Source organism: Zalophus californianus, chromosome 9 (assembly GCF_009762305.2).
Source record: "Zalophus californianus isolate mZalCal1 chromosome 9, mZalCal1.pri.v2, whole genome shotgun sequence".
Lineage (NCBI taxonomy): Eukaryota > Metazoa > Chordata > Mammalia > Carnivora > Otariidae > Zalophus > Zalophus californianus.
The window spans coordinates 4,869,472-4,929,080 of NC_045603.1; the positions used below are offsets into that span (position 1 = coordinate 4,869,472).

At 54.2% G+C, this 59,609-nt stretch overlaps 1 protein-coding gene across 1 annotated transcript; it reads right to left on the reverse strand.

Annotated features, from left to right (window-relative positions):
* Nucleotides 1–1,305: 1,305 nt before the first annotated feature.
* ARHGAP8 (Rho GTPase activating protein 8) lies at nt 1,306–46,213 on the reverse strand. The gene is given in 15 exon segments (XM_027594336.2): nt 1,306–1,463; nt 1,466–1,532; nt 1,534–1,617; nt 3,830–3,933; nt 6,545–6,673; nt 6,993–7,073; nt 9,726–9,792; nt 22,213–22,219; nt 26,838–26,948; nt 28,077–28,175; nt 31,100–31,186; nt 32,189–32,320; nt 36,050–36,137; nt 44,518–44,661; nt 46,106–46,213. Coding segments are annotated over 15 exon segments (1,461 nt in total). The 5' UTR covers nt 46,209–46,213.
* Between the last annotated feature and the right edge of the window lie 13,396 nt (nt 46,214–59,609).

The following is a 59,609-nucleotide window of genomic DNA, read 5'->3' on the forward strand; positions in this document are numbered from 1 at the left end:
TTCATGTTCTGGACGGGATTCAATAAATTCATTGTGGATATCAGCTACAAGTTCTGGGCAGCCTGCCTAATCTCTGGAGTCACTTAAAATCTTTGTCGTTTCTGCACAAGTGAATGTTTGAACAATTTATTCCACACATCCTGTCAACAGAGACACCCTGGAGTCCTCATTTCCACATCACATTTCATTGTTTGACGCTGAAATGCACCACGCGTGCTTGCCACACATTAGCGCCGTAATCGCTCTCCTTTGCTGTGGAAATGATAGGGAAATGGTGCTTTGATACAAGGAAGGGTGACAAGGCCACGCCGTGCTGAAGCTGGGATTCCACAATTATCGTTCGTGAAAGGGAGACGGTTATCAAAGCAGCCACAGGAAAACGTCTTGGGGCCACCTCTCGGAGTCAGGAAATTTGAGACATACATTTCACAGCCGTGCGTCCCACCGTAAACCCTTCTGCATAATGCACGAGATTTGATTTAATGTCGTTGTTAATTCTGCTGCTCACAGCGGTGCACTCTTAAGGGACCCATCGTTTTTATTTCAGGTTTTTTTTTTTTTTTTTTTTTCCTGGCAACAGAACTCTTGAGGCTTTTCTGGGCTTGTGCTGAATTGTGGGAGCACAGACCCCCTCCCAGGGGCAGGGGTGCAGACAGCAGGTGCCTTGTCCAGAGGCTGTGGCCGGGTCTCAGCTCTCCGTGCGGGGCTGTGGCGGGGTCAGAGCTGGAGGGCTGCGTTTGACAAAAGGAAAAAGGAAGGAAAGAGCAAGCCTTTGTGGCAGAAGAGGAAATAAATGAAACCACGGTCACTTTCCAAGCTGCACAAGAGGACCGTTCTGGCCTGGGTTAGCTGAGGGCCACGAGAAGGAGCAGGATGATAAAGCAGAGCGAGGGGTGGGGAGCAAACGAGAACCACCCCCCACACAGCAGGGACCCAGCCGTGTCCCCCCGGCTGACCTCCCGCCAGCCCGACACCCGCGGGAGCCCCCGCCAGAGCAGAAGAGATGCTCAGCTCACTGCTCGCCCGCAGACGGTAACAAACAGCCGTGGCTCCAAGTCACTGCTTTGCCACACGGCATATGCCAGGAGCAGTGGACCTTGATCCCAGCCGGACGAGGGCTCCTCACCGACAGCCTCCCAGCATGGCCCCAGTTCAGCCACACTGGGTTATGATTCTAAGGGATCCGTTACCTTATCTCAGCCCACAGCCCAAGAACGATGCAGAAGGGCCAAGAGTCAGAAGTTTAATGGCAAGTTTACAAGGCACAGGAGGGCACACACGGACTTCAGTGTGGCGTTTCCCGCCCTAGCGGAGCGTCCCAGCTGCCGGCAGGGGCTGCGGAGGCACGGGGGGCGGGGAGGGTCTGTCGCCTGTGCAGCCCTCAGCGAAGGGGCCGCCCCGCTCACCTGCCTCAGGGACGCCGGTGCCGAGCTCCCCACGGGCCTCCGGGGTGCTGAAGACCTCTCGTAGTGTTCGATCAGCAGTTTGGTGAACAAGTTCAGAGGCACGAGGGCGCTCAGGGAGGACGCCCCCCTGGGATGGCCAGATTAAATTCAGCCCAAAGACGCACGCCAGGTTGGAGCTGTTCATTTTGTTAAAAATGCTCTCCCGGGACACCTGGAGGACACACAGGGGACCAGGCAAGTGACTGTGGGTTCTGTGCTATGGCCTTGTACAGCCAGCTCCCTGCTCTGGGCTTCAGTTTGCCCATCTGTAGAAGGAAGGACTCAGTCTTGATGCTCCAAGGGACCCTCTGGCTCTGACCGTCCGTCAGCTCCTTCTGGGATCTCCTCAGGGCCCCAGCCTTTCTTCCATTCCAGAGGACTGGGGAGGTCCCCTCAGGGGGGGCCTCCACCACTGTGGGTGCAAGCATGGTGTTTGGTGTCACCCAGCCAGACCACGTCTCTGATACCCACACTTTGGCTGGTGAGTAGGGCATAGTCAAGACTAACTAGCATGCAGGGTCACTGGAGGATGGGACGGTGGGGAGGGGAAGAGCTTGCCTTACAGCCTTGCAACCCCAAAAAGCAGGATACATCACCCATCTTACAGATGAAGAAGCTAAGGCCCAGAAGGTGCAGGGGACTTGCCCGAAGTCATGTGGCCAGTAGGTGGCAGGGGGGCCATCAGAGGGCATGGCCTGACCTCTTCCTTGCCTCCAGGGTCTTGGGGACCTTGATGAATCAGAAGTAGGCAATGCAGAGCCTCGGGGTCATGGGAGAGCACAGAACTATTGGGGGGGGTGTTGCACTGCCTGGTGACCCCCTATGGATCTGGTGAGGAAGCCCTGCCTCCATGAGACAGGCAGCCCCCAAGCCCCTGCAGGTGCACACCAGGGGCCAATGCTATGCAGCGCCAAGCCCCATGGGATGATTAATGTCAGTGTCATGGTGGAGGACAGAGAAATAAATCCATCTCTAGCTAATGAAAAAGAAGTAGAAAAAGAGATTAGGATAACTTAGTTTTTGGCTTCTAAGAAATAAGATCAAGTGACAGAGAGGGAGAACAAAATTGTTTATTTTTTTAAAGCAATCTCTACGCCCAACATGGGGCTCGAGCTCATGACCCCAAGATCGAGTCGCCTGATCTACCAACTGAACCAGCCAGGTGCCCCCGAAATAGTTTATTTTTAAAACCAAGAGGTGGTGTTTGACAGACTCCAACATGTAACATTGGCTCTGCCTGGAGGTCCCCTCCCCTCCATTGGAGATCACATTCCCAGGCCACCTGCCATGAAGCAGGGTTCCCACATAAGCCCCGAAGACCCTGGGCAGGACGCTGCCATGGTGTCGCCACACTGGGTGGAAATGTGCCCCACGGCTGGGAGCCCCATGGCCAAGTCCTGCCTCGGTCATGCCTGCACCCCACACTGCCTACAAAGGGCCTGGACGGATGAGTGTTCCAGGAAGGGTCAGACGACAGAGGGTCAGGGGTCTGGAAGCAAAGGGAGGGGCCTGTTTGGACCCGTTGAGCTTTTCCCTGTTGACCTCGAAGACCACTGCTCCCTGTCCCAGGTGTGGGGAGCTCAGCCTGGACCCAGAGCAGGGACAGGTGTTTCTCTCACTGTGCATTTTCTCACTCTGTGTAGGGGGTGGAATGGCAGCCCCACAACATAGATATCCACCAGGAGCCCGTGGATGTGACTGATTTGGACAAAGGGTCCTTACAGATGTAATCAAGGATCTCAAAGTGAGATCATTCTGGATTATGCAGGTGGGCCCTAAATGCAACGACAAGCATTCTTATAAGAGGAAGCGGAAGGAGATTTGTATAGAGAGGGGACAAGGCCGTGTGGAGACAGGCAGGAGTGAGGTGGCCACAAGCCAAGGGATGCGGGAGCCACCAGGAGCTGGAAGGGGCGGGAAGGACCCCTCCCCTAGAGCCCCTCTGGGAGCACGGCCCTGCCCACACCTGGATTCTGGCCTTCCGGCCTCCAGGACCGTGACCAGACATTTCTAGGTCTGTAGCTGCCCAGTCAGTGGTACCATGCTACGGCGGCCCCAGGACACTCGCGCACCTGGTGACACGTTCCTCTCTCAGGAACGGCCTGCTCAGTCTGCTCATACTGCGCGTCAGGCTCGGAGCCCTGGCTTGGGGGGGACCCAGCCCCTCCCTGAACAGACAGCCCCTGCAGGAGATGATGCGGGAGCAGAGGACTCATCAGTGACTGAGGGGCATGGGGTCAGCAGAGGCAGGCACAGAAGTGGAGTCCTGTGGGCGAGGGAGACCCCAGACCCTGATCTGTGTGGGCACCACGTGCAGGAGGGGGCCCCCCGGGCCAGGCACAGAGTTTGGGCCTCCCCACTGGCGCCCTGCTTTGCCCACTCACCTCGTGCAGGAAGCCCATGAGGTAGCTGAGGACAGCATAGTTGTGTTCTGGAAGGCTCTGCAGGATCTGGCGGCAGCGGGTCACCCGCAGGCTGCTCTCCACACCTACAACGGCACAGGGTTCTTCCTCGGTCCTCTCCGAGGGGGCTGCGTGGGCACGGGGAGGACAGCTCTGAGGACAGACTGTCCCGACGTCAGGCCTGGGGGCCTCACTCACTTCCAGGTCATGTGGCCGTTCCCTGCAAAGCCCTCCCTTCCGAGGGCTCCAGTCCCTTCTTTACGCTGGTACTGCAACTATGACCTCCCAGATAGCGCATAAAGCCCAATCGCTCACTTCGTAGGTGGGAATGGTCTACACCAGCAGTCAGCAAACTGCAGCCTGTGGGCCACATGGCCCACTTTTGTCAATAAAGCTTGACTGGCACAGAGCCACACCCCTTCATTTATACATCATCTGTGGCTCCTTGTGCAGAACCGCAGAGCTGAGGATAGCAACACGGACTGACCCACAAAGCCTGAAAGACGACCTGGCCCTTTACAGAAAGTTTGCCAAGCCTGCTCCAGAACTGACTTAACCTGTCAGTGATTCCCTGCAGCTCAGGACCCCCCATGCACCAAGAACCTGGGTGAGGCTGCCCCAGGCTCAGACCCCCTCACTTTCCTGGTAACTAAATCCTCCACTGAGTTCCATAAGCTGCAAGTCAAAGTGCATCCACAGCGATTCCCCGGGTGCTCAGCACGCTCCTGCTGCAGACACACGTGTGCACACTCACTCCCGCTTCCTCCAGTGCGCTCACCTCCTCCAGCTAAGCCTTGGGCAGAGTTACTGTGAACACCGTGTGCGTTCCAAACACAGCCACTGCTGAAAGGCACAGATTTCCCTACCGTGAATGTTCTTGTTGGCCTTTTAATAAAAGCTCTTTCATGAACTCGAGCTGTCAGGGGTAATGTCAACGGACAGAGAGTCCCCGTGAAATTAATATTCCCAAGAAACCAAAGAGCTTGGAGGCCGCCATCTTGGTGCCTGGACCTCAGCTTCCTGGTCTCAATGTCATCTTTCTACATATTATGGTTCCAGAGCGGGTCTTTGTACAAGGTCTACCTCCAGCTCTCACCACAGTCCCTTCGAGAAAGAGCACTAAGGGGTGAGCAGGAGGGAGGCGCCTGCGGACTGTCACAAAGCACTTAGCAGGTGCCATGAGCGATGCCACGTGTTTTATGCACATTTAATCCTCAAAGCAGCCCCCATTCTATACAGATGAGGAAAGTGAGCTCAGAGAGGATAAGTGACGTGCCCAAAGTCACACAGCTAACGCATGGGGATGCCCAGACTTGGATCCAGATCTGTGCGGCTCTGAGCCGGTTCTCCTCATCTCCTTGCTGCAGATCAGACGGGATGCCCCCCCTATGATTTCCTTGTGCCCTGGACACTGCAGGCCACCCAGAAAGCCCATTCCTCCCCAGCGTATCCCAGAAAGGCTTGCTTTTGTTTCACTTCCAGGAGAAACCCATCCCACCTGAGTAGGGTTCCCAGGTGAAATAGAGGACACCCAGGAAACTCTGAATTTCAGTTAAACAGCAACTATTACTTACACTAAAAAAAGTATTCATTGTTTATTGGAAATTCAAATTGAGGTGAGCATCCTGTATTTTTTTATTGCTAAATCTGGTGCCCCTATATGCCCATCAGCACGCAGCCGGGCCGAGTGAGGCCACAGCCTCACTGTGGGAGGGCGGGATCTTTATTAAAGCCTCTGGCAGCATCTCGGTTCTCGACAACTGGAACTCCGGGACTGTCTGATCTTAACATTTGCAGGGTGCAAAACAAAACTGGAAACAGCCCCAAACGTTTACCCAGAGAGTAACAAAGTGGACGGAAGGCTGCGCGACCATAAAAGAACGAGTAAATATGCACCCAAGGAGGGAAGGATGAGAAGACGGGTAACAGCAGAAAACATTGAGGAGGCCAGCTCGAAGCCAGCGTGCGTGAGCAGCATTCCTGGCCAAACGGGGAGCGCGCACGGAGCCTCTGCTGGGCCCGCGCCGGCATGGGACCCCAAGGGTCGGCCAGGACTCCTGTTTCATTACAGAGCCTCTGCTCCGTTGATTTTGGGGTTTTTTGTTTTTTGTTTTTCTTTTTTACACTCTGTGCTTGTGTTATTTCCATCATAATTCTTAAAAATTCTCAGCGTCTGCCCCAGCCCAGCCCCACCCCCTGGTGCAAAAAGGCCACAGGTCAAGCTCTGCTCCTAAGACTTGTTCTTTTGCAGCCAGATCTCTACCCACAGGCTGTGCTTCACTCATGGCACAAAACCCTGGCTGGTAGCATCACCTGGGAACTGGTTAGAAATGCAGATCGCGGCCCACTCTGGGGTGGGGCCCAGCGACCCCTGTTTTAACTTCCCTCTTCTGGGGAAGTCTGAGGACGTCAGTCACACTGCCAAGCCTTCCCCTCTGCTCATCCTCCTGCCCGGCACGCCTTCTCCTGCTCTCCTTCCGGTAATCGCCGACGCCCACCGTGAGACACACCGCCGCCGTGGGGATTCTGCCACCCTTGGGTCAACGATGTGCCTGTCCCTGCAGCTAGCCCGGCCGTGGTGGCCTGGCCTGGCCGTGGACACCGTGGCCCACCGTGCCAGAGGGCAACAGGAAGATGCAGGGCAGCCCCTGCCCCCTGGACTGGTCCTCGGCTGGCACCCCCAGGGCAGGCACCTACTGGTGATCCCGAGAATCTGTTCATAGGCCCTGAAGGTCAGCAGTGGTTGGGGCAGCTCTCGCAGGAAGGTCTTCAGGATCACGGCAGGGATGTGGATGTCGCCATAGTCATCAAAGTTCACGGGCTTCCCTGGACACAGAACATCGTATGTGAGTTCTGATGGGGCTGGAGAGTCCACTTCACAACGGGCTCTGATGCAGATGGCTTAAAACTCCCGAGGGGAAGAGCTTTCCTGGAGCCACACATCCAGGGCGTGCCCATGTCACCTGTGGGACCCGGGGACGCTGCCGCTGCGCCCTCCTCTGCTCTCCAGAGCCCTGGGCTGTTCTGGGGGTGGGGTGGGGCGGGGGAGCCACGCTACCCCGGCATTTGGGACTCTGCGGCCCTGGAGGGAGGTGCAGGCCGGCTGGGTGGGAGGCTCAGCACGAGGGGTCTCTGGGAGACAGACTCACCTGATTGTACAGACGCTGAATCTCGCGGATGGTGTGGACACTGGCCGATCTCTGGAACAGGCCCTCAGTGTGGAGTCCTACGGAGAGAGGACCTTCAGGCATCTCACAGGTCCTAGCACATCAGGTTTCTGGAACATTCCATGACTCCTCCTGCCCACATATCACCCTCCTGTGGCTGGCAGGGAAGGCTCTCCAGCCTGGTTCATTCCACAGCCACCCCCACTGTCCAACATCCCCACTTTTATTCCTCAAACTACTATACTCCCCAATCCCTCCTGACTCTACTTCTGCGGCCCCCAGGAAGGGAGCATCTAGACAGACAGACCTGGAGTCCAGCCCAAGTCTGCTCCTCCAGCTGTGTGACCTCAGTGAAAGCACACAGCCACTCTGAGCTCGAACGCCCTGTCTTCAGAGTAAGGCCACAAGCCCCTGCCTCTCAGGGCTGCAGAAAGGATCCACGGGACGAGGCATAGCATCCAGAAGGCTCCACACGTGCTGACTCATCCAGTACGGTAGCCACTGGCTGCACAGGGTGATTTAAATTTCCATTTAAGTAGTAAAAATTAAATAAAGTTAAAAATCCCCAGTTGCCCAATATATGAGACACCTACTAGGAAGTGCTTGATTGGGCTATTGCCACCAGCAGCTAGAGGCTACCATTTTGGACACGGTGAATATAGAATGCTTCTAAGTGTTATGAGATAGCACTGGGCTCCCCTCCCAGTCTCTTCTCCATTCTGAAACCGAGTGAGCTATTCAACATTATACGTCTGATTCTGATCAGTCTGTAAATGGAGCCATTCCCCGTCTTCATAGGTAAGCTTCCCATGGGGCCTTACCACGGACCTGCACAGTCCGGCCTCTCCAGCCCCACTGCCGCCTCCTCCAGCCTCCAGTCTGCCCCACGCTCCTTACTACTCCCGGCCTTTGCATGCACTGTTCCCTCTGTGTGAGTGGCTGGTCCCTCTCTTTTCCTTCTGAGAGACTGCAGTAGGAAAAGTTCTGAGGTGGCTCCCAAATTCCTGGACCCTGTGGTGGGGACACTTTCTCCCAGGTATTCATCCAAACACTAGTCTACATGTTGCAGGGAAGGAACTCTGCAGACAGAAGTCAGGTCCAAAGCAGCTGATCTTAAGATGGAGATTATCTTGGGTGGGCCTGACCTAATCGGGCAAGCTTTTGAAAAGGGACCAGGTTCTTCCTAGCAACAGAGATCTGGAGCGTGGAGGCTGGGATTCGACATGTGGGAGGGTGTCTGTTGGTGGGGGCTGGGGGGCACATGGGAAGGGGAAAGTATGCCGCCTCTAGGAAGAGAAAGAGGCTGACAGCCGCCAAGGAAATGGGCATTTCTGCATGAACTGAGTGTGGCCAACAACCCCACTAATGAGTGTGGAAATCCAGAAAGAAATGCAGCCTGGCTAACACCTGGCGTTTCGCTCTGTGAGACCCTGAGCAGACCGGCCGCAGAGCACCCAGACTTCTGACCTATGGAAACTGAAAGAATAAATTCATGCCGTTCGAAGCCACTAAGTGATCATTTGTTATGCAGCAGAGGAAGGTGATCCAGTGACCCTCGGCCCACATGTCAGAGCTCAGGTCCCCTGATCTCCAGGATAGCTCACCCCCGTGTAAGTCTGTGGTTGTCACAGCGTTAACGGAGGAAAACATCACGGAGTCTCTCGGTTCCGACCGTGAGCCCCCCAGAACAAGGGCTGGGTGCTGCGGTCACCACGGCAACCCCAGCACATCCATCCAGGCTGGATGCAGGGAAGCGCCCGATGAGTACACGCTTAATCATGTACTCATCCAACAAATATATACAGAGTTCCTACTCAGGCCTGGGTTTTTTGTTTGATTTTGTAATAAAGGAATTGATACGTTAAACCCAGGGAGACTCCCTTTCACGGTTTCTGACTCATGGTCGTTAAGCACTATCTTCTGTCAGTTCCTGAAACACGGAGCAGAATGGGAAGTGCTGCAAATGACTTCTCGCCAAAGTAGAGACCATTCCAAACGACAATCGGATCCCCCAGCTAGAGAGGCGCTGCCTCATAGAGCTTTCTATGATTAGAACAAGCAGTTCCAGGAGCACGCCAAGTAACAGAGGACCAGGGACCCCAGCTGTGGTGGCTCCCACATCTCGTCTGATGCACCCCCACTCCCACTCTGCAGCATCTGCACCTGCAGGTGGTCCCCCACACCGCCTGACGGCCTGTCCCACCCAGAGACCCATCCTCCTGTCAGGGTGAAAGCAGCCTCCGTACCTCCGCCCTCTCCCTGTGGATCCGAGCTCTGGCATCAGGAGTCTTGGAGGACCCATAAGACTCACCCCCTCTGGTCACTGAGTGCACCCACCCCACTGGGGAAGGCACCTGCAAACCAAGCTATCTATCATGTCAAAGGGGTCCCTTTATGGGGGGGCTTTACGTGTATCGTGTCATTTAGGCCCAGGTACTGTTACTAACCCCACTGGGCAGATGAGGAATCAGAGGCCCAGAGAAGGTAAGTAACTGCCCAAGGTCACACAGCCAGTACACAGTGGAGCCAGGATTCAAACCCAGACAATCCGTGTGCTTGAGACCAGTCCATCCTGGTCAGCCTCCCTGCACAGGTTCCAGCCCCTCCAATTCCTTGGTCTGCAGGGTGCTCAGGCAGTGAGTCAGCTGCCCCCCACAGGGAGGTGCACCCAGAGGCCCTCACACCCCTGGCTGAAGTCAGGTCTCACTCACCTTTCTCTCTCAGGTAGGTCACTGTGAACCTCAGCACAGGCGGGATGAGCTCACCGTGATTTTTGTCCTTGAGGCCGAGGGGAAAGAAAAGGAAGTAACAGTGTTTACCTGGGCATGACAGGAGACTCTGATGCCCTCCACGCCACCATGAAAGCAGAGATGCAGAAGTAGTAAAAAGGACAGTGCAGCGGCTGAGGGCTCCACCAAGAGGATGCACGTGATACAGGGCAGACCTGGGGGCTGGGGGTGGCTTCCCATGGGGCAACTTCTGAGCTAGGTTGTGAGGGATGAGGAGGAGCCTGTGGAGGACAAAAGAGGGAGGGGCCCAGGCAGCAGGGCATCAGGGGAGGCCCAGAGGCATGAGCACAGGTGGCCGTGAGGGCAGACCCAGGAGAGCCGGACTGGATGCTGACCCATCAAACAACATGCCTGGTAACACCCAGCCTCTTACTGCGCTCAGCTCATCGGATAGAGATTCGATACACAAGGCAACTTTAAAACACAGGTACAAATATAAAAGGATGGCCCTCCCAGACACACACACACACACACACACACACACACACACACACACACACACACACACACACACACACACACACACACACCCCTCCACCCCAGGTAATAGAGTTTGCATCTGAAGCCAGAGCCACCTACAGTGAGCTCGCCCCACTGGGCTCCTGCATAAAGTGCTTGTTTTTCTCTTTCCTCCTCTGTTGAATGTTCTTGTCCCGAAAGGCAGCATACTTGGGATGGAGGAGAAAGGGCTCTGAAGTCAGACATACCTGGCTGGAGCCCTGCTCTGCTACATTTTAGCTGAGAAGAGTAGGTGTGTTCCTGTTCTTAGGCAGCATGTTCTCTAAATGTCAGTTAGGTTAATTTGGCTGATGGTGTTGTTCAAGTTTTCTAGACTGTTGGTTTTCTACTTATCCTACCAATCATTTAGGAAAGGGTACTAGAGTCTCCTCATGGAACTGTGTGTCTATTTCTTTCTTGGTTCTACTAGCTTCTCCTTTATGTATTTTAAAGCTCAGTTATTAGCCCATAAATTTTTAAAATGATGTCTTCTTTATTATTATGAAATATCCGTCTTTGTCCCTGGGCTTATTTCTTGTTCTGAGGTCTACTTTGCCTGATATTAATACAGCCACTCCAGCCTTCTTTTGGTTGGTGGCTGTAAGGCATATCTTTTTCCATCCTTTTACCTTTTTTTAAAAAAGGTTTATTTACTTATTTCAGTGAGAGAGAGCGAGCATGCATGAGGTGGGGAGGGACAGAGGAAGAGGGAGAGAGAAACCCAAGCAAACTCCACAGTGAGTGGGAAGTCCGACATGGGGCTCAGTCTCAGATCTGAGCTGAGATCAGACCTGACCTGGAACCAGGAGTCAGATGCCCAACCAACTGCGCCATCCAGGCACCCCTCGATCCTTTTACTTGTAACAACTTGTAGTCTTCTAACCCTTTGTATTTTATTTTATTTTAAATATTTTATTTATTTATCTGACAGAGAGAGAGACAGCAAGAGGGAACACAAGCAGGGGGAGTGGGAGAGGGAGAAGCAGGCTTCCCTCCGAGCAGGGAACCCGATGCAGGACTCGATCCCAGGACCCTGGGATCATGATCTCAGTTGAAGGCAGACGCTTAACAACTAAGCCACCCAGGCTCCCCTATATTTTATTTTTTTTAAAGATTTTACTTTTTTGAGAGAGACAGCACGAGTCAGGGGAGGGGCAGAGGGACAAGCAGACTCCCTGCTGAACAAGGAGCCTGATGGGGGGCTCAGTCCCAGGACCCTGAGATCATGACCTGAGCCAAAGTCAGATGCTTAACTGACTGAACCACCCATGCAACCCTCATTTTATATTTTAAACATCAGTAAGATCTTCCTTTTTAAAAAAATCCAGGGGCGCTTGGGTGGCTCAGTCATTAAGCGTCTGCCTTTGGCTCAGGTCATGATCCCAGGGTCCTGGGATCAAGCCCCGCATCGGGCTCCCTGCTCCGCGGGAAGCCTGCTTCTCCCTCTGCCACTCCCCCGGCTTGTGTTCCCTCTACTCGCTGTGTCTCTCTGTCAAATAAATAAATAACATCTTTAAAGAAAAAGAATAAAAAATCCAAACTGAGAATCTCTGCCACTTACATTTAATGTAATTATCAATTTGGCTAGGTTTAAATCTACCATCTTGCTATTTGTTCTTTATTCATTTCCCCTCTTTCCTTGACTTTGTTTGGCTGATTATTTTTTAGGATTCCATTTATCTCCTTATTAATATATTAGTTGCATCTCTTTATTTGTAGTGGGCCTAGTTTTCCAATACACATATTTAATATAGTACAGTCTATCTTCAAGTAATATTAACACTACTTTACTTACAGTGTAGGAACCTCACCACTGTATACTTCCACTTCTCAACCACATCTTTTGTGTTAATGTCATATATTATACAGTATTCCAACATGTTATTTATTTTCTATTTACTCATATATTTACCATTTCCAAAACTCTTCCTTCCTCGGTGAGGATCTTAATTTCCATTTGGCATTATTTTTCTTTTGTCTGACACACGTCCCTTAACATTTTTATCATGTAGGTGTGGAGATAAATCCTCTCAACTTTAGTTTATCTGAGAAAGCTTTTACTTTGCATTCAGTGTTGAAAGGTTTTTGCTGGGTATGTAATTTTAGTTCAGAAAAAAATTTTATTTCTTTTTTAATTTTTATTTATTTATTTGACAGAGAGAGAGCACAAGTAGGCAGAGCGGCAGGCAGAGGGAGAGGGAGAAGCAGGCTTCTCACTGAGCAGAGAGCCCGATGTGGGGCTCGATCCCAGGACCCTGGCATCATGACCTCAGCCGAAGGCAGATGCTTAACAACTGAGCCACCCAGGTGCCCCGAAAAAAAATTTTTTTAAAGATGAGAACTTTTAAAATTTGAAAAAGATATTGCTCCACTGCCATCTGACTTGCATCTTTCCAAGAGACATCTGCTGTCACTCTTATCTTTGCTCTCCTGTGGGTAGTGTCTTTTTTGCCTCTACTTTTAAGATTTGCTCTGTCCCTGGTTTTAAGCGATTTGATTATGATGTGCCTTGGTGTCATTTTCTTCCATGTTCCTTATGCTGGTGGTTCATTGAGCTCTTAGGACCTGTGGGTGTATAGTTTTCATCAAATTTAGAAAAATATTCTTCAAATTTTGTCATCTTCTTTCTGGAACTCCAATTATACATATCCTACACTATAATATTATTTTTTAAAAGACTTTTGGAATGTTTTAATTCATACGTTTTAATTCATTATGTAATGATAGCACAATCTATTTTACAAATTAAATGTATGACTATATATGAAATAGAAATGGGAGGACAAAACTAAACATAGGTCAGGAAAATGAGTTTTTCCAACACCAGGTGCCAAAGGAAGACATGTTGCCTGTAGAGCCCAAGGAGGAGTCAGGGAAGGTGACAGGAACAGCATCGGCTTGTGCTGCTTGTGTTCGTTCCCTGTGTTTGCCACAGGTTGGTCTTTTCTTTCTCTTTGTGTTTCATTTTGGATCATTTGTATGGCTATGTCTTCATGTTCACTAATCTTTTCTTCTCTGATGCCTAATTTTCTATTAATCCCATCCAGTGTGTTTTTCATATTAAAAATTGTGTTTTTCATCTCTAGAAGTTTCACTTGGATTCTTTTTAAGATATCTCAGCATGTTCATGGTTTCTTCTACTTTCTTGAACATATAGACAATATCTGTAATAGTGTTTTATTTTTTTTAAAGATTTTATTTGACAGAGAGAGATAGCGAGAGCAGGAACACAAGCAGGGGGAGTGGGAGAGGGAGAAGCAGGCTTCCCGCGGAGCAGGGAGCCCGACGTGGGACTCGATCCCAGGACCCTGGGATCATGACCCGAGCCGAAGGCAGACGCCTGACAACTGAGCCACCCAGGCGCCCTGTAATAGCGGTTTTAATGCTCTTATCTCCTAATCCCTTCAGCTCTGTCACTTGTGTATGTGATGGTTAATTCTGCATATCAACTTGACTGGGCCAAGGGGTGCCCAGCTATTTGGTTAAACATTATTCTGGATGTGTCTATGAGGGTACTTTTGGATGGGATTAACATTTGGACTGGTGGGCTGAGTAAAGCAGATTGCCCTCCCTAAGCAGGTGGCCCTCATCCAATCAGTTGAAGGTCTGGATAGAACAAAAGGCTGAGTAAGGGAGAATTCAGTCTCTTCACCTATCTCTGAACTGGGACATCAATTTTCCCCTGCCTTTGGAGTCTGACTCAGACTGGCACTACCCGCATTGGCTCTCCTGGGTCTCCAGATTACCAATTACAGATACTGGGACTTCTCAGCCTCCATACTCACATGAGCCAATCCCTTATAATAAATATCTTATTGGTTCTATTTCTCTAAAGAACCTATACTAACACACTGGGTCTGTTTCTACTGATTGGTTTTTCTCCTAGTTACAGAACATGCTTCCCTGTTCCCACCTTGTACTTTCTCTTTGGGAATTTTATGTTGTTGGTTGCTGGATCTTTTTTTTTTTTTTGTATTCCTCTGAATGGAGATGAACTTTGTGTGTCTTGCTTTAAGTCATCTGGGAACAGGTAGATCCTTTCAAGGATTGCTTTTAAGTTTGCAAGGGAGGCTCTAGAGCAGGGGTCAGCCTAGGGCTAATGTAACTCCACTACTAAGATGGAAACTTCACCCAGTGCTTTGGGTACTGAAGTCTTTAGCTGGGAGAACACTTGCCATTCTCAGCCCTGTGTGAGCTCTGACAGTTTGGGGGCCTAGTACTTTCCAGTGGTGCTTTTAATTTCCTTTCATATATAAACAGTTTAAACACTCAGCCAAAGACTAGAGGGTACCTTCTCTAGATGTCCAGAGCTCTCTGTGCAGCTCCCTCCTCCCTGGAACTCTGTCCCCCAACGTCACCCAACTAAAGTCCCACCAACTCTGAACTCTGTGACCTCACTTCTGCAAGAACACTGACTCTGTCTGGCCTCTCCCTGCTCTGCAGCCTGGAAATGCTCTCCCGGCAGTGGGCTGGGGCAATCCCGGGGCTTGTGGCTCTTCTCTCAGGGATCACAGTCCCGTGCTGCGTGTTGCCCAATGTCTGAAAATGCCTGTCTTCATCATGTGCTTCTCTAGTTTCAGGGAGGACAGTAAATTTGTTCCGTGACTCAATCATGGCAAGAAGCAGACATCACCCATTTATCGTTGAAGGGTTTCTGGAGGCGGAGAGGCGGCCTCATGCCTGGCTACAGTCCGTGGTACCCTCCAACCTTCCCTGGCTCTCATTCTGCTCCATCAACAAGTAAGACCTTTGAGAAAACGGGGGCAGGAATGGGGCAAGTATATCTACCCCTCCAATCCTAACACACAAATACGGACCTCCGCCTCTTCCCCTGGCTCCCCAAGAACAGCCCAAAGTTCAGCAATCCCCAGCTCTTTCGGAAAAGTCAGTCACCTCACAATTACATTACTCCTTGCTATTCGCTTGCATATATACTGTTTCATTTGATTCCAACAGGGTGGAATGAGACAGCCTAGGCTGTTATTACCCCTGCTTCACAGATAACAAATGAGGTGCCCAGTAAGAGAAGTTTTCTGTCCCTACCCCACAGCCGGCCACAGGAGGGGCCGGATGCACAGTCAGCTTTCTCTCCGTGATTCCTCGAGACACGTGAGACACGTGTGCTTAATAACAGCATCGCTGTTACCAAAATGCAGGTTAAAATGTAGCCACTGGCATATGGTTGCATTATAATGGAACCCAAGGTTGGAAGTAAGCAAATAACCAAATAACCAAAAACTGTGTCGAGGACTGAAGGTATACGAGTTGATCTTCCTGGCCTCACCAGAACTAAACTCGATGTGAAAATTTTGACTGAAGCAACCTTAGGACGTTTCCTTCCTCTTTTGCCACAAGAGTTCTCCCAGGGGCACTGACTTCCCTGAAGCTTAGCGAGCCCTGAGATTCCCTGTGCCCGCCCCCCCCCCACCACCCAGCGGCCCTGAGGACGCTGTTCCAGGCCCCTCCTGCCAACACTAGCTCTCTTTCTTCCAGCTAAAAACACATCTGTGCCTACATGTCACACACTGACTAGACCCGGGTCCCAGAGCTGCAGTGGGTGTTCGGGTTGGGGACTCTTTTCTTCACCATCGGCCACCCCCACCTGGTGGGTGAGCCTGAGGATCGCCTCAGGGAAGGCAGTGAGCACAGGGGAGGGTGTCCTCTAGGAGGCGAGGGAGGGTCTGACAGGGAGGTGTCCACTCCCCTCGGGAGCCCCTATGCTCCAGGGCAAGACGGGCCAACCCCGGCATGTGGTGATGACCCACAGCGTCAGGCTCTAAGGAAGCACATGACCTTTCTGGAAGGGGGAGTCAACAGTACGTGCCCCGAACCTTAAAAACGGCCACATTCTCTGATGCTGGAAATCCACCCACTCCTAGGAATTCATCCCAAGGAAATGATTCCAGATGTGTGTGCAAGGCCTGAGTCAGCTTCAGTCTCTTCACACGCAGCGTCCACCACAGGACGTGAGACACGGTAAAACAGTAGATACTTCGGGGATAACGGGAAGAGCGGATTTCCGTGGTGTTCTCGACAGAGAACGCTGGCTGGGCACCACGGGGGGGCAAGCGAGTGTTTGCTGCTAAGTCTTCCTTCCCTCTCTGCCTCGCCAGGCCTTCCTGCAGGACGGCCACCTCCCTGTGTCACTGATGGTGGCTTGGCCATGTGACCTGCTCCGGGCTGGCAGCAGGCGTGATGTTTACCACCTCCAAGGAGAAGCTCTGAACGGGACTGTTGTAGCTTGGCTTGGGCATGCTCGCTCCCCTCCTCCAGCAGGACAGCAGCCTGTCCCCGAGAGCCCACTCTCTCAGCCTGGCGTCAGAAACAGAAGACACGCGGAGCTGAGCCGAGCCGCCGCCTACATGCACACCTACACAACCTGAGCAAGAATAAACACTTGTCATCAGAACCCACCTGAGACTGAGACTGTTATGTGGCACAACCTAGCGAGAGCTGACAAATACACATGGGAAGAAAGACCGCACGGCTCTCAGGGAGCTCAGAGTGCATATTGTAGAGGAAGTATATTTCAGGGACACCTTGAGGAAGATGTTGGATTTGGACGGGACACACGGGGAACGCAGGGAACATGCCTGAAGGTGAGAAAGCAGGGGCTCTTTTGAGAAACGGCTGGAACTCAGGTGGGGAAACTGAGGCCCTGAGCATTTAAGCTATTGGACCAAATAAGTGCAGGGCCAGGATTCGAACCCAGACCGGCAAGCTCCAGAATCCAGCCTCTCAGCACAACACCAGAACTGGAACATAAACAAAAGTCACAGATGAACGGGAATGAAGAGTGTGGTTGGCGATTACCCACTAATGGCACGCGCGCTTGGCCCCCAGGCGGAGGGTCACCACCGAGATGCACGGGCAGCCGAACAGAAGCCGAAAGCGTGGGCTCTGGCGTCCGACTTCCTGAGACCGAATCCTGGCTCTGCCGCCACAGCCAGGAGACCCAGACACACCACTCAACCTGCCTGTGTCCCGTGCCTCTATTTCCTCTTCTGTTAAATGGGGTGACCGCCGTGCCCGCCTGCCAGGGTGGCTGAGTTAGCACCAGCAAAGCCCTTAGGACAGGCCCTGGTACCCCAAAACCATTCAGGAGATGTGACTTACAGAACAAATGACGTCACATGATCCAAAGACTCAACAACTGTAAAAGGAAGAATTAAACTAAAACTCACCTCACACTCTTGGCCGTGGATGCTTAGCGGGATGCTGCGGTAAATGCACATAAATTCTTGTCGCCTTCAGACTCCTCTCCTGCTAAGACCCTGGCACACTCACCCACGAGCAAGGCAGGCTTCCTCTTGTCCTCTCTCGGGGCCAGAAACTGCAGCTGGGACCCCCCCCGAGAGGCAGTCCCCCACTGATCAGGCCCGCACAGTCTCGCGGCCTGGCACGCGCTCACGTGGGGCACGCGCCACTGCTGCGCATCTCAGCTTGGATGCTGCAGGCACACAGAGACACACCACAGATGCTCATCTCTCCCACATCTCTGGCCTCCTGCTGGCCCACAGCCTGCCCTCCGCCCAGCACACCCTCCTTCCCCGCTCCAGGCTCAGGCCAAAGTCCTCCTCCTCTGAGGTCTCCTCTCTGCAGGGCATGGCTCCCCATCCATCATTCCCTCGGTGCTGTGTGTGGACCCCACGACACCTACAGCCTTCTTCTCTGAGTCACCATTGTTGACAACCCTTGTCACAGAGCACCTCGCCCATGGTACCAAGAATGCTGGCAATGGCTGACCGCCAAAGGTCCTGTACTGTGCAGACATGGCCCAAGTGCCCAAAATGTATTAACTCACTGAATCTTCGGGACAGTTTTGGAAGTTTCCATAATAAACCCCATTTACAGACAAGGAAACCGAGGCTCAGAGGGTTCATGGAACCTGCCCGTGGCCACATGTGTAGAGAATCATCAGTGGCCGCTGTGGACGTCTGTGTCCTAACACCTGGGAGCTGTGAATGTGCTCCCTTCCGCGGCACAAGGGACTCTGCAGGTGACAGGTGGGGAGATCACCCCAGACTGTCCGGCAGGCTCAACAGAAGCTCACAGGAGGCAGGAGGGCCAGACTCAGAGAGGAGACAGACGACAGAAGCAGAGGTCAGAGCAAAGCACTTTGAAGGTGGGGGACAGAGCCATGAGCCAAGAAACCAGGAAAGGAAGCTCTTTTGACCAAGAGAATATGGCAGAAGCAACTGTCTCGTTTCCAGGCCCCGGCCTGAAGACTCTGGCGGTTTCCACTTGTCTCAGGAATCCCCTGCCAGAAGCCGTGAGCTGCCCCGTAAGAAGGGCGGCCACCTCGAGGATGTCCTGTGGGGCGGCCGTGTCCCAGCTGAGCCCAGCCTTCCAGCCATCCCTGCCAAACGCCAGGACATGAGGCAGCACCTCGGACCGCGGACCCCCTGGAGCCGCTGGGCCACACTGGACACCAGCGAGTAAGCTCTGCCAGCGCCACATGGAGCAAACCTGCCCGGCTGAGCCCCACCCGAATGCCCGGCCCACAGAAATCAGGCCACAGAACAAAACGGTTGCTGTCTGAAGCTGCTAAGTGCTGGGGGGCCTGGGATGCACAACGGGGAACCGTCGTCAGGAGTGTGCAGCCAGGACTCAGAGCCCCGAGTCTGAACCCACAGCCCCTGCTCCTGTATCTTACCCATTTAGTTTCCATCGTGATTTCATGAGCCCAAGTTAGAGACCGGACGTGGATGCTGGCAGAGGCCCCATGCGCGGCTCGAGGTCCTGCAGCCCTGCGGTGGCAGAGCCGGCAGTGAGGTCCGGCCCAGCTCAAACCTGCCGCCAGCATTCTGCAGCGACTCATCAGGTGGATGTACCACCAATGCTGCTCTTCCTTGTGCTCCAAGATTTGCAGAGGAGGCCTAAACAAGTGGCCCTGTGAACAACATAAAAACAGCACCAACAGTGCCAACGGGCCCTGACGAAGGTCACTGCCTTTGTGAGTCCTGTCGCCATGGGAACATGGGCGGACCCTCCCCACCCATCCCCGACTTGGCTCCCTGTGTCCCTCTGGAGTAGAGTCCAGGCCTCTCTGCACCCCTGGGGAGGGAGGGACGTGGTGAACGGGATGAGTGGCTCTTTTCCTCCTCCTGCTTCCTTTGGGAGCCAGACAGAGTGGTATAAGCTTTGGCCCTGCCCTGAAGAGGTGGGTGGCCCTAGGCCAATATCTTAGCCTCCCCAGCCTCTGTTTCCCCAAATGGAAAGCAGAGATGCTGGCACCATCCCTCCAGGGAGCTGCAAATAGTCAATGCCGAGGGACGTGGAAGGTTTTGTTGAGCTCTGAATCAAATGTACTAACAATTAAAAATCACTGGACCGCCAGGGGCCGGGCGACTTCCCAGGCCAGATACGGGTGGCCCATTTCGGGTGAAGACGCAGGCTAAGGACCCTGCAGTGACTGGCCCAAGGTCTCCCAGCTCGAAAGCCTGGGTCTGTTCATTCCAAAGCCCGCACTAGTTAACATTTTGGGGAAGGGGTCCCCCTGAGACCTGCAAAGTAGGCCAGACAGTGATGAGCTACGCAAAGACCCCCTTGCCTATAACTTAGCCCACGTTTCCTTTTTCAAAAGCAGGCTGCCGGGGCAGGAACAGGCCTGTGAGATCATGAGAAACTGAGGTCCCAGAAGTGGAGGGGTTTGCTCAAAATTGCGAGGCCCCCAGCCAAGCCGGCCTCCTCACCCGTGCATGCAAGGCGCATTTACTCCAGCTGGGCCTCTCGTGGTGAGCAGCAGAACCGGGTCCTGGCACTCCACCATCACTCTCGATGGTGCAGAAACCCACGCTGTGGATATCTCCTCCCTCCCCAGCCCAACCGGTGGCTTGGAGAGAGGCCTGCTCAGCCCACTGAGTCAGGGCAGAGAATGATCTCTGCCCTAGGAGCTCTGGATCAAAAGTGCTTCCTGGCTGGGCGGGGGTGCCCAGGGCAGCAGCAAACCCTGTCCTACCATGGCTCCCCCGTGCATCCCCATGTGTGTGGGCCTGGGCCAGCCTCCACAAGGAGGCACAGACTATTAAACCCACATCCTGAACTGAAGCTCCAAGGCGCACACCGGGCGCAGGGGGCTCTCAGAGGCAGAGCGCTATTCCCGGGTCAGCAGTGTGTGCTCCTGGCCGGCAGGCAGCCCGCAGGGAGCGCTGGGGATTCTTGCACATAATTCTTGAGTGTAGCCCCTCCCCTTGGGAGACACGCCTCGAGTAATTCAGAGCATGTTTCTTTCCTGGTTTTGTATGCAAGAAATGTACAAATGAGGAGAGAGTGTAGCTTTTTAGAAATAGTAGGGACAGGGAGGGGGAGGTCCCGGGTGCCGGAAGAACTGGGGAGCGCATGTGGACACCCCAGGAACCACAGTGGGCGGAGGACCGATGTGCACCAGTGTGCCCGCACACTGCCAGGCCTGCTGGCCTCATCACTGTGCCCTCATTGGGACAGAAGACAAAGCAGACTCAGAGACAAATTATTTTATCTGAAGTCAGATGGCCTAGGGTTCAAATCAAAATTTGACTCCCGAGCTCTTGTACCTGCAGCAGACCACAGCCTTGCACTCTGGGTTGGGGGTTTGGTGGGGTTAACCCACCTGTGCAGCACTGGCCTCTCAGGGAGGTGAATGAAGAACTGGAAAGTTTTGTACCATGAGCGAGACCAGTCCCCAAAACTCTAATGGGGTGGGGGTTTCTAGCAAGTCAGGCTGACCCACATGACTGAGAACCAGAGCCCAAGGACGCCCGTTCCCCACCCCATTCCCAAAGAGCAGCATCTTCTGCTCTCCGGACAGCCCCGCAGTGCAGGAGACCAAAGACGAGTGTACCCGGGCATGCAGGGAAAGAGAAGGGGAAGCCCAACACCCCTTTCCTCGTGAAAGCAGATCCTGGCTCAGCTGAAACCTTCTGCTTTGGGAGACACACAGCTGGAAAAGCCATGCAATCCTGCTCACTAACAAAGAGCCCGAGGGGACCTCTGAATCTGTTGCCCCCAGATCCCATTTCCTGCAGATACAAGAGGAGGAGAGGTGGGGGCAGGGGGACACCCCCACTTCTCCCACGAGTCTGAAACTCCCACAACCCCTGTGAAGGAAAGATTTGCTCTGATCACGCACAAACTCTTGCAAAAAACAGAAGGGCCATGAAGCTAAGTCAAAGACATCACAACATAAAGTGACTACAGACCAGTTTTTCTCAGGAATATAGACACCAAATCATCCACAATATACTGGCAAAGCAAATCGAGCTATGAGTTAAAAGACGATCTACCACAAACACGTGTGATTTATCCCAAGAATACAAGGTCGGTTCAACATAAAAATCAAGCAGTGTCATCACCATATTAATAAAGGACAAAAGCTATGTGATCATCTCAATAAAGGCAAAAAAAGCGTAGGACACAAGCTCACATCCTTTCATAGAAAAAAGAAAAACAAGACCCAACCGCTCGACAAACTAGGAATGTTAGGGCTTTTCCTCCACTGGATAAAGGGCGTCTATGAAAAACCCACAGCTAATATCACATTTAATGGTGAAAAACTCAGCCACTTCCCAATAAGAAGAGAAAAGACAAGGATGTGCACTCTCCCCACCGCTACCCAACACTGGAGGATCTGATCAGTGTGATCAGGCAAGAAAAGGAAATAAAAAGCGTCCGGGATAGACAGGAAGAAGTAAAACTATATTTACAAATGATACGATCTCGGATATAGAGAATACCCCAAAAATTCACAAAACATCTATTGGAACTAATAACTGATGTCAGGCGGTAGGATATATGGTCAGCACATAAAAATCAACCATTTCTATACACTAGCAGCGAACGATCCAAAAAATGAAAACACGAAACAATTTCATTTACAATAGCATCACAAAGGACAAAATACTTAACTAAATTTAACAAAAAAGTGCAAAACACGGAGACTGAAAACTATAAAACCTCACTGAAAGAAACAGAAAGATCTACCAAGATCTTTCCAACCCAGGATGGAAAGACATCCTGGGTTCATCAACTGGAAAATGTGGTATTGGGAAGGTGGCCATGCTCCCCAAACGGATCTGCAGAGACAGCACGATCCCTGTTGAAATCCCAGCTGCCTTTTTACAGAAATTGACAAGCTGATTCTAAAACTAATATGGAAATGCAAGAGACCCCAAAGAGCCAAAACCATCTTGAAAAAGAAGAACAAAGTCGGAAGACTCACATTTCCCGATTTCAGAACTTAGTACCAAGCTACAGTAGTGTGGCACTGACATTGGCCGATGGAAGAGAATCAGGAGTCCAGAGATAAACCCTCACGTTTATGGGCAATCGTTTTTTGACGAGGGAGCCAAGGCAATTCGGTAGCGGAGAGAATGGTCTTGTCAACAAATGGTCCTAAGTCTGTGTGGAGTCATCAGGGAAGGCTTCCTGGAGGAGGGGACAATGAAGGAGAAATGAGAGCAGGCAAGCCAGGCAGTGGGGACTCATTCACATGGTCTCCACACCTTGTTGTGAAGCTCCCCTGGGGCTGGAGGTGAGGAGGGCATTTTTGTTTTGTTTTGTTTTGTTTTGTTTTTAAAGATTTTATTTATTTGACAGAGAGAGACACAGCGAGAGAGGGAACACAAGCAGGGGGAGTGGGAGAGGGAGAAGCAGACTCCCCGCCGAGCAGGGGGCCCAATGCGGGGCTCGATCCCAGGACCCCGGGATCATGACCTGAGCCGAAGGCAGACGCTCAATGACTGAGCCACCCAGGCGCCCCAGGAGGGCACGGTTTTAAGTCCACTTACAGGGAAAGAAACAGGGGTGAGTTACATCATTGGCTTGACTTCCCAAAGCTGGGACCTGCGTCCCCTCCCTTACCCGAAGGAGGCCCTTATTTACCTGCCCTCTTTCGACTACCCTACAGCTGCCCAGATGGAGCTGTACGAGATGCACAGGTGCATTTCTCCCTCTTCAGGGATGGCAAAGAGCAAAGATACCTTGACTCTCTGACTCCCCCTTAATATATTAATTAGCTTGTTCTAAGGTGATAGCTTTCTGTTGTGTACTTCTGAACTTAACTCAGCAAATTAACATTTGTGAATAGGATTTGGTTATGAATTTTAACGACTTCCATTCATTCACAGTCCAAACAAATTACATATTTGGTGCTCTATTTAATATGTTTATTGCCATTTTATTGTAGTCATTTGCAATGAAACGGCGTAAAATATTAATTTAAAGAGGCAAGCCCATGGATTATCTCTCAAAGTGGCACACACAGAATGTTCTTCAAAGGCTGTCCAATGATACTCAATATTCCCTAAAGATATAACGAACTGGGGGCGCCTGGCCGGCTCGGTCAGTAGAGCAGACAACTCTTGATCTCAGGGTCGTGAGTTCAAGCCCTGCACTGGGCATAAAAAAAGAAAAAAAAAATACAATGAACTGATTTTTACAGTTACAAATGGCCCCAGAACAGAAATGAACCAAGGCTTTTATAAACGACATTTTTAGGGGCGCCTGGGTGGCTCAGTGGGTTAAAGCGTCTACCTTCGGCTCAGGTCATGATCCCAGGGTCCTGGGATCGAGCCCCACGTCAGGCTCCCTGCTCAATGGGGAGCCTGCTTCTCCCTCTCCTGCCCCCCCTGCTTGTACACTCTTTCTCTCTCTGTGTCAAATAAATCAAATCTTTAAAAAAAAAAAAAAAAAGGACATTTCTAATATCCGTCTTCGATCTGCTAACGGAGAGCTCTGGGGGTCAAATGCTCTGTGAACACATTCTGGAAGGCATCTGTTCAAGACAGAAGGCCAAGGGTGTTTCCCCCACTCTGTACTCGGGTAGTTGGCTCTAGAAATCCATGAGCTAGGTGTGTTTATTTTGTTTTTCATTTTTAAAGTATTATTGGACAATACGGACGCAGAAGTGGTTCTGAACACAAGACAGGCAAGCTGAAAGGCACTGCTGGGGTCGTCAGGCTAAAGGGATTGATAACAGAAGCACGGGAGGCCTTAGGCATGGCCACCGAGGACCTGTTATCAGCCGGCACACCCCAAGGGCGGCACCAGCACTGACCCACAGGCCAGGCCGAAAGCACAGAGCGGACAACAGAAGACTCAGAAACCCACCTGGGCCCCTTGTCTGAGAGCTGAGGTTCAGCACTCCCAAGACCCCCCACCCCCATAGTCACTGCAGGTGCATCTCTACCTGCCTTCCCCGGCGGGCCTCAAGGGTGCTGGGGTCACACCAGCACATTTTTACAGTGTGTAAAGAAGGAAAATTTGGTACATTTTTGTTCCAGATATATTCGGGAACACTGTATTTGAACTGCATTCACGAAGTGCTTCCAAAGTGGCTCTTCAAGGGGACACCACTTGTGTATGAGTCCAGGTGGGGAGGCAGGGGTCTACAGCCGCACTGTCCTGCAGGCTGGCCAGGGCCATTTAAATTCACATCCGTTAAAGTTAGAAATTCAGTGCCTGTGCTGTATCAGCCACATTTCAAGAGCTCGACAGCACAATGGGCAGTGCAGACCAGCAGACCACGTCTATCATCGCAGAAAGTTCTGGAAAACAGGGCCCACCTTTAGCTGCTGGGACACACCCAAGGTATGGACTCCCACCTCCTTACCCACCTCCTGACCGTGTGCCATCCTCGCCCTCAGGCCCACCCCCAGCCCCCCAGCCCCTCCCAGCCAGCCCCCATCATGTGCTCTGGGAATCAGGTTTTGGCACACCTCCCTCCCCCCACACACTTCTCCCTGCAGGTCTCAGCTTCCTATGCCCGCTGTAACTAATTACTCCAGACTCCATAGTTCAAAATGGCAGGAGCTTACGATCCTACACTCCTGGAGGTGTCAGAGGCTAAAATGGGTCAATGGGGCTGTTTTTTACAGAGGCTCTAGGGGAGAATCCATTCCTTACCTTTTCCAGCTCCTTGGGGCCACAGGCATTCCCTGACGTCACTCCAACCTCTGCGTCCTGCTTCCGTCCTCAAGCCTCCTCTCTGACTCTGACCCTCGTGATGACACTGGGCCCACCCGGATAATCCAGGCTCTTTCCCTCGCCATCCCAAGATCCCTCACTGAATCACATCTGCAAAGTCTCCTTCACTATGTAAGGTGACACAATCACAGGGACACTGACGTCCCTGGGGGCCATTATTCTTCCTGTCACACACCGCCCTCCTTCACTCTAGGCCAGGAAGAAAGAGGGGGTTCCCAGCATCTGTCTCCCCTGTAGCCCCACGGCCCCTACAAAAGGACAATGAAGAGTCCCCATACCCAGATGGCTTAGGAGAGGCAAGTGACAAGTCCCAGGTGGCAGGTGGGCATCCCCCAATGCCCTCGCCAGGACACTGTCCAGAGTCTCAATGGTCAAGCTTTCAAATTGTATCAAGTCCCACCAAGGGTCTTAAAGGTCATCAGATCTGGGTGTAGGAAAACGAACTGCATGCAAGCTTCCAACAAGAAATGACTCTCTTACATGGGACTGAGCAAACCGCTATCCGGGACCCACCACCACCCTCCAGACCCTGGCTTTCTACACATTGTATGGACCAGACCCAACTGCCCCACGTGGCTGTCAGATAAAACATCTCCTTTGTCTGGCCTACGGGCAGCAGCAGAGGACACCAGCATGGACAAGGTGCTCACGGCCAAGCAGTGGAAACACCTGGGGAGGCTCCCCACGGCAGCCTGCTCGGATGGGCTGGTGAGGCAGGAGGGCCCTGTATTCAGCCTAGAGCATCAGGGAAGCCTTCCTGGAGGAGGTGCCACTGGATGAGGCTCCAAAGAAATGAAGTTGGCCCAGAATCCTTTACAAGGAAATGTTAACGTTCACATCATCCAACTCATTCGCTCCAGAAATAAGTTAACAAGCTGAGATGGGGAGTGAGTTCAAGGTCACGTGGCTAATAAGGGGGGAGATCAGTCAGGAAGGGTAGGGCATGCTGTGATACGAACGGGCCACGATCCAGCAGCTGGACCTGACAGAAGTTCATTTCTCACTCGTGCTCCACGTCCGGCGTGGGCGTCCATGGGAGGCACACTGTGGTCAGCCGGCGAGGCAGGCGGGCATCTCCACCCGGCCACCATCACCACAAGGCAGACCGTGAACTGGCTCCCAAAACCCCCTCCCGATGGGACCTGCCCCACGGCCGCCCCTGCCTCACTGGCCAAAGCAAAGCACATGGCTGTGCCTCACTTTGAAGCTGGTGGCACGCGTCCTGCCGTGGCTTGAGTCCCCAGCACACGGCGAGAACCCCAGGGACCCGGTCCCCTGCCTGCCGCTCGGTCCCCTGCACACGGCTGAGAACCCCAGGGACCTGGTCCCCTGCCCGCTGCTGGGTCCCCTGCACATGGGCAAGAACCCCAAGGACCCTGTCCCCTGCCTGCCGCTGGGTCCCCTGCACATGGGCATGTAGACACAGATGGAATCAGTGCTCCCGCCTCCAGGAAAAGCACGTGTTTCAGGTTCTCTGCAGGGGTAAGGGGGACTGCTGGAGACAAAGGTCTGGGCACGAGTGTCCCACGGTCCCCCAGAGGAAACCAGCAGTCCACATCCCGGCTCACTTACTATTGCAGACTGACGCCAAACTGCTGGGTGGGCAGAGGGGGCCGTGGTGGTGGTGTCCTGGCGGGAGGGGGCGACCTGCCCTTGTGTAGCTTCTGGAGCTTCTCGTCATACCTGCAGACATAGCAGAAGCACAGCTCTCACCTTGCAGGGGAGGAGCCGCGGGCCGCGGGGACCAGACGCCCCACGAACATCTGTAGGACGCCCTCGTCTCGTCCTTCTGGGCCCACGTGCCACACCACCATCCCACACACATGCATACACACACACTCTCCCCCACGACCATGGTGTTCACACAAAAAGCAGAGAGGATAATCCAACCCCAGCAAATGTCCGATCTCTCCTGCCAACCCCTGGCCAACATTTCACCCACATGTCCGCACAAAGGCTTCCCTCTGCTGGAAGCACCCTTCCCCACCTCTTGACCCAGCCACCTGTCCCCTGGAAACTCATTTCTTCCCGATATCCCCTTGCCACTAGTCCCCTCCCCAACTGTTGTCACCGACTTGAGGCCCCCCACCACCTGGGAGCATCCCGGGGGCAGGGTCACTCCCCACATGGTTCTGTGTGCCCAGCTTCTGGCGTGCGACTCGGCGCCTAGGAGTGCTCAACATCTCCCCTGCCCCTGCAAGCCTGCCTACCTCCCTGCAGCACGGCAAGGGCCCTGCTCCCTCCAAGGAGCCCCCGGAGGGGAGATGCAAAGGGCCGGGGGTCCAAGACCTGCCCTTGCGTGGCTGTGGGGCCAGCCGGCCACACGCCTTCCTCTGCACCCCATGGGAGAGACTGTGGAGCGGTGATCCCCGCTGCCATATAAACTCAAGTAGCGAATAGGCTTTCAGCAAAAGCCACCGGGTGGGCTGGCTTCCAGAGCACCTGCGACGCGCCTGAGAACATTGCACTCCGTATATACGGCGTTATCCACACGCCCGAGAAACTCCCCTGATCCTCTGCTCCCAAACACGGTAAACTCCAAGGCGGCGAACAGCAGTTACCGCGATGGCTTAGTATTTTTAAATCAGTTTGCCATGGGGGGAGGGAAGAGCCCCGCGTCTGCGTGCACAGCCTGCTGCAGGCTCAGCTCCCTGAGTCAGCAGTTAGCACCCTTGCTGACGCTGCATGTCTTGGGGCCAGATCTGCGGGGCGCACGTTTGAAGGCGCAGCCTTCCACACTAACGGGATGGGCCGAGGCCTGTGGCATCCCCTGGGGTGTTTCTACACCTCTGGGGACAGGGTCCGACTCACCGCAGAACCTCCAGGGGGACGATCAGCTGGTCATACTTGAGGTGTTCGCGGAGCTCACTCAAGTAGTTGAAATAGATTACTTTTTTCCCAAACTTATGACTAAAAAAGCAGAAGCAGGAGAATAAAAATGATGAGACGGAGAGGCCGTGCCGGGGGCGGGGCAGAGGCCGGGGCTACGGGGAAGGCAACACAGGCGCTTCTCATATAAGAAACCGTAAGTGCTGACACCAGTCGAAACCCGAACATAATAGAAGCAGCGCACGTCTGCAGATCTTTTGCTTTCATAAGAACTCGGATGCACCAAACACTCGGGAGAGTCTCATCTGCATAAAAATAAAGATCTGCCTCCAGTCTGAATCTGCCATGAATCTGCACGTTCGGGAGACAGTGGGGAGGGGCCCGGAGGGCTTGCAGCTTCTGGCTCCAGGGTGCCTTCCTGCTTGGGCACCCCCTCTCTGCGAGGGTCACACAAGGTGCTGCCTGCTTTCTCTCCAGGACGGTGTCACTCAGAAGGCCAGCCTGGAGTGAGCACCGTGGACACAAGCCCCAGCCGAATCCGCTTCCCCCCACCTCTCAGGGCCTCAGTCTCCCCCTCGGAAATGGGTTCTCCCTCTGAGTGAGACTGTCTGGGAAAACGTCCACTGTCCCACACCCGGTACACAACACCTGGGACCACTGCTACCGAAGAGCCCGCTCCCTGAGCTACAGAGCAGGGACAAGAACAAGATCCAACGGGTGAGGAGTCACACGCCCGGCCCCGCACCTGCTCCTGGTAAGCGATCACCGCCTGCCTAGCTCCTCATCGCGGCTCTACTGGAGGGTCACTGGCACCCACAGAGCTGGACAGATTTCACGGGCACGATGTGGGGAGCTGGGACACATGTATACGCCGTGATGCCATCACCACCGTCATGGGAACAAGCCGATCCATCATCTACAAAGTGTCCCTCGCATACCCTTGCTTTGTGTGTGTGGTTAGAACACTCAACACGAAATGTACCCTCTGAACAAATTTTCAAGGGCACGACACCATGTCGTCAACCGCAGGCTCCACTCTGGCTGTCGCGCAGACCTCTCGAACCTCTTCCCTGGGTCTCACGGAAGCCGAGCTGTTTTATCACGAGCCCGCCTGGAGCTGAAACCTGCGGGAGGCCCAGCCGCGTGCACTGGCTCCCCCTAGTGGGTGAGTGGGAATCAGGCCAGGTGCCCGGACCCCTAGCCCCCTGCCCTCAGGGGCAGAGGGGGCCTGGCCATTCCGCATGCATGGCCGGCCTGTGGGGGGACACAGGTGTCAGCTTTTGAGCTGCAGGGAGACCTCTGGTGCCAGCCCCCTGCCCATGTAGGAGCACCGTCCAATGTTCGCTGTGTTTCTTCTGCCTGACCTCCTCTGGCTGGCCAGACACTTGCTGGTCACTGGGCTCCGGAGGGCAGATGCAAGCCGGGCCCTGCTTTCTGCCCCTCATGCCCTGGAAAGGCCTCGGGGCAGTGCATCCCAGGGACGGCAATGCAGGTGTGTGGGCAATCCCCAGGCCCCACCCCCAGAGGGTCAGAGTCAGAGGTAAGGGGCCAGGCCTGCGGACATTCCTGTTCATTCTCGGGCATTGGGGAGCCTCTGCACGTGTTCTCTTCACTTCCAAATGAGGACTCCGGGGCTCAGAGAGGTCACACAGCTGCCTGAGGTCACACAGCCAACAGGCGGCAGAGCCCAGTCCAGACTCCAGGGTCTCCAACCATGATTCCCGGGGTTCTCTCCTGGCACCTGTTTATGGCCATGCCTGAGGCAGTATAAGTGGCAGAACCACACGGGCTTGAGCTAGAATCCCCGCTGAGCCGTGACTTAACCTCTCTGAGCACCAACCTCCTCTCCTATGGAAGAGGGAGAATACAGCTGACCTCATGGGACTGTTTTGGGGTGCTGTGCATGTAAGGTGTATAAGAAATTGTGATAAATTAATCACAAAAGGGCAGTAAACAATTTTTCAAAACGATGTTAGCAGCAAACACTGAGTATCTGCTAGGGCCAGGCAGGCCTTGTTCTAAACACTCTGCGTGTACAAGGCAACAAACTGTGGCAACAACAGAATGCGTGCAGTGACGCCATCAGCTGCACGGGGAAACCAAGGCAGAGGGAGGTTGTATCTCCTGCCGGGAGGACTGGGTGATCAGAGGCGGGGCAAAGACAAGCCCAAGCTCCTGAACCACCACAGCATCTGGGCTGCTGCACGACAGGCGGGGGCGGGGGGGGCGGTGATTATTTCCCCGAGAACTCAGAGAGGTTTCTAGAACCCTTGAGAGCTTTGCTAAGGTGTACGACAGCACCAATGAGCAGAAGAACATCTGAACTGTCTTCTTGGGCAGTTGCGTCACCAGCACTGGCTTCCCCACGATGTCAAGTACAGCGCCAGCAGGTTGGTCCTGGCTAAGCAACAGAGCAGACGGACAAAATCCCAGCTTCCTAACAGGCATGGGTCTGCGGCGGCAGGACGCGCAAGCCGTGGGAAAACTGGCGGGCAATTCTCCTACAACGAAAGGAACTCTGGCCACAGAAGTCTCTCCCTGTGTTAAACGGGAGCAGACTCAGGTCTGCTATTCCAGAAATTCTCCAAGTGGAGCCTGCAGATCTGGGAGCTGCATCCGCCCCCCTGGCAGGGCCACGTGGGCCACACTCTCTAGAATGAGTGCTGGTCTGAGTTTTGTGAGTCCTTGCAGTGAACCACCAAACCTGAGGTGGCCTTTGAGACCCCCGACACAGGTGCATAAAGTGGCCAGGGTGGGATTTAAGAATACCAGGTGCAAAGCTCACCGGTATCGTGAGCTGGTGTTCCTATTCAGGAACTTCAGGACCGTCAGCCCCATGACCCGCCATAGCCACGGGGTGGGAGGTGTACCCCAGACACATGGGTGCCCCAGAGATGAGACCTCCACGAGGCCACATATGGAGAGCCGTTCCCCCCCCACCACCACCAAGTCCGCAGGATGAAGCCTCCCACCCCAGTGAGGTTGTCGCCGAGAACGCCCCATACCTGATGAGGGGTTTGAAGATGGTCCACAGGACCTTGATGAAGTTGGTGGGGTGCACAACGTACAGTGCCTTCAAGTTCTTTTTGTACCTAAGGAGGGAAGCGTGAGATGACTTCAGAGCAACAAGCCCTACACCCTAAGGTGAGTAACCACGAAGCCCTAACCGTTAGCCTCAGAACCTTTGCTCTGTCAACAGAGCCAATTTAAGAACATTGAACCAAAAGCTGAAGGGGAAAATCAGGACCTCTCGTCCGCCGCCACCGACTGGCATGCGCGCAGCACTTTACAGTTTGCAAGAACAGAGCCCCCACTTACGGGTGCCCGCCCACACCGGGAGGCGGGGAGCTCGCTGAGCCGTTCACAGCGGCAGGCTGCGGAGTGAGCCATAGCACACCCACACCACGGGGTATGGGGCACCCACTTAAAAAATGGGGTGCTACTTAGCTTGCTTGCTCCCCTCATTCCAGAATAATTCAGTCCAAGGCCATGAGGCTAAGCCAAGGAGGTTGGCACCACCCGGGGTGGAGACAGCAAGGGCGGGCAGGGTGGCCGTGGCCCCGCCTGGCGTTGTCTGAGGGGAGGAGGGCCGTCCGCACAAGCCAGCGGCGGTCAGCCAGGGGGACACTGGCCAGCTCTTATCCACTCACAAGAGCCGACTGATTGTCAGAATTTCAGGCATTTGGGGAACCAGTTGTGAAAAACAGATTAAATAATATAAACACGTAATTAAGTAAATCGTATTAAGCACCAAGGTAATAAATATTCAAAACTCATCACTTGCTCATTATTTTACTACATTTACTCCTTCCTGTGCCTTTAACACTATTTGTCTGCTGCATCTGAATAAGGGAAGTCCATACCGAGTGTCCCCCTGATCTGTGTCCAGTGGCGTCATGCTGGTAGCTTGAAGCTGGCCACCGGGGCAGGAGACCCGCCCATGTACAAGCCACCCACCCCAAGCTCCTTCAGCCTAGCTCCCCGCCTCCCGCAGCACAGCCACGACCCCTCCTCTCACCCGGGCTCCCCACCACTCAGTGCGACCCTGGGTCCCTCCCCACCCCCCCACCCCCCCAGGGCTCGAGCACACACACCTCCTGTCAAACTCCTTGTAGGTGCTCTGCAGCCAGCCCAGGGACGGCTTGTTCCGGCTGTTCAGCCCGTAGTGGAAGTAGACAACGGTGTAATCACTCTCCACGTACTGGTCCAGCGTGTGCTTCAAATACCTGGGCACAAAGCAGACTCGGCTTCGAAAATCACCCTGTCACTGTCACCGAAACCAAGGACGCTTTCCCCAGAACAGAAGCCGTGCTCGCCCAGTGGGTGCCAGCCCCACCAGGTCACGGGGGGACCCAACCAGGGCCTGTGGGGACCCACCTGCAAGAGGGCCCTGTCCTCGTTTGTTAGAGGAGGCTCAGAGAGGTTGAGCCCTGAAGGTCACAGTCACCCAGCTAGCAAGCAGATGTGACAGGCCAAAAAATGGTCCAAAGGAGACATCCACGTCAAACCTCGGGAGACCGTGAATGTGACCTTATTGGAAAAGGGTCTTTGCAGGTGTGACTAAGGCAAGGCTGTTGCAAGGGGGTGTTTCTCCTAGATTATCCGGGTGGACGCTAAACATACCACCTGTGTCCCAACAGGACAGAAAAAAAGGGAAATCACAGAAGGGGGCTGTGTCTGAGAAGAGAGAGGCAGAGCAGAGAGTGACGGGGTGCCCGGCTCTGCCAACGCCTCGGTTTTGGCCTCCTGGCTGTGAGAATAAATGCACTGTTTCATGCCACCCAACCCCGTGATGAGTTAGTAGCAGCCGGCGGGAAGTAACAGAGGCCACACTGAGAGGCAAACCCAGGACAGACCCCGTGCCGTTCTGCTGCATCTCTAGGAGCATGCAATTCCTCCCTTCCAGATTAGTTCTGAGAGTTTTTTCTCGTCAACATAAAGCAGAGTCCTGACTCTGCCCTGCTTCTGTCACATGACCACATGCCACAGTATGAGTCCCGCAAAGCTCCGCGATCGCTTCCAGCCCTAGGCCTCGTCCAGCCACCCGCAGGAGGACCGCTCCAATGTCCCTCGTCATTTTGGCAGGGGCCGCCGACATCAAGCAGGTCAGACCGGGCTGCCCGAGGCATCACCTAAAGCACATCTCATCCTTAATTCAGCCCGCCTCCCGGGAGCCCGTGGCAGGCAGCAGGCCTGCTTTCGCCGTGTGCCCTGCCAAGGCAGCCTGCAGGGAGCTCTGGGTCCAACGGGTGTGGGCCGGGTGCTCCTGGGGACAAGCATCCGCAGCACAGCTCCAGGAGAAACACCCAGCAGCCCCTGTCTGCAAGTGCTCAGCGGCTCAGGACACCACGGGGGGACCTTTGTCTTGCACAAAAGGACGTCAGCTTCTCCTCTGCTCGTCTGACTACAAGCATCATCAGAGCACCCTCGGCCCAAAGCACTGACTCTCTGAACAGCAGGCTTTGCACGAATTTTCTCACTTAATCCCCACCACAGCCCTGGAGGCAGGCACTATAGGCCCATTTTACAGAGCAGTCAACTGAGGACGGCCGAGGAGAACCAGGAAGGGGTAGAGCCAGGATGTGAAAGGAGCAGTCCACTCTCTTGCCCACGCTGTCCTGCCCCCAGAGAGCCACGCGCTCCCACCTGTCGTCTCTGATGTATAAACCTGAGGCAAAGCTGACCTGACGTGTCCGAGGTTTGGGCTTATCTGTTGGGGAAGCAGCCCCAGTGCCCAGACACTCTCCGGCGCACTTGCTCAAACACCCTTTGGACTAATCCACCGGGGAACTCTTCACTAAGGCCATCCTTCTGACCCCCTCGAAGACAGAAGCCAGGCTCAGATCTGTAAGTCCACAGACCACCTGCACCGCCAGGAATGCCTCAATCCTGCATGGATGGTCGCCTCTGCATTTCTCAGCTCTTGGGAGGGGAGACCAGGGGAACGTCTCTGGTCAGCTCACTTATCCACACTGGACACTTGGACACTTCCGGTCCAAGCAGGCACCCTTCCTCTGGCCCAGCGCGCTCCCCGGTTCTTCCCGCGAGCAAGCCGAGCTCTCTCCCTGTCAGGGTACATCTGCCGCTCGGCGTGCTCAGCGCAGGAAGTCATTAACTAAATTACTGGTTGAGCTTCAAAGACACGGACTTATTTCTTCACCCACTGCAAAAATAGGAGCGCACATCTGGCCACAAGAAAGCTACTGCTTGGACAGGAAGAGGGAGGATGGTGTGTGCAGTGGCAATGTTTTCCATGGAAACATGGAAAAGACTCCATCTTGGCGCTCTTCCTAGCAAGGCCAAGAAGCCCACAGGGCACCTTTGAGTAAATTAGAAAAAGGTGCTCCTTTCTCTAGATAGACACCCTCCAGCATTGGGTGACAGGAGAGGCAGCTGGATGGCAGCCCATCATTGTGTCGCCCTTGTGCAGTCAACAACCTACACAACTGTTCACAGAGGCTGTGCTGACCACTTCCTTCTGGTAGTGAAGGTTTCTGAGGCAGGCACATGAAAAAACACAATATACCCGTTATTGTCAGAGATAGTTTTGTTTTTTTTTTCTTTTTTGGATTGAGGTGAAATTCATAACATAACATTAACCATTTTAAAATGAACAGTTCAGTGGCATTGAGCACATCCACCATGTTGTGCAACCACCACCTCCATCCAGCTCCCAAACATTCTCATGGCCCAAAAGAAAGCCCATAGCCATGAACGATTACCCTGGCTCCTGCAACCTCCTGCTTTCTGTCTGTCGGGGATCCTTCTGTCTTTACAAGGGAACAAATCCTGAACACCTCCTGGCCCAGCAGTGTACCTTCAGGGACAGCTGACCCTCAGGTCATGGGTTTGTGGATGCCGCAGAAGGAATAATCTGGCAAGGGACCCGTGTTAACCTTGGAGGACCCCAGATAGGAGCTCTCCCTTACGCGGCACCCCTCTCTCTGTGTGCCCCACATGTGCAAGCATGCTGGAGGGAGGCCAGCACCGCCCAGGAGCACCGGCTCGCCGCCCGGGGTGACCTCATGGACTCCATGGCAGATCTTGCCATGCAGCAGCAGCGTGGGCTAAAGACTCCTGAGCCCCTGGGGCCAGCAGGGTTCCTGCTGCCACACTGTATTTCCCACTGCCGTCAGAAGATCCTTTAACAGACCAGACTGGAGGCTTGGGTCAAGGGGAGTCTCACAAACCAACCCCCCAAAGGCTCTCAAGTGCTTCTGGGACCTGCTCATGTTTTCATTAGAGCTGGGGGCTCTGGGGCATGACCACTGTGCACTATGCCGTGGGTGGAGGTGGGGGGGGCCGGGACAGTCAGAACCGGGAACGGGAGCAGTGCTAGGGCTGCGGTCAGGACGCGTCGACCCTCCCAGCACCTCCCACGAGGTGCAGGCTCCCGCCAGGAAGGAGGCCTCAGAAGCAGCACACCAACACCCAGAGTGTGCAGACACCAGCAGCAAGGGACAAGATGGAGGCGGGTGACAGCGGTCATGGCCGCACGCAGGCAAGTGGAAGGCTCTCCTTCCACGCGGAGGAGACGAAGCAGATGCCGAGGGCGGGGGTCCGTGTGGCCTTAGAGAGGCAGGGAGGTCTGTGTCCCCAGTACCCTGGGTCTAGGCTCAGAGCTTCAGACTGTAGACCTAAAGCCACTCTGGGCTGCGAAGCCATGAGTCCAACAGGTGGCTCTGGTGACCTGGCAAAGGATAAAACACCCACCTGGGGCCTGCGAGTCGATCTACATTTATGAGCCTTTAACCCTGAGCATCCCCTCTGTGCTGATGGTGAGGGCAAGGCATGTGCGCGGGCAGAGGGAGACACACACGGTGGTGGGGAAGGCAGCCTGCAGGGCGTGCGTGCACTCGGAGCATGCGTGCACGGGGGCGGGGGGGCGTGTGAGCACGGGGAGCGTACGCACACACAGAGGGGCGTGTGTGAACACAGGCACCGACGGGACTTACTCCAGCAGACGTCTGTGGTTGAGCTCGTGGGAGGGGGGCATCTGGCAGCAGCTGAAGGTGATGACTCGTCTTCCAAAGCGGTCCTCCCCTGCAGGAGTAGACATGGACATGAGCCCCAGCAGCACCCAGGGCCGCCTTCTCGTGGAACAGCCCCAGGCGTTCACGGAAAACGGGAGCCTCCCGAGCAGCCCCCCCTGACCTAAGAGGCACAGATGGCTTGCAGGCAGCAAACAGAGCGCCTGCCGAGTGAGCATCTACTACACGACGCTGTGTACAGGAGCCAAGCTCACGTTCAGCACCAGCCCGCATGCAGAAGCTGGGGCCTAGTGGGATTAAGTCCCCAGTGCAGAGCCGCATGGCCGGCCAAGGGCACCCGGGCTGGAACCCAGATGCATCTGGCTTCACAGCTAGTGTTTGGTCACCCTTCCCCCCGCCTCCTCCCCACAGAATCAGAGCGTCGCCCTGAGCACCCCCAGGACTCTGGGCCTTGCAAAAGGCTGGGGTGGTCTGAGGGACAGTCACCCCGGACGTGACCTCACAGGGTACAGGAGTCCTGATACTCAGTGCTGGCCCCCAGCGTGGCCCCAGGGACCCTGCAACTCTCCTGACACAGTGGTGCTCACCACACGTGGGACAGTGCGGGGGAGGGGGAGGGAGGTGCTCCCCAAGGGCCGGTTCCTGTCTGATCATCTGTGTCCTCAGTACCCAGGCTTGTTGCCCATGCCTGTCCTCAAATAATGTCCAATAATCTGTCACTGATTGACTGAAAGATGGATTCTAGAACCTGAAGAAAGCAAATACCTTTCTAGAAATTACATTGCTTTAAACTCACTTTCATTGTGAAGGATTTACAGCTGTTTCCAGGGGTTTACTTAAAACGAGAGGATGAGAGCAGGGCTTTCCCACCCCCTCCAGCTCTGAACTGGACTAGTCGGGCCAGCACACACGCTCGCTCGCACGCACACACGCGCGCCACAGGCACACCCACGTGAATGCTCGTGCCCTGTCCTGACTGCACACCCAGGACGGCTGCTTGTTACTGAGGACACGTCTGGATCTTCCCAGGAGCCCGGAAGCTACTCTGATATTCAGAATTCTTGAGCTGTTCCGGTTTCCAGACACAGGACCTTCTCATTTCCGAGGCTCCTTAGGGATTCTGCTCATGCTTCCCATGTGTCTAGAAAGCCCCTGTTAGGAAGGACTGCACCGGAAGCCTCACCAAATGGGGGCTTTGGGCACAAATCCTTCAATGGCTGCACCCGGGAGGGGAGCGTCTCCCACCCAGTTTCTAGCATCTGAGGCCAGGGTCCCGTGGCCACACTGTGTCTGTGCCCATGTTGAGGCACGAGAGAAAAGGACAGCGTTGCTTCTCAAGCTGGGATCTTCTGTGTGGCTACCGAAGCAACAGGAATTAATTTCCCCTAGAGCTGGAAGAGAAAGTTAGCATCCGTGATGAAAGGTCAAGAACCCCGAGTGGCATTATCATCGTCAATCAGGCCAAGTGGAAAGTCTCGGGATGTACTAAATAATTTGGCAAATGGAAGACTAGGTCAACAAGCGTTCAGTGGAGGCCCACTGTGCACTCAGCTGTGGGAAGAAAGACCAGACACGGACCTTGCCTGGCCCCATCATCCCGGGCAAAGGACAGTGATGTGGAGATGGGGTCTTCGCCCAGCTCCACAAGCCCCTGAGAAGCTGGGGGGCTCCAGCAGCCAGAGGCTACATCTCCAGTGCCTTCCACCTGGTTGGGCTTAAGCCACACCTCACAGGCAAAGGGCTCCATCCTCCACAGAGAGGTCCTCACTTCAGACAGCAGCTGCTGGTCAGGGGTCCCCAGGCCACCCTGCTTCTGACCAGCTGGCTACAAATCCAGAGGTTCCCACGACCCCCTCACGATCGGTAATTCACTAGCTCACTTGAATTTTATCATAAAGGACACCAAGCAAGAGCAGCAAAAAAAGGGAGATGCCAGGGAGCAGGGTGGGAGGGTCCTGGACGTGGACCACCCCCCCATGCCCTCTCCCCCCGCAGTCAGGCAGATCGACACGTCACCAACCACCCAGGGCACGTGGCTCCAGAGTCCTTACTGGTTTCATCACACGGGCGTGGCTGACAGAGTCATGATTCAATCAATACTCAGCTCAATCAATCAATCAATCCAGACCGATTCCCTGGCAATGGACTGAACACAGTCTCTAGCCCCTGGAGGTCACGAAGCACTGACCCTCTGATCCTGTTGGTCCTTCTGGCTCAGCAGCCCCGTCCTGAGCTGTCTTGGCAGCACACACGACCCGGGGTCCCCCGGGAGCCTCCTCTCTGGCATAAACCAGCAGGAATCACAAAGCTGCTATCACTTGGGAAATTTCAAGGATTTAGAGCTTACTTCCCAAGAATCAGGGACAAAGGCCAGACACATCATTTACCCCACCGTGTCGCACTACCCTGCACCCTCACCATGACCTACTGTGCCAGAGGGGTGCGCTGTGGGGCTGTGGAGGGGCTGCCACCCAGCAGGCCAGAGACGCAGAGGCCAAGCTCCAGAAAGGGAAGATGAAGCAGGAACTGGGGCTGCAGGCAAGGCCTTGCTGAGGGCAGAGCGGACCTCTGTTCACAGGACACCCCGGTAGGCCGAGGAACAGCACGGGGTCTGACACACACATGCCCCCGCGGGCTGCAGGCTGTCATGGGAAATGATGGTGGAAGGAGAGGTCAAGGCCACAGGGACGAGAAGGCGGGGGACAGAGACCTCCAGGACTGGGGAGGGGCTTGGTGTCCAGGAATGCCAACCCTCCAGGCAAGGCCGGGAGGTGGCGGGTCTCCATCAGACACCAAGGCCCTGCCCTGCGCTGACCACAGGCCCCGCTTCCCTCCCGACCCTGGTTTGCCAGTCTGCCGAGGGCCGGCGGGAGGGGTTCCTGGCCTGTCCGGGCCCCCCAGACCCGCGATTGCTGAGAGGTGCTGTGCTGGCCAGGCGAGAGGACGCACGACCGCGGCTCAGGCCAGCGGGCCCAGCGGGTGGAGGGCGTGCAGAGGCAAGGCAGGTCAGGGGCAGAGTCTGGACTCCGTTCAGCCAGCGATAGGGCTTGAGGGGCACTGAGGAGGCCGTGAGCCCCGTCCGTCCACCACCTGGAAACAAGGCTGAGGATCATCCCTGGACCGAGCACAGCTCGGGCAAGCCAGAGGCAGACACACGGAAGGGGCCTGGGAGCCCAGTGCCCACATCTCGCCCAGTCCCTTCTCATGCTGCTTGTATAAAGCACTGACTTGTTCACTCCGTCACTGCACGAACACTTACTGTGCACCTACTGTTTGCACAGTTCATCAGCTTGCAGGATGCTGAGCTACTAGTGAAGGCTTTTTACTTCCCTCAAAATCAAAAGGGCAACTAACTTAGCATTTTCTTTTCATGTCAACGGATTTCTAAATGTCCCCGAAGCTAACATCCCGGCATTACTCAGACTGGACAGACTCACGAAGCTTACAGCGAAAGTGGCGGTGGGCACACCGGGTTTGTGAAAAAGGAGAGGACAGGCTGGGCCCTGGCTCCGGGGACAGAGTCCCTGTCCCCTCACAGCCAGGCAGCCCCGAGCCAGCCTCTCTGCCGCTCTGCAGATACAGGCGCAATAATAAAAGTGGCTGGGAAGGGGCATCTGGGTGGCTCAGTTGGTTGAGCATCCAACTCTTGGCATTGGCTCAGGTCATGATCTCGGGGTCGTGGGATCGAGCCCCGCATCAGGTTCCATGCTCAGCAGGGAGTTTGCTTGAGATTCTCTCTCCCTCTTGCCCTCCCCATGCTCTCTTTCTCTCTCTCTCTCGAATAAATAAATCTTAAAAAAAAAAAAACAACACTGGCTAGGAAGGACTGAGTCAGTAACTTCAATAAAGTCTTGGCATAGCCCTGGCATACAATAAGTGCTCAATAAACATGACCCGTTTCCACAGGCCAGAGATGGGTGCCTCCAGGTGTGCTGTTTCATTTACAGAAGAGGGAGCTGAGGCCCGTTGGAGCGGGGTTCATGCTCACAGCTGGCCGGCTCCGAGGGCGGCACCCCCAGCCTGGCAGGCACAGTGCCCTCTGCCCCTGAGTGCCCCGCGACGCCCGCGGGCAGGCCTCCCAGGAGGCCCAGAGGAACCCCCGGGACAGCCAGGCCTCCCACTTACTAAGCAGTCAACACGGCACCTGCATTAATGACATCAGTCAATATGAGTAAATACCCCTCTGTCGTTCTCTGCTAACACAGGCCAGCGTATCGAAAACGGGCTTCAACATGATATAATGCGGAAGGAAATGAAAACTATCAATAAAATGCAAATTCTGCGAGGCATCAGTTTAATTCATGACCCTTATTCCTCCCCTCGCTGTGTGCCACACAACATCGCTCACTGTCTCCGAGACGGGGGAAGCCCAGTTTATGAATAAAGAAACGGCTCCCGGAGCCATCGCCCGGAACGCACTCCAGACAATCCGTCATCTGCTCCGAGTGAAGGACGATTAAAATGCATAATAAAGGCAGTAGCAATCTACCCAGGAGTGATTTGGGAGTTTGTCTCTTTGGGTTTTTGTTTTAAGGCTGCTCATCTTTTTTTTGCAGAAATAAAAGGAGACTTGAAGGCCCATTTTGTCTGCATCCTGCAGGAAAGGGATCTAAACTGAGGGGAAAGATCCGGATCTGGGGCGGCGAACTGTCATCCAGGAGGACCAGATCCGCCTGTCCCCCCCCCCCCCCTTCTCTTCTCTCTCACTGCCTCCGCGTCTCTGGATTACACCTCCGGCCTCTCTGCTCCTCAGGCCCAAACCCAGCCCCGGCCTACCCTACTCTCCACCCTTGTCATCTCCTTCTGGGCTCACAGCCCCAGCCCCAGACTGAGCTCCAGACGGTGACCACTTCTTAAAATGATGAAATCAACTTTACTTACAAAACACTATCTTAAAGAATTACAATTCTACAAAGCTTCTATTTGGCCACGTGCACACCCCTTACATATAGACAGATCATTCAGTATTACTTTGTACAACACTCCAATTTCTAGCTACGGTTCTGGATGTCCAGCTCTGGGGGAAGTGACACCCAGAGAGGAAACTAGGGGGGAACCCCTGGTGGGGAGTGAGGTCTGCTCATGCCCAAAGTAGACCCCTTGGCAGGAGTCACAGGGTGGCCCACGTGGCTTCCCGGTGGAGCAGGGGCAGGGTTCCAGGTCGTGAACTGTCCCCTGGGCGAGCCAGCCCCACAGGAGCATGAACCAGAGTTAGGGACGAGGGAACAGAGCCGGACGCCCGGGTGAGGCTGGGAGGAGGGGGCAGGGGGGGAACGCCAGGGGCTCTCGCCGGGGGCTCTCGCCGGGCGCTCTGATAGAAAAGTCAATGGTGGTTTCGGGGATGCTGATTTCTGCTCTAATGATTTCTCTCTCCTTAGCCACTAGGTCCTCCGGGTTGGAGCGTCTCGATCTCCATTGCTCTAGTTCTTTGACAGCGAAGTCTATCTCAGCCACGAGTAGAGCTGTCTCCATCCGGCTCTGCTCCAGCAGCCTCTGCCTGACTTCTGAGGACCTCTGGCTGGGCTGGCATGTTTTAAGGGGGGGGGGTCTGAGGGCCTCAGATGTTCTCTGAAGATAGTTAAATGTCTCAAGAAGCTGGCGTTTAAATGAGAACTCTGCTCTAAAACAAGAGAACTCTCCGGAATCCGAGGACTGCCACCCAAGCTGTCATCCCTCATAGCATAGAAATCCGTAGCTTGAGGACAGGCTCAAGCGTTCCACCATGATGACCTCAGAGCATCTCTGGAAGAATCTGCCCACAGCTCAAGGCGCCCACAGACCCTTAACGTTACATCCTGAAGGACCCACCACAAACCGCGGGGCCACCCACAGCCTTGCTCCAGGAAGGAACCCCGTCCTGGCCCCAGGCCCCCAGCCCAGCAGGTGGAGATGAGGCATGCAGAACAGGACCGACCCCAGGGCCCCATCTCTTGACTGAATTCTCACCCCACTCTGCTAGGGCCCCTTCCCAGTCAGGTTTCGGCTGGTCCTCCAGCCTGATGTTGAAAATCTCTCTCCACAGCATGAACCCAGACCACTGTTCTTGCTCCTACTGGGGCCTCACGCAGCTGCCATCAGCAGCCCCCACACCGCGGCAAGAAGGGTCACTCTAAACCACAAGCCCCACAGCACCGGCCCTCTGCCTCATGTTCCCCAGAGCCCGGTGACCAAGTGCAGACTCCTGAGCACACCCTCGAGGTGCTGAGAACGTGGTCCCGCTAAGCAGCCACCTCAACGGAAGTACAAAAAGATCTGATGGGAAGCTGTCTATACACGATGCACTTCATCCGTAAAGACTGGGACCGGTTGAAGGGAAAGGCATGGAGAAGGCATACCTACCAACACCAAAAAGGTCAGAGCTGGTCCAGCTGGCCCGACTATATGAACGTCAGATGCGGTTGTCATCACGGGCGCAGGGCCGGATATAGAGGGGGGCACTTCGAAACGAAGCAAAGGTTGACACAACAAGAAGACATAACAACCCTAAGTGTATGCGCCCCCAAAAACAAAGTGTCAAGACACACGGAACAAAAGCGGACAGAAGCAAAGGCAGAAACTGACAAATTCCAACCAGGGGCGCTCTGAGCCCCCCTCCGTCAACAACTGATAGACGTAGACACAGAAGCAGAAAGAGGCAGAAATCTAGACAACACCACTCATCAACTGAACCTGACAAAAAATACACAGAACATTCTGCCCAACACTGCGGGATACATATTCCTCTCGAGAGTGCAAGGGACATCCGCCTAGACAGCTCATGTGCAAGGCCACCGCTTCTCAGACTTTTAGGTCTTGGAACCCATCGATACTCTTAAAAATTACTAACGTCCTCAAGGAGTTGTTGTTGTTGTTGTTGTTTTAAAGATCTCATATATTTATTTATATATATATATAAAATAAATAAATGAAATTTATTTTATAGAAAGAGCACGTGTGAACTGGGGGAGGGGCGGAGAAGGAGAGAGAATCCCAAGCAGGCTCCAAGCTCAGTGCAGAGCTTGACCCGGGGTTTGATCTCATGACCCTGAGATCATGACCTGAGCTGAAACCAAGAGTCAGTCGGAGGCCCAACCAACTGAGCCACCCAGGCGCCCCGGTCCTCAAAGAGTCTTAAAAGTTTTTAAAAAGTGGGTTATTTCTATAGAAATTGACCATACTAGAAATCTAGAAGAGAAAATTTTAAAATATTTATTCATTCATTTTAAAATAACCCATTGTAGGGGTGCCTGGGTGGCTCAGTTGGTTGAGCATCAGTCTCTTGATTTCGGCTCAGGTCGTGATCTCAGGGTCGTGGGATCAGGCCCCACGTCAGGCTCCACGCTCAGCGCAGAGCCTACTTGTCCCTCTCCCTCTCCTCCCCCGCTCACGCACGAGCTCTCTCTCTCTCCCTCTCTTAAATAAAATTTTAAAAATCTTTAAAAATAATCCATTGCGCGTTAACATAAGTAATGTATTTTTTTATTCTTATGAAAAATAACTGTATTTCCTGTCTTCCTTTGGTGGGCACCTGATCTGTGCTCCCACATGGGGTCCAGCAACCATTCCTGCTCCCTAAACCTTAAAGGTTCTCCAAAATGAACATCTGGGGCTTGAAATGGCTGGCCACCTGTCTAATCCCCAACCTCTCCTTGGTCCTCTTCGTGGAGTGTGCACCAAAATCCTTGCCATTTGTGTCGTGGGGGCCTCCAACTATTGAGAACCATTCCTCTGTTTCATCATCACCTTGACAAGATTCCAGCTCTTTGGGGACAGGGACTAATGTTTATGGAGCTCAGTGCAGGGGACAAAGAGGTGAGATGTTAGGGTCACCGCCTATGAGAGCTAATGCCATGTGTCACCTCGACTGGGCTCAGGGAGCCCCAGATGGCTATAAAACATTATTTCTTCATGTGTCTGTGAGGGGTGTTTCCAGAGGACAGCAGCATTTGAACCGAGTAAAGATCGCCCTCCCCAAGGCAGGAGGGTGAATCCAATCTGTTAAGGGCCTGGATAGAACAGAAGGGCAAAGGGGCGAATTTGCCCTCTGCTTGAGCTGGGCTATCCACTTTCTCTAGCCCTCAGACACTGGGGGACACCAGCGCTCCTGGTTCTCCAGAGCTTGGGCTAGGACTTAGACCAGCGGCCCTTCCTGGGTCCTCAGCTTGCAGATGGCAGATCCTGGGACTTCTCAGCCTCCACTGTCAAGCTAGAGCCAATCCCGACTATAAACCTCCTCTCGCGTGGACCTCTCTACATCCTCCTGGTCCCGTCCCTCTGGAGGACCCCGATGTCATCGGCTTTTTCCAAACACAGGCAGGTGCTTTGGTTCCTACTGTGGCTTTCATTATGAGGCCACAGCCGGCTGGACGGAAGTGGCCCGGATGAACCCACCCTGTGCCACAGGGTCCACGTGGCACGGTCAGTGTTCCTGGGACCACCCAGCTGCGACCCACCTGCCACCTGCAGGATGCCGTGCCTGGCCACGTCGTAGAAGGGGTGATTGATGCTCAGCGCGGGATCCTGGCCGGCCAAGGGCACCACCAACAGCCTTCTCACTATGCTCAGGGCAGCTGCCTGCTCCTCATCTTTCCGCAGCTCTGTGGCAGACAATGAGGATTAGAGAAAGTCAGCTGTCTTCTCGAGGAAGAAGGGCAATGAGGGAGCCTCCTAGGGTCTTTTTATAGGACAGTCACCATGCCTTAGCTGTGCACCCACTATGCGCCCATCTCTGCTGTGCTCCCACTATGTGCCCACCTTTCCTGTGCACCCACTATACGTTTGCTCCATGTGACCCCAGTATGCATCTGCTTGGTCGTGTGCCCACCCCTCCTGTGCACCCACTATGCGCCCACCTCTGTATGCACCCACTATGCGCCCGCTCAGTGTGCAGAACCATGGAAGAATAAAGTGAGACCTCGGGGCTGAATACTGCCCTCCACACAGACAGGAGTGGAAATGGAGGCTCAGACACGGGGAATGAGTGCCGTAGGTCACACTGCTCATGGACAGTGGAGTGTGGACTTGAACTTGATTCCCAGCTCCAAATTCCAACCAACCCAAGCCCTCCTTGACGATGTGGACACTGAGAGCCAGCAGGAAACCACAGCTGGGCTGAGGGCAGAAATGGGTTACTGTGCTATGAAGGAGCACAAAGGACGGTCTTCCAGTTTAATTTCAGTAGAGGGGGGTTCCTTTGTGCAAAACAAATCAACACTGAGATGTTTTCAGCTGGAAAAAGAATGAGACCTTCAAATTTCAGGCTAGACTTTGGTGCCCAGAGGCACTGGGTGGAGGAGTATTCCTCCAAGATTCATGTCCGCCTGGAACCTCATGATGGCACCGTATTTGGAAATGTCTCTAGCGATGAAATGAGTTCAGACACGGTCATCCTGGATTAGGGTGGACCCTAAATCCAATGACTGGGGTTCTGGTGAGAAGAGACAGAGACGCAGGGAAGAACACCACGTGAAGCGTCCTGACAGATGAGCGGTGGCCAGTGCCTTAAGCAGCAAGGGGAGCAAACCGGAAGGCACAACGACGGGTCCTCGGGAGCAAATCATGCGGCAGGTGTAAAACCAGCCAAGGCTTCCCACATCCGGGCGGGGTACAGAAGACTGTTTATCTCAGGGCTACAGGCCTTCAGCGGGTTCTTAGGATCTACTCCGTTTATTGCAAACCTGAGGGAGGGAAATGAATGAAACAGCTGGCCCCAGTGCACATAATAGGAATAGCCTTGCAGGTAAACTCGTACATGTAGGATCTTAGCCAAAATGCCAGGGGGCGATTCCAGGGAGAGGCTCTCCTCCCCGCTCGGCCCCCACGACCGAGTGCCCTCGGGCATGTTTCCAAGTTACCCTGAGCCTCAGTTTGCTTGTCTGTAAGATGGGGATACAGAATCTGGCAGCTTAGTGGGTAGCCCTAAGCAGCGAATGAGGATATTATTCCACTTAAGCCTCCCATGTACATATATTATCTATTAAAAGCAAATGTACGCCAATGATCTCCTCGCAGGACGAGGCTGGAAGGAGAACACACCTTTACCTATTTCGGCCAGCATCTCCAAATCCAGCCGGGACATGCTCTGCTGCTGGGCAGGGTGGCCCAGGCACAACGTTCTGACGCCATCTCTCGGGGACCCCAGCATGGGGTCTTTCCAATACCCTGTGGGAGAAGCACACAGAACCCAGGGACATTTAACACACAGGTACCCGTGAGGGCTCAAAGAATGAAGGAAATGCCCTTTGAGTGCCTGGCTTGCTTTTCTCTCTTTAACATGAAAAAAGCACCCACTTCTGAACCCTGAGACCCCAAGTCAAGATGACGTTTCCACCTCTGTTCACCTGCCCAGCCCACCACCCTCCACGTGGGGGAGGTCCAGGGAGTTGGAGCCCCGAAGGTGTGGGCCCGTGTATGTGACTGCCTCTTGTTCAGGACCTGGTGCCCCTGGCTGGAGCTCCCTCTCACCAAGCAGCCCCATGGCCCAGGACAGCAGGGCAGGGGGCCGCAAGGGCGGCGCACACCGTGAGCGTGAACAGCACTATCAGGGCCGAAGCCCTCAAGGCTACCATCATGCCTGCTCAGAGCGATGCACACTCACTCCTACACCCATTTTATGGAGGGGGAAACTGAGGCCAGCAAAGATCAACTAGAACTGCTCGTGGCTGCACAGCTAGGAGTTACCAAACGTGGTTATTCTGTGCCCAGGATAATGCTTCAGTACCTGTGCAAATCTTTACAGAAATCCCTGGTAGTCCCCAAATAAAGGAATATTTGCCCACGCAAAGGAATGAAGTACTCATACCTGCTACCACCTGGGTGAAACTTGAAAACGTGACGCTGGGCAAAAGACGCCAGTCACAAAAGATGACATGATTTCATTTATACGAAATGTCCGGAACTGGCAAGGCCACAGACAGAAAGCGGGTCAGTGACAGCCAGGGGCTGGGGGGGATGGGGACTAAGCAAGCGGCAGCCAAGCAGCACTCGTTCTTTCTAAGGTGAAGAAAACGTCCTCAAAGTGACGGGGGTGACAGGTGCACATTCTCTGTGAAGGCGCTAAAAACACTGGACTATGTAGGCTTTGTGCGGGCTAGTCATATATTATGTGAATCATATCTCAATAAAGGCGTTTTAAAACATTAACAACGCAGGGTGAAAACAGCATACACTTTGGCCCGATTTTTAATAGCAAAAGGAAATGCACAGCATTGCTAAAATGCTTTTCTAAGAGAGCTAGGGTGAGGGTTAATAAATCCATTTACTTTCCCACATTTAGCCTTTTTTCATTTTTACAGAAGCCTGTATCACTCTTAATAGAAGATACAATGATCTGAACTAAAACGATGCACGGCTGACAACGTAAAGAAGAATGTTTTATGAACATAAAAAAATTTAAAATCTTGCTCAAGCCTTCTTCTTCTTCTGCAAAACTCTCTGTTGGCTAAGTGCTATTTTTCATCTCCATTTTACAGATGAGAAAACTGAGCCAAAGGTCAGGGAGTCACCTGCTCAGGTGTCTTGGATCGAGCCCCGCGTCAGGCTCCCTGCTCAGCGGCAAGTCTGCTTCTCCCTCTGCCTCTGTGATCTCTCTTGCTTTTGCTTTCTCTCAAATAAATAAAATCTAAAAAAAAAAAAAAAAAAAAAAAGTCTGAAGCAGGCAAAGTGAACCTTTGGCGACAGAGGTCAGCGAGGTGCCCACCTTGACAGGGAGGAGCACGGGGACTGGCCACGTTCTGTTTCTGGGTGCTGTCGTGTGTTTGGGGGGTCAGATGTGTCAGGTACTCAGGGAGGGCTGCCCAGCAGGTGGAGAGGCTGCGTGCAGTTCCCTGGAGGAAGGCGGCGGGGGAGGGGTCGGGACCCACGTGGCTGGACGCCCAGGCCGCAGCAGGAGGGTGAGGAGAGAGGGGTCACTCAGGCCTCGAACGTTCACTTGACAACCGTGTCTTGGACAGGGCAACGGGGCCTCGGACACAGAGGGGAACAGATGTGACGCCTCAAAAGTGCTCCGGCTGAGAGAGGGACCCGAACAGAAAAAGATCAGCAGGAGGAAGGGAGCTGACCTCGCCGGAAACGTGCGGCAACCGACAGAGGGCAAGGAGCTTGCTGAGGTCCCACATTGGCCGGGGAGGCCGCCTCCCAACACCAGGGACGTCAGGGGCCCAGCGTCCCCAGCCCGTGCGGCCTGCGCAGTCTGTGCTACAGCCAGAGTCCAGGCCTGCAGTCACACGGGAAGGGACTTCTTAGCTAGACAGAGCGGACAGTAGTCCTCTGAGCCACCAGCTCTGCCTCCCCCCACCAGGAACTCCCTCCACTTTCTCTCTCTCTCTCTCTCTCTCTCTCTCACACACACACACACACACACACTCCCTCTTCCTCACACACGTACACACACACGCACGTATGCACAGAAGTACACGTCCATACCACAGGCACACAGAGCCCGTGCGATGTGGAAGGAAGCTCTACTTTGGGCACCAAGGACGGAACGAGGGATCCTTGCCTGGCCAATCCTGGCACCAAATTCCCTGAGCCACAGAGATGGGGTCAGGAGTGGTCACATGCCGCTGTTCTAAGCTGACTGAATTCTAAGACTTCCATAAAAGCTACTGAGAGGAAATACTTTTTTTTTTTTTTTTTTTTTTTTTTAAGCAGGCTCAGGCAGAGCCCAACGTGGGGCTCGATCTCACAACCCTGAGATCATGACCTGGCTGAAATCAAGAGTCGGACGCTTAACTGACTGAGCCACCTGGGCGTCCCGAGAGGTGAGATACTTCTTAAATGTATACCACTGGACCCAAAACTGAGAGGATATGGGCCTGGCACACACCACATGGAACGTGAGGAAAATGAAGCTAAAGGCAGAAGACGAACAAGAGAGAGAAACAGTCCTCTAAAACACTGTGCACCTGGACCCAGCCGCACCTGAATGCAAAGATCCAGTGAATCCTCTTTTCTGCTTAAGCCAGTTTGGGTTATGGACGACCTGTCGCTTCTAACAAAATGAGTGCTTACATTTTTTTCTTTGAAAAGTCAGTGCCTACTGAAACACTCGAGGAAAACTACTTCAACGATCTCTACTTTAAGAGAACGATCACTGCTTTTCTTTTTGATTATGGTACAAGTGAATGAACTTCATTTCCAAAAACTCTGAGGGGGAAATCTGGCTTTAAGCAAGAGCCACATCATGCACCAGCCGACCTCAACGCCACACCCACACCCAGTCCTGGCTCCCTCCCTCCACAGGACGCAGCTGGAAGTCCTGATGCCACAGGGCCCCCAAGGTCACTGCTCTCCCCTTGATGCAAACTTCCCTGTGCCAGGCTGGCAACACAATCTCTTCGCGAGCCGGGTCCGCTTCATGTCGCCGCAAGTCAACCCTTCGCCCTCTCTCTGCTCAGTGCATTTCCAAACGGCAAAATGGCTTAACAGCAACACTAAAGGACTCCATTTAGGGGGACGAAAGCCTCCCCTAACCCTGTGAACAACTTTTATTTCTGCACATTGCCTCCAGTTCTTCATCCACGCGCACCCATATCCTATAAAGTCACAATCAGATTACACATGCATGTCGTAATCCGCTCTGACCGCTCACTCCCCCCACCCCACCCCAGCCATCGTCCCCAAACATCCCAGACCCCAGAACATTCAGCCCAAAGCCCCGGCCGCCAGCAGCAGCATGGCCCAGCACGGTCTGGGGTGGGAGCCGGTGCCCCTTGCTGCAATGAGGCGGGAGATCGGGGGTGCGGGACGGGGGGCACCACACGACGGTGTCCAGACAAGTGTAGCCGGCACCCCAGTCATGCGAGCGAGCTTAGCGCCAGACGTCAGCGGCTCCCGGGGTGCGGCCATGCCGGCCGGGGACACACCTACAAAGACTTTTACCAGAAGGTCTCCCGTGGATCTAGTGAAGCCTCCAGCACAACTAGAAGAACTAGTCCTTGGGGGTCAAAGAACACATGAGAGGACACCGTGGCGGGGGCAAAGCTCAGAGAAATCTAGAACAAGACATTCTACAAGACAACTGGCCTGGCCTCTTCATAAGCTGCTATTTAAAGAGAGAGAGAGAGCGAGAGAGCGAGCGAGCAGGGGCGGATTTGGGGGGAAGGGGGAGCGCTGGGGGACACTGGAAAGACCTAACGAGACAAAGTGACCGTGTGCAGCACAGAGGCCTACTGGAATTCTGGCTTATGGACGAGCAGCGGGGACGGTCCTGGGACAAAGGGGAGACGTCCACGGGGCCTGAAGAGCTGCAGGGGCTAGAAGAGCCGCTGGGCGTGTTTGCAGGGGCGCCTCGGGTCTCGGTACATGGGACCGCGTCCTCGCATGCAGGACGCTTCCCCAGAGTTCAGCTAAGAGACGGACACACAGAGAATCCACAGGGAACGGCACCCACTCCTGAATCAAGCATGTGTGTGTTCTCTACGATTCCTTCCATGTTTCTGCACTCTGAACAATTCTGATTAAAAACAAAAAAACAGAAACAGCTGCGGACGGAGCGAGGGAGGTGGGAACGCAGCCCTTGCCCGGCCCCGTGGCCCTGAGAAAGGCCACCGTCCCCATTCGCCACAGAACAGAACTGAGGCCGATGAGATGCGAACACGGGCCCAGGGCAGCCCCAGGGTGCCCCCACGTCTCCGGTCTCTCTCCCCTCTCTCTGCCGGTTCACCCTGGCACAGGTAAACCTAGATCTTTTGCATTTCCACTTCTGGGAGCCATGGCAACAGTGACCTAGCTCAGACTCCAGTTTCAGCCAGCCTCCTCCCTCCACCTCCCGCTGCACCCCTGCCCCATCCTGCCCAGTCCGCGCTGGGGCCCAGGCCACCTGCTCCCTGGGCTGCTCCCTCCTCCGATGGCTGTGTGGCCTTGCCCAGGCTTTCGCCCTCTCTGGGCTGAGATGGAGCAAGAGCCCTGCCCTGCCCCTCTCCCTGGCTTGCTGGTGGGAGACCGTGGCAGGGCACAAGGAGGGAGCCCAGGGCAGAGGGAGGCAGGTGAGGCCTCGGAAGCCACATGCACCCCTTTCTACACAGCCCGCACACACGCACACACACAGGCACGCACACTCGAGTCCTGGCTCCGCTCTGCCTGTGGTTCTGGGCCCTTGCCCCCAGCAAGGCCCCTCGCCGAGACACTGCCTCCTACCCCAGTGCACATGACAATTCCAGACCAATCCCTCAAGCCCCACATTCCACACCAGTGCCTGGACCTGCCACCAACTCTGCCCACGGTCTCCCCGGACTTGCACCTCCTGCCTTTTTCTGAGGTCACCTGGCCCGGGAGGGCACGGCTTCTGAGGGCAGGGCAGGTAATGGAAGGGGAGCCCTACAGCCAGCTGCCCGGGGCTGGGGTGCACGTGCAGGATCGGGTTCGCGCCCTGGCAGGATGCAGCGCCCAGAGCCCCCGGCAAGGGAGGCCCGGCGCTACCCGACGTGGACTCCATGGCCCACGGTGTCTGTGTCGGGAGCCCTGGGCCACCTTCCAAATCTGGCTTTCCCCAAGCTGGAGGCAGCTCACTGGGCACCAGGGAGGGTAGGAGGGCTGACACCAGGCCTGGCTGCGAGCCAGCGCCTACCTGCGTCGAAAGTGAGAAAAGAAACTCAAGCATCTACACCCACAGCCGTGACCACGGCCACGGCAGCTGGTCCGCGAGGAACACTGGTCAGGAACCCAGGTCACAAGACTGGGTGCCCCCCTCCCTGGCAGCAACAGCCCTTGGCACCCTTGCTGCTGCTGCCAGGGAGGGGGGCACCCAGTCTTGTGACGGACTCCCTGCCACCCTGTCATTCTGCTATCCCTCACGCCAGGCAAGGGGGGCTCCCTGGAGTTTGATGATGGAAGGAGGCTGCCTTGTCCCCACCCCCAGAGCTTCCCGAGTCCCACATGCGCCCCTTTTGTGGGCTAGCCTGGACCTATACACCTGCTACAAGCCAGACCAACAGCCTGAAAGCAACCTTCCGGGGGCACGTCTTGAGGGACCCACCTGACCCAGTGGAGAACGCGTCTGGAACATTCTCACTTCAAAGCCTCACGGGAGGCGCTGACCACCAGCGTGAACGACCAGAACGGACCCAGGCCTCTTCCTGTTCCCGTGCCCTTGGGGAAAGGCCTCCCTGCCAAGCAGCACAGCTGGAGGTCCTGGCAAGGAACCGGCTGGGAGTTGGGAGTACAAAGCCACTGAAGCCAAGAAGGCTTTGTTTTCCCTCCAGAGTCCGCCTGAACCAAACAGAGTGGTATTTACTCTTTCTTTCTTTATAGACTCAAAACCTTTACCCAGATCGCCTAGCTCAGAAAGCTCAGGCAGCTTTGTTTCGAAGTCTGCAGGCTCAGACGTGGGCATGTCATGCATAATCGGTGCCTTGTTGTGGCAACAGCTAGTCTGGGGGATGGGGGTGTGGATCTATCAGGGTGAACCCTGGGAGCCACCCCCCACCCCCGCAATCCTATACTTGTGAGTAACAGAAGGCTCTCCCCACCATCCTGGAGTGCTCCCGGGGTTTGCACCAGAGTCTGACAGTTCCTCACCCCCTGCTGCATGGGGTCAGTGGGACCCCACCCCACGCAGGATGGGAGCATGGCCATGGGCTCTGGCTCCAGGTTAAGTCTGGTTCCACTGGCCTTTGGGATGGTTGATTTTATGTGTTAACTCCTCTGGCAAGGGTGCCCAGATGTTTGGTCAAACACTAGCCCGGATGTTGCCGTGAAGGTATTTGTAGATGTGACTAACATAATCGTAAAGCTGATAATGTACCATGATGTGGTGGGCCTCGTCTAATCAGTTGAAGACCTTAAGGGCAGCCGCTAAGGTTTTTTCAGAGACCGACTTCTGCCTCAAGACTACAACATAGAATTCCTGCTGCCCTACAGGGGTTTTAGATCTGCTAGTCTCCACAACTGCATGAGCCAATACCTTGAAACAAAAATCTTTATATATACGTATCTATTGGTTCTGTGTCCCTGGAGAACCTGATACAAGCCTCTTACATACTCAGATTTCTCCTTCCCGTGGGTTATCAGAATCACAAAACAGTGATGTCAGGAAGGACCACAGTGAACATACTGTGCCATCAATTGTCGTTGTACAGCGGGAAAGCAGAGACCCAGAGAGGGTAAGGGACTTGCCCAAAGCCACACAGCAAGTCAGTGGAGAGCTGGATCTTAAAACCAGGTCTCCCGATTCGAGCCTAGAACCTGAATGACTCCAAATACGGTGGGAAATGTCAAACACATTCTTTTAAATGCAAAGGGGAGAGTAACCATCGGCACATTCCACCACCTCACTCCACGCCCCGTGCCAACCAATTCATTCTGTCATATCAGAATTCCTTCCGGGAAGTTCTTCAAGGTGCTGCTCTGGGTTGCACCAGGATGCATCTGTGACTCCTAGGCTGGTCTCTGCAATGGGAGCCCCCTTCCTCATCAAGAGTCTTGAACTATTATTTAAATCTCATGCTACCGGCGGATTTCCTGCACTGACTACCAGTCCCCGCAGGTGCCTTCTCATAGGTGTGGGGGCAAACCTGTGCCTTGATGGAAAACTATACGTTTTCTAGAACAGAGACACCCTTCTGGGCTATCTGAATCCATCCTTTGGGAGCTGTTTTATAACTCTGCAAACTGTTGACATCTGAGAGCAACGCAAAATAATTCTTGTCTACAGACATGCAAGCTCCACCTTGTCTGGTGGAAGTTTGTCCTTTCCCACTCCCCTCCTCCTCCTCCCCGGAAACGCCCCCAATCCCCTCCCTTTTACTTTCATTTCCATATTCCCCATCTGTAAATGGCTCTGCACTTCAGATCCTCCTTTCAACCAGTGACATCTGCCTGCTTCCCTCGTGAGTTCAACAAAATCCTTAACACGTGCTCATGTTTATATGGGTAGGACAGTCACAGCTTTATCCCTTTTCTGGAAATTATCTTTTTTTTTTTTTAAGATTTTATTTATTTGACAGAGAGAGACACAGCGAGAGAGGGAACACAAGCAGGGGGAGTGGGAGGGGGAGAAGCAGGCTTCCCGCGGAGCAGGGAGCCCCGATGCGGGGCTCGATCCCAGGACCCTGGGATCACGACCCGAGCCGAAGGCAGATGCCCAACGACTGAGCCACCCAGGCGCCCCTGTAAATTATCTTTTGATGTAGCTTCGCACCAGGCACCCAGATCCTTGCAAGGAAGGGACACTGAATGAGGAAAGGCACTTCTAGCCCCACCTACCTTACTAATAAGACAGCAGGCTCAGGTTCAAGGACAGGAGATGGCCCCACAGCCTGGGGCTTCAAGTCCAGCTTCGACTCCACCCACACTCCCTCACCCTGGGCATCCACCTTTCTCCTATGGCTGCAGCCACAGAAACCCTGTGTCAGAGGCTCTCCCAAACCCCAAGCTGCTCCTGCCTACCCCAGGGCCGTTACACAGACTCTTCCCTGAGCCTCAAAGTTCTTTCTGCCCCTGTGTGGCATTTTCTTCCAGCAACGATGTTTTTCCAACACCACTTCCCTGATTCTTTGACACCAACTGGGAGTCCCACAATTCGGTCCTGTTCTGACACGAACTACCCAGAGTCAGCACAGACCCCACTGGTTAAGGGCTCAGTCCCACGAGTGACTGCCCCCATTGCTGACACCAGTCCCAAGTCCCAGGTATCCAGGCTAAGGTGTACTTGGATCTGACGGGGCTACACATTCGGGGGTTCCCACAACTACCATAAGGTTCAATAACTCGGCAGAAGAGCTCAGGAACTCAGGAAGGCGCTTTACTTATGATCACTGGTCTGTGGGAGAGGAGACGACTCAGGAAACGGCAACAGAAGAGATGCGCACGGGGCAAGTATGGAGGGAGGGGTGTGCATGGAGCCTCCATCTCTCCCTGGGTGTACCACCCTCCCAGCACCTCCGTGTGCTCACCGGCCTTGGAAGCTTCTCTTAGCGTCATGGTCTCAGAGCGCCGACCCGGTTCAGCAGGTGGGTGATGGAACTCAATCTCCGGCTCCAGGCCCCTCCCTGGAGGTTGAGGGGTACGGCTGAAAGTTCTAACCCTCTAATCAGGAGGGGGGGTCCCCTCTCTAGGGACCCAGCCTGGGTCACCTCATGAGTATAAACTCAGGGAAGGTTAAAAGGGACCCTTTATGAATAAGAAAAGGCACTCCCCTCCCTCAGGAGTGTCCCCGGGTTCTAAGCACTCTTCCTGGCTCAGAGACCACACACATCCCACACGTTCTGTTCATCCTTGCCACCTGTGCTTGCAGAATCCGCCCCCTCCTTGCAACTTCTCCCACAGTTAGTGCCCCGTACCTTCGTCCGTAAACCCCTACCGCGTGCGAGCGCACAACTCTTTCTGTGATCCTCAGATGAACGTTTACCATGGGCCTCCCTCACCAGTCAGTTTCCTGAGGGCTGAGCTGCTGCCTGGACCCGCTCACACGGGATCTCTAGAACTTAGTGCCGCACAGACATTACAATCACACTTTCTCTCCTGGGCAGTGGCTTCAGGGCACAAGCTCCGTCCCCCTCCACCTGAGTCTACCCACCACATGGGACTCTCAGTGCCAAGCCCTTGCCCCACCCCGGGGCTGTGAGCCCGGGCCCCGAGGAGCCCCTGCCGGGAAGGCGGTGCCTGCGCGGGCTGGAAACGTGGACCAGAGCAGGCGTGCTGCAACGTGGATGTTATGCAAAAGAGATTTCAAATCACTGGACTCGTCTGTTTATAATTCATAGCAAAATGGTTTGTTGCTATAAAAATATATTTGCACATTTCACAAACAGACCCTCACAGCAATTATCTTAATGCAGTAGCTACAAATTAACACCTACTTACCTCGGGCAAATTAGCACTAAATTGAATTTGAGTGGTGTGGTCGTGTGCAGGGCGTACAGAGGAAGGGCTCGCCTTTTATCTCAGAAAGGGGTTCTGTTAATGGAATCCGGGAGGAGGGGAGGGCCCCTAACCCCGTATTTCACAGGCTCCAAGGCCCAGGGAGAGGGGCTGGCACACCCAAGGGGAAGGGGAGGCAGTGTCCACACGTGAGGGACCAGAGCCCTTGCCCATAGCTGGGTGGGGGGGAGGGAGAGGGGTCACCACTGAGTTGGGATTCCAGAGCCTCTAGCAGTACCCCATAAAAAGTAATTTTTAGGGGTGCCTGGGTGGCTCAGTGGTTTACACATCTGCCTTTGGCTCGGGTCATGATCCCGGGATCCCAGGATCGAGCCCCACATCGGGCTTCCTGCTTGGCCAGGAGTCTGCCTCTCCCCCTCCCCTTCCCCTGCTTATGCACGTGCTGGAGTGTGCACGCACTCTCTCTTTCATAAATAAATAAAATGTTTAAAAAAAAGTAATTTTTAGGGGTGCCTGTGTGGCTCAGTTGTTTGAGTGTCAACTCTTGATTTCGGCTCAGGTAATGATCTTAGGGTCCTGAGATGAAGCTCCCTCTCTCCTGCCCCTCCCCCAGTGTGCGTGTGTGCTGGAGTGCCCTCCCCCCTCCCGGGACAAAAAGTAATTTTTATGCTTTTGTTTCAGCTTTGCCCCAAATTCATTAAATCCGACCCCCCACTATCCACTCTTGCTCACAGACAGCACTGAGTCCCAGACACTGGCAAGAAGGCACGTGTCGACCATTGGTCCAGGTAGGAGGGCCAGAAGCCACTAGAACCTGTACATGATACCCAGCTGAGACACCAGCAGCAAGATCCAAACGGGCTGCCACCTGCTGCACAACCTTGCCAGAGGCCTGGTACTCCGAAAGGGCAAAGGAATCTGTCCCACTGCTGGGGCCGCCCGCCCCTCCTGTGGCTCTTGTAGACACCAATGCCAAGACTTAGCTGCTCCCACAGCCGGCTGGGCAGACAGGGCTGCTCCCTCCCCAGCATTCCTGGTGCCCTGCCTGGGGTTCCCAGGTGCTCACCCAGGTGTACACCATCACCTGCACAGCCCTCCCAGGTGGGCTGATTACCTAAGAGTAATCGTATCTCCCTTCTCACAGGTTTGTTGGGGGAGCCAAGCCTGAGCCAATCAGCACATGGCAATTTCTCTGGTCACAGGCACGGGTTCATTCAGACCTGTGAGGCACCAGGAAAAGTTTTCCAGATGCTTCTGGGAAAGATCTCAAGAGAGGACCACTGGAGAAGTCTCTTTCCACATAGCCACATATGAAGATGAGGGCTGAAATGGCTGCAACCAACTCACTCCTCACTGAAGATCCAGAGGTTCAAAAAAAAGGCAGGGAATTGCCAAACCCTGATCAAGCCACACCTGATCTCCATACTATTGCCAGACCATTTCAGCTACATGGGCCAATATATCACCCTTGACTTTTGGGCCAGTTTGGAATTGGCATCCTGATGCCTCGGTTGCCCACCCACCCAAACCACACCTTCCCAAGGTTGGGAGAGAGGCTTCCTCTGGGCTCTGGCAGCCCCCAGATCCATCACAGCCCTCATCAGTCTGCACCATGTGTCTGTGTGTCCTTGACCCATCACCAGATGTTCACTCACAGCCAAGGCCGTGACTGACCCGCCCCTGAGTCCCAACATTTACCATCCCAGGGCTGGGAGTGTCTGTTAAACAAGAGAACAGACAAAGGGCACACAACAAAGTCCAGCATTCAAGGCCCCCCTGGCCCGGTCTTACCAACAATTCAAGGTCACTCCCACTGCCCGCCTCACTCGCTCCATTCCCCGCCATCCAGGCTGCTCTGTCCCTGAAGAAGACACAACTGGGGCCTCTGCCATAATCTCCATCATACAACTCAGACCCATCAGGGTGGAGGAACCTTTGGGACCTCTCCTCTCCTAAGGGATGTTCAACCCCGTGCTCTCCACGCTCAAACCCGTTTCTCTGGCCCAGACCTCTCTCCCCTGGTGCTGCTATTCCAACTACCCAATCCATACGTCTCCTGACACCCTCTGAGCACCAACACCTGCCTGCAGTTCTTGGAATAAAATTCAAACCCCTGCAAACACCTGAAAGACTGACTCTTCATGCCTGGGCCCTCCACCACCTCATGCCACCTCCATGCAACCCCACTCTCCCTGCTCCAGCCACACAGACCTCAAATCTGTCTGAAGTTGCCCCTCAAACACTTCAAGTCGTTCCTACCTCAGGGCCTTTGCACATGCTGTCTTGGCTACCTGGAACCCACAGCTCCTGAAGGGAGTAAAGGGACCCATATATGGTTTCTATTATTACCATTGGTTCGAGTCCAATTCAATAATTCAATCTGGGGGCGCTTGGCTGGCTCAATCAGTAGAGCGTGCAAGTCTTGTTTTCAAGGTTTCAAGTTCAAGCCCCACGTTGGGTATGGAGATTACTTAAAAATAAAATCTTTAAAGGGGCCCCTGGGTGGCTCAGTCGGTTAAGTGTCTGACTCTTGATTTCAGCTCAGGTCATGATCTCAGGGTCAGAGATTGAGCCCCGTGTCAGGCTCTGTGCTCAGCAGGGAGTCGGCTTGAGATTCTCTTTCCCCCTCTCTCTCTGCCTCTCTATCCCACGCCGTGCTCTCTCACTCTCTTGCTCTTTAAATAAATCTTTACAAAAAATAAAATCTTTAAAAATAGTAATAATAGGGGCACCTAGGCTCAGTCGGCTAAGCGTGTGACTTCGGCTCAGGTCATGATCTCAGAGTCCTGGGACTGAGCCCCAGGTGGGGCTCCATGCTCAAGGGGGAGTCTGCTTCTCCTTCTCCCTCTCCCTCTGCCCCTGCTCATGCTCTCTTGCTCTCTCTCTCATATAAATAAAATCTTTAGGGCGCCTGGGTGGCTCAGTCATTGGGCGTCTGCCCCAGGGTCCTGGGATCGAGCCCCGCATCGGGCTCCCTGCTCCGCGGGAAGCCTGCTTCTCCCTCTCCCACTCCCCCTGCTTGTGTTCCCTCTCTCGCTGTGTCTCTCTGTCAAATAAATAAATAAAATCTCTGAAAAAAATAAAATCTTTAAAAATAATAATAATAATTCATCTGAATTCAAATCTACCTGCTAAGGTGCCTCCTTGGAAACTGAAATGGGGTCCACGGGGCCCCAGTAAACCCACCTTCCACCTTCAGACACCTCTTTATAGAAAGATCCAATGACAGTATGACTAGGTCAAATACAGACTTACCCTCAATGTGGCCAGAGAAAAAGGTGCCCCAGGTCCCAGGGGAAGGTCAGGCCATTCTACCTCCCAGAGCCAGGGACCTGGTTCTGCTCCCCTCTGTAGCCAGTCCCCGCTCTGGCCGCCGTGAGCAGCAGGACCAGAGTCGGAGGGACTTGCTCCCGCCCAAGTCATCGGTCATTTCTCCTCATGGTGCCACCTCAGCGGGGCTGTCAGCTCCCCTCAAACCCCACTTCCTGACCCGGGCAGTAGGCACAAGCCCCGTCAACACCTCCGTGAGGATCAAATCAAGTGAAACGGGTGACATCTCGCCCAAGGGGCAGTGTGTCTGGAGACAAATCATCGTGGATGTGACAGCCAGCATGAACCACTCCCAAAGAGGGAGGGCCACGCCGCACAAGTCAGATGAACTGACCAAAATGCACAGACCTTATCTGGATCCTGATTTAAAAAAAAATAAATAAATTGACGGGGG